Source organism: Sipha flava, unplaced genomic scaffold, assembly GCF_003268045.1.
Source record: "Sipha flava isolate LNK unplaced genomic scaffold, YSA_version1 179_pilon_pilon, whole genome shotgun sequence".
Taxonomy (NCBI): Eukaryota; Metazoa; Arthropoda; class Insecta; order Hemiptera; family Aphididae; genus Sipha; species Sipha flava.
The window spans coordinates 1,025,943-1,087,420 of record NW_020272149.1 but is presented as its reverse complement, the minus strand read 5'-3'; the positions used below and the strand labels follow the sequence as shown (position 1 = coordinate 1,087,420).

The 61,478-nt window shown below is 25.9% G+C and overlaps 2 protein-coding genes and 1 long non-coding RNA gene across 4 annotated transcripts; 1 reads left to right on the top strand and 2 right to left on the bottom strand.

The window, feature by feature from the left end:
• Positions 1-11,227: 11,227 nt before the first annotated feature.
• LOC112680730 (UDP-glucuronosyltransferase 2B1-like) lies at positions 11,228-19,436 on the bottom strand. The gene is made up of 7 exons (XM_025550916.1): positions 19,083-19,436; positions 14,423-14,573; positions 13,994-14,293; positions 12,780-13,378; positions 12,426-12,648; positions 12,108-12,327; positions 11,228-11,517 (listed from the first exon to the last, which is right to left on the bottom strand). The coding sequence occupies exons 3-7, from the start codon at positions 14,238-14,240 to the stop codon at positions 11,241-11,243; spliced, it is 1,566 nt and encodes a 521-aa protein (XP_025406701.1). The 5' UTR covers positions 14,241-14,293; positions 14,423-14,573; positions 19,083-19,436; the 3' UTR covers positions 11,228-11,240.
• A 7,723-nt stretch (positions 19,437-27,159) lies between these two features.
• Positions 27,160-33,000, bottom strand: LOC112680729 (UDP-glucuronosyltransferase 1-1-like). Its single transcript, XM_025550915.1, has 6 exons — positions 32,478-33,000; positions 30,980-31,257; positions 29,789-30,387; positions 29,457-29,679; positions 29,153-29,372; positions 27,160-28,006 (listed from the first exon to the last, which is right to left on the bottom strand). The coding sequence occupies exons 2-6, from the start codon at positions 31,218-31,220 to the stop codon at positions 27,724-27,726; spliced, it is 1,566 nt and encodes a 521-aa protein (XP_025406700.1). The 5' UTR covers positions 31,221-31,257; positions 32,478-33,000; the 3' UTR covers positions 27,160-27,723.
• Positions 33,001-53,605: 20,605 nt separating this feature from the next.
• Positions 53,606-57,857, top strand: LOC112680708. 2 transcript variants are annotated; one of them, XR_003148336.1, is made up of 5 exons: positions 53,606-53,795; positions 54,028-54,225; positions 54,341-54,496; positions 54,792-54,916; positions 57,717-57,857. It is a non-coding gene; the product is annotated as an uncharacterized LOC112680708 (long non-coding RNA). The 2 variants fall into 2 exon arrangements; XR_003148337.1 differs by lacking the exon at positions 53,606-53,795 and adding an exon at positions 53,833-53,871.
• Positions 57,858-61,478: the final 3,621 nt, after the last annotated feature.

Genomic DNA, 61,478 nt, shown 5'->3' with positions numbered 1-61,478 from the left:
GGACAATATCGCCAGTATCAACTGAAATTAATGTCATGACTACTGTCACCTGCCGCTGTAAGAAAAATATTGTCACATAGTACAATTATCTCTTACTTGTCAAACTGTTTGGGACAGACATTTTTAGTTTTCCTTAAGTTTTCGAAGTCTCTATATTTTGAAATCATATTTCTCATCAATTATATATAATTTTATTAAATTATTATATTATTAATTATGCTGCAACGTATTTGTTTATAGTACAAGTATAACTGTATTTTTAGTTTTATCGATTCCAATTTTTATTGTATCGATTTTAAGACGAAAGCTTTTCGAATCAACATTCCAATGTTGAAGTGTGTTCGCGATTGTATAGAACAGTGATCTTGACTAGCGACCCACTTTTCTTACCATACATTTTTTGCGATCCAGTTATATCCAGATTTCCTCCGTCGCATCTATACCCGTTGCGTTCAAATGCACAACACGGAATTTTTGTTTTCGTAAATTACTACAAATATTTTTTTTTTTTTTAGCAAGGTTAGGTTAAGTTAGGTAAACCGTCATTTCGCCGTTTTATTCTCATTACCAACTTGTAAGTTATACGTGAAAATATTTCAAATCCAGTAACTTTTCCGGCCATCCGGTTTATATTTTCTACATATTTTATAATATTTTACATAATAAGGACTATTTTTTTAATAAATAAAAATTTATATCTTACGTTATAGATAATTAAGTATTTAAAATCGAGTATTACGCTGTTATCAAATATACAAGAAATTGTATATTCGAAATTGTCAAAAACCGTTATTTATTAGAAAATTCCACAAAACAAGGGTGAAAAAGTATTAAAATAAGTATTTATGTTATGATTACATATATTTATTTGATTAAAATATTGTATAAATAGTTTTAAATGTCATTTGAATCTTATGTATCCTATAAGATACATTGCCACAACCCCTATAAGTTTATAGATGTATCTCAGAAGATACATTGCCACAACGCCTATAAGTTAATACATGTATTTTAAAAGAGACATTCCTGGTATTTTTGTATTATTAATAGTCGATTTTCGGAATAAAGGAAGATAACCAATTCATTAAATTATTATATATTATTAAAATATTATTATAAATTAATCGAAATGGGATCCACGTGGAGCCTTACTGATTACTTTCATCACATTGGCCAATAATTATTGTTAAATGGTTGGACAATAAAATTGTTAGTTTGGCAAGTTCTTATGCAGGGGAAGAACCCGTCCAAACAATTCAAAGATATTCAAAAACCGAAAAAAAAAAGTGCCTGTCCCTTATCCTAAAATAGTACAGGAATATAACACCCATATGGGTGGCGTGGATTTAGCAGATATGTTTATAGCGCTTTACCGAACTAACATGAAGACACACAAATGGTATATGGCATTATTTTCACAGATGATAGATATATCTGTAAATAATGCCTGGTTATTATATAGAAGAGATAGCAAAAGTGAAAAAAACACGATGAGATTAAAAGAATTTAGAAAAGATATTGCTATTGCGTTGGCTTGTAAAAATAAGCCAAGAATTGGTCGTCCTTTTTCTTCGATAGCAAAACAAAAAATGGTAAAAAAAATTCAAACACCGGTTACACAAAGGCCTCCACAAGAAGTGATACAAGATAAAATACGAGTAGACCATTGTCCAGCATTTACCACAAAAGGCAGATGTAGGTATTGCAAATCAGGCCAAACTTCTGTCATATGCCTTAAATGTAAAAACCGTCTTTGTTTTGTGGAAGGGAGAAATTGTTTCCAAAACTTTCATTACACAAAGTAATTGTATTTATTTTTATCTTGTTTTGTTTCAATTGAAAATTATAAAGTATTAAACTAAACTATGTCTTTATTAAATTAAATAATAACATTAAAGGAAGTTCCTATACATTTATTTGTTATTAAAAAATTGTTTATTTATATTTTAAATGTGTTAAAGTTTTGGTTTTATTTAATACATTAAATATACTATTATGAATTCATTTTTTTTTGTATTTCCTGATCACTGCCAACGACTTTAATTATATATATGTTCTTGGTAATGTATCTCCCTAGAAACAACTCTTATAATACAAGCTTATGGCAATGTATCTCATAAGATACATAGTACATATCATGAGAATATGGCAATGTATCTCACCAGATACATAGTACATATTATGAAGTTATGGCAATGTATCTCATAGGATACATCTTACAACTTAAAAAGCTTAAGTCCTAAAATTTTAATTTTTAATTTTTTGAGTTCAGAGGCCTCGAAATATAAAGAAAAACCAAACTTCATAATTTTCACACCAATAATGAAGACTTGCCAAATTAAGGGTTAACGGAAAAGATATGTTAAAATTTACGCGGGAAATGAAAATATGATAGTAATCAAACAGTGTAGCACTATTAACAACGTTAAAATGTATATAAAAAAATTAGTATTTAAATTATTTAAAAATGATAAAAGTGAATGTATCTCCTAGGATACATTACCAAGTTAAGGGTTAAAGGGCCAGCTAACTTTTCTTATAACTTTATTAGTTTATAATATAAGTTTATAACCTTTTATTATTTAATAGTATTTACTTTATTAGATTACTACACTCTTCGAACACTAAAATAAACTTAATGCTATATCAATATAATCACTATTGTAAATATAAAGTGAAAACAAAAAAATTAAATAATTATACTTTTTTGAGATTAAAATCACATTCTGTTATAAAATGTTATCGTATTAGAGTAAAGACGAAAGTCCGCTTCGTGTACCTACTCATAATTTAATAATGGTATTTGTTGTAATATTAATTTATTTCATAAGAGCATAATCTAATTATTTGATTAATTCGTTTCATTAACACATCTATTAGTCGTTCCGTTGTGATACGCTTAATTATAACATAACAAATACAAATTAAGAACAATGTACAACGACTAAAAAATCCAATAACCGTATGGGGGACGTCTTAATCATGGTTTTTATACTGATTTCGATACAATATAATTTAGAATCACAAAATTTGGTTCCAGTTATTTACCATGATTTGATAATACTTGTACGCCACAACCTAAGAACTGACATTGGCCGATCGCAAAACACAACACATTATTTTATATATACTAATTATAAGTAAAACTAAAATAATTTTAAGTAAATATATCTTAAAGATTAATGTGTATACTCCAAACGCTAAGAAAACAATAATATAACGTTGTACTGAATTCATATATCTACTTAAATTATAAATATTCTGAAATAAATCAATATTAAATTTTATATTCTAAGAAGTAAAGGATTTTTCAGAATTATTAAAATTATCTTGAGAATTTTAAATGCAGAATAATCTGCTATATTTCAGAATTTCCAACTATGGAAGTGAAAAGTCTAAGTAAAAATTATTTGATAATTATTTTGTTTCATTGTTGATTTATTTAAATACAGCCTATTTTAATCGGCCTACAACATTTAACAAAGACTCTGAGAATGTAATTGTATCTGAGAATCGTAAGTCGGTCACGTACCGTCTCCATATTTTCAAAATTGAGGTATACAAATCCCGAGTCAGCTCTGTCAACAATCTTATTGTTTCTGCAAAACTAAACATACATATGTTTTGTGTTTGCTTGCCCGTATTGAATTAGTACAATTTTGTCAAAACAAACATTTAACCAAATCATACTTTATAATATTAAACATTCCGATTCAGCCTATTATCATCAATATTAGCATAAATACTAACTAATCCCAAATTTTGAGTATTAATACATTTTATATTCAGACATGACTATACTGACAATAGGAGACTTATTTACCATACTTATACTTCATTAAGAATCCGTGTCAATCTTTTTTCGTATACCCGTTAAGTATTGAATGAGTTATGAATTTTAAAAATGTCATCAAGTTCACTCAGAATACATTGAACTGGCTTTATTATCAATAAGAATCTTAAAAATCTATTTCAAATTTACATTACCCTAACGTTGAATAAAAATCATCAATTTAATAGAAATAAAAATAATTAGCAACTCGACGTGATTACGAAATCATAAAAAAAAAAACATAATAATTGATAACATATGATATACCAATTTTTAGTGATGTTTTTGTAAACAAATATTTTCACAATAGCTAAATTAAACGTCGATTGATGAAGAACAACGAAAAATTATTGCTTTTGTTCATCTGAAAAAAATTAAAATTTATTTTTCATATAGTAATAAACATATTAAATATATACAATTCATATATAAAAACAATGTCCAGGGTTGATATATTTTGAACATTTTGTAAGACTATAAATATTAAACAAAAATAAGTCAAATTTATTCGTGTTTGCGTAGTATAAAAATTAATTCCTTATCTCTATTAATATCCTAAGTGTAATATTCAAGATGAAAGAAACAAAAACTGAAAACATTTTATGTAAACGTGAAGTGTGATTTTATACAGTGTCATTCGGTTATGTTGTACTGTAATATAACTAGTTTATAACCGTTTTTAACAATTTAACCTTGTTACCACTATGCCTTCCATTGCATAATATTACTTAATTAACATACGTTCAAAATCAGTCGAAGAAATATATAAAAAAAATATTCAAGCTTTTCCAATAGATCTTATAACATGTTTTAGAATACTTAAATATTAACTGCAATATTTTCTTATAAACTATCGCCTTGTATAAATACAAAATTAATAATTTAACTTTTAACATTTAACATTAAGTAGATTTTTAAGTATTATTCTCAGTACTAATCTTCCTGTAGTTCTTTAACCGTCTATATTTTTGAAAATGATGTTTATAGACAATAAGCTAAATAAAATGTATCAATAATATTTAATATTCTATATATTTTCCCCATAATCGACTAATTCTAATACAATAACTTAATTCCATATCAACATATTGTATTTATGATACATAAGAACTATCAGCTATTTATTTAATTATATTGGATCTTATTTTTAATCAAGAATAAACATTTAAAATGTATAATAAAAAATATTTGGTTATTTTACAGTAAAACCCCTCTAATCCGTCACCTTAAGAACTGGGAGTATGGTCGGAATGCGAAAAAGATCGGATTATCAGAATATAAAGAAAAATTTGAAGACAAAATGTTACCAAATTTATTTATTAAATTATTTTAAATATTATTTTTAATTACATATATATATTAAATTAAATAATAAAATAAATAAAAAATGGATAAATAGTAAACGGGCAATTAATTTTATAAATATATCAAGCCATATTATAAATTGGAAAATCCATATTCATATCGATAATACTATAGTCGGATCAAACGGAGTGGCGGACTAGCCGAGAGCGAACGGTAGGAGTTCTACTGTAATTGTATTATGTTTAGTTAAAATATTAAATGTGTTACAATCGATTTGTTATATATTATAAAAAAAACTAGATAGTTTAATGAGCAAACTAAACAGTGATTCAACTTAAAAATATAAATTTATATTAAATTATTTTGTATACAATTTCCAATAAAGCTGAAACATTAAAAATGCAAATACCGTACAATTATAATAAAATTAGAATATAGTGTCGGTTTAATATTTACTGTAATATGTCATGATAAAAAAAAAAAGTATACAGCGATTGGTTTTCATAGATAGTTGATTACATTAAAAAAATAATTTCAGTGTAAAACTATAATTCACATATATTTACACTATTCTATAATACGAGTTATGTACTACTGATATTTATTTTGTTTTTTCATTCAACTCCAAAGTGTAACAATGCATACTCTATGTATATATATATAGAATAAACATATGCTCTAACAATTGGAAATATTTTTTTATTGATTCTATACCATAATTTATGAACAACATTATAATCGGAATGAAAATTATAATTGTATAAACATGAAATTATATAAATTAAAAGTTACCGTTAGTCAGTTGGATAAAATATGTTAATGGTTTATGGCTTAAAACTTTATATAGTTTTTTCATCATATCCATAGATAGATCACAGACCCTGAGCTTTACAATCAAAATAATAAGACTAAGAAATAGTAAACATTTTAAAATTAAAAATTGGTTTTTAAATGTTTATACCATTTTATTCAACATATTTTCATCAATATATTTTAATATTTTCACATTCACTATTGTTTTTGTTTCAAAATAATCGGAAAATTCTTCACTAAACATTGCAGATTTGAAAATCAGAACAAATCAATACAATCAAATTATGAAAAATTATTCTAGAAATATATTTTTAAATTTGCAACAGATTATATACAGTTTTTTTAATACAAATATTGCAGTTCGTTCATTTTTTAAATCATCTTCATTTATGTCGATTTCCAAATCATGCGAGTAATAATTGTATAAATGGTATTGACAAGAATTTGAATTTCTAACAACAATTGTACTTGGATATGTGCAACCAATAATAAAACAATAAGAATACTAATCAAAAGTGATGACATAATCATACAAAACAATATTAAACTCTAAATACATTTCATAGGTACTAATAAAAAATATCCAACCATCATTAAGAGGATATCAGCTCGCATTTAGTCGTCTGGGCCTTTCTGACGTACAAGCCAATACATGTGACATAAATTGTGGCGTTTATATTTGTTTTAAAGCTTGAGTTCATCGAAAAAAAAAAAATAAAGTAGAACTAATGACGTTTTTACACTCAACACATGACTAGTAAACATTTTTAATATAATACTCCAATTTCATAAAATATATGAATCGTGACGTTTTTTACAATCTTCAATTTGTCTACAATTATTTAAAATTTTAAAATTAAAAATAATTAAGCATTTCAATAATAATATAATAGATATGTTTCCAATTTTCATAGTACGTTTTTGGTCAGTGATATATTTTTAATCTATTTAAACTTTTTAGTCGTCTTATTTAAGTAATTTTCTATCGATTAATTGACAATATATGGTACTATAAATATACTATTATTTATTAAAATGTAATTAATAATGACTACATCTTAATACAATCACATGATAGTTATGCAAGAAAGTACATAGTTCACTATTTATATTTCAAAACTATAGAATGAAAATGGAATAATTTGTCGTAAGCCGGTTTTTGAACTGTAATCAATAAAAAAAAATTTAACTTAAGGTTTTTAAACTGTAACTGGTTAATATTATATTATCAATAATACTGAAAAAAATCGCTAACTGATCGTCGAAATATTTATGATATAGATAACCTACAAAGAATATATAATTATTGAATAAAATACTAGAAATTTTACAATTTTAAATTTTCATTTATTTTTTAATACTCGTTATCAAATGTTAATATATTCTTATTGCAAGTTTCAGATTTAACATGAAAAATCAAATACATATTCGATGTTGAACAAAATTTTAATTTTAAATATTTAAATTTCAATCATATAATAAATATTGTTTCAATTGTTATGATTGACAAATGCTGTGTGGGTTTCCGCACTATCATAATGCAACTTTACACACCTGACACCAAAAAGTTTGTGTGTAGTGATCTCTCACTATAGCCACTTTTAAATTTCTTCATCAACGTTATACTCTCAAGTTACTTTCAATCATAAGGTAAAAATAAATAAGCTTATACCCAACTTTGGATTAATAAAATATAATGGATTTATTATTAAAACTTATAAAGTATTTTGTAAATTATGTGAAGAGTGTGTTGAAACACTCTCCCAGAGATATTCTTATACTTTCTAACGGTAATTATAGAGATTTAACCAATATGGCAACGTTTCTGCGAGGGACAACTACTTAGATAAATCGACTTTAAGGAAGCAACTAGTGATGGATCGAAATGTTCGAATCTCAAACCGAACCGAACCAAACCCTGATGTTTGGTTCGGTTCGAAATTCAAACTCGGCATGAAATAAAATCGAACCGAACTATCAAGCATCTTATACTGTTCGGAAATCGAACTTGAAAATATTTGTCAACCCAGTCTTACTGGCCAGGATAGTTCAAAAACCAAATATTTGTAAAATTCTTCAAAAGTTATTTTTGAAAAATAAAAATTGATAATGATGCTTTAGAAATTATTAGACTATTGGCGATAAACAGTGATAATCTGTAAAGGGCACGTTATGTATTATTTATAATAATAATGTTATTTTTCCAGTCGCATGTTACACATCCACCCTCTGCCGACCAAAACATTAATAAGTTGTTTATCGCCAATAGAGGCAGTGTATCTACATTCATAAATTAACTATTTTTGTTTTTATCATATTTGTTGTAGTGGTTAAAATCTATTTTGTGTAAATCCATGGTAATATTCCGATACCGGGACTGTGCTATAAATAAAAAACATGTTTACAATTTACGTCTTACATTATAAATTCTACTATTCTATATTTGTGAATTATAGTTATTATTACTATTTTTTTTATATATTATTAAAATGTACTGATTGTATTGTCATATTACACTCAATACTCAATACTCAATGAATATTTTATAAGCTACAAGACAACACGAGAGAGAACAATACTGATTTTGAAAAATAATAATAATAAGAAGAAATCATCTAAAATTTAAATGTATTGTAAATAATACATTTACTTAGAATTAAAAGTTAAAATGTTGAATAGGTAATACGAAAACGTAATATACAATAGTAATTAATAATTAAGGTTGATTTAATTTGTAAGTAGATACAATGTACATGATAAAAAGTATTGAGTTCGAGTTCGAGTTTGACTTAAAATCAGAATACGTTCGGTTCGGTTCGGTTCGAGTTCGAAATAATAATTTTAAGTTCGGTTCAAGTTCGGTTCGATTTTAAAATCAGAATTCGACCCATCACTAGTAGCAACTCATTTTAAATCTCAGTATATTCAGTACTATTATATATAAATACTAGGTCGGAGTTATGATTTGAGGAAGTAATTATAAGATGTCCCTTTACTTGCGTTGTTACGTAACCGTTAAGAAAAGTTATGTTTCCTAAGGTAGGTTATCCTTTGGTTTCTTAGAATAGTTAGAAACTTGACAACTTATAATCACATGGTAACAATGCAATAAGTCAACGAAATATAATATTCATCAAGTGTAATAATCAAATGTCGAATATTATTGGTGTCAAATTTAATGTATTTTTAGGTTAGATGCCGTATATTGAAAATGGGGAAACATTGACTACTCTAGTGGTTACTGTTGTTAAAAAATGTTCGGTTCTTCATATTTCGGAATTGGTTTAAGGTCCTGCCCAAAAACAATGTGATTTTATTCACCGATCAAAACCATCAACATCGCATGATTTCTCATCTTTCAGCATTAGTTTTTAATTGTTTTTAAATATTAAAATATATTTTCATTACATTCTTGTTGATAAAATAATACATACAAAATATTATTTCAATACATTTTTAAGATCACTATTGCGATAAAAATGAATTTGTCAACAATTGTTCAGAAATGTATATTATAAAAGTTATAAAAGTTATTATAAAAGTTGATTATGATTATTTTGACAACTGTATAAAAGTTTAATTTTAACTAAATGTATAAGGATATAATATAATACCTATTATATTATACTTGATGGACAAAGTATTAACAACGAACATCTTTTATTAAATTAATTTCTGTAAATAAAAACTAAACACATCACGGACAAGGCCTATACAATTTTAACTGAGTTAAACATTGTTAATCTTTGATAAGCTCTTATTCTCAAATTTTCTTATTAAAAGAGTTTTTCTAAAAATAAAATTTATTGATCAAATAGTAAAATTGCTCGGTAAAATCAATATACGGGTATATTTATTTTATATATTTCAATTTGGAAGAATATTAGTTTGATTGGAAACAACATTTTTGGCAATTAGATTTTTATTCAGAACAATAATACTCGAAAAATTACTATGGAAATTAAAAACAGTTTGTTTAAAGTAGTTTTATTATTAAATTATTGATATTATGTGATACGTTATGAAACCTTTAAAACGAGTTTATAGCTCAAATATTTTATCACAAGTCAAAACGGCATTATAAACGCAATACATTTCTCACTTTAATAAGAATCTAAAATATATTAAGGGAATTGGAAGCGGTAATTTTCTGCTCATGTCCATCTAACGTGCAACAAAGGAATTTAGATGTTTTATATTCCCAACCTACTAAGATCGAGCTATTTTTGTGATAACAATTTAATATGATTTGAATTTATACTAAATATTCTACTTTAAAGGAAAATTCTCAAATTATTTAATTTTAACCCTAGAGAATATCGAAATTACGACTTCTTATCTTCTTTTAGGACTTAAAAAAATTATGAATATTTCGTTTTTTTAACTAAAAATACCTATAATCTAATCATTATTTTAAAATAAAAACAACTAAAAATGATAAAAATATTTAGTCTGATAAAAATAGTAACCAAAAAACAATTATCGATAGCTTAATTTATATTTTTTAATTTAAGCGAAATATAATAATAACAAAACCATAAACAATATATTTACTTTAAAATTTTAAAACGATATGAAGACAAATTATAATTTGTACCTATATCATCAAGCACAAATACTTCACCGATATTAAATAATTTAAAATAGTCTTAAACTACATCGACATTTTTTAAATTATAATAATATGAAAAAAAAACATACACTTTAAAATATGGCCGATAAATTGGAATAATGTTCCACCTTTAAATAAATTAAGGAGCATTAATCCTCCGTCTAAAAATTGACTTTCCCTCTAAACCTTAAAAGAAGAGGTCATTTTAACTCGGGTCAGAATAGGGCAAATTCATTTAGCACACTCCTTCCTCATCATCAACAAACCAGCCCCGACTTCTAAGGACACCCTCTCAATCGATTACATTCTTATTAAATGCCCATAATACGTCACGAAGCATGAAGAATCTTCACTAACCTAACCTTTTACTCGAGCATTCACTTAACAAAGAAATTACAGAAACAATATATCAATGTTTTAATAATATAAGTTTAAGTAAAAAATGTAAATAATTGTAATTAGTGTATCTCATAATTCCTTATTTTGTATTATATGCAGGCTAAAAAAAATCTTTCTTAAACCTTAACTTAAAATGAAAAAATAAATAAATAATATAGAAGAAAATATTTTCTAAACCTTATAATAAATGTATTGAATGAAAATATATTTTAAATAAAGTTATTTGGTATATATATATATATATATCATAGGACATAAAATATATATGATGCAACAATGTTATGAACGTTTAATCTTTTTCGGTTTAACTATCAAAGAATATATGAATATTGTGATGCGTTTTACAATAAAAAAAACAATAAATATGATGAGTATAACAAATGCAGCAATGTCTAATAAATAATATTGATACCACTTTAGTTCCACTGCTGGAGAACGTAAATGATTCGCTCCTTTATGTCGAATAACGTATTCCACCCAATAAACAGCTTTATCTATCGTTGACATGGGTCGGTCATGAAATATAAATGACATTTTTTTAGCATTCTCTGTAAATCTAAAATAGTATAGAAATAATATTAATCTATAATGTATAAAATTATTAAATCAAATGGTCCATAAAACTCAAAAACATAATACAGTCTGAATATTTATCATATATTATCTCGGATTTATAATGTGAATATATTATTAAAAAAATATGGTATATTGGTAACTAGTTTTTTTTCGGTGAATAATAAACAATTAAATAAAGGATTTTTTTATATTTCACAAAGTTTGGGTTGAAAAAATTTGAAAAATATAATATATGACCGTTAAATCAAAAACATATGAGGTTATGTAAGAAAACTGTCGTTTAATACTGTGTATATTATAATATTGTTATACTGTGTTGAATACTATACATCCTAGTATAATAATTAAATTTATTATTAAATAGAAAAATTAACTTTTTTATCCAATAAAAATACAATGCAATATATATATATATATCAAATCTAAATTATGTCCTGCTAAAAATCAATAAATACATGTGTAATCTATAAGCATTAATGAAGAGTTGATGAAATTAATGAGTGTCAATAATAAGCGAGAATATAATTACAGCTCTATAAGTCATTTTTTATTTACAATTAATTTCCTTACTTCTGATCGGTCAATAAAAGCTTTATTTCTCTTTCAAATGTTTCTTCAGTCATTTTAAAAATGTTACTCCTTATACCAAACCCATTATCTTGACTAATCATTAAATTTTGGAATTGATCACCAAAAAACGGAAACCCAAGAATTGGGATTCCGGCATCTATTGTTTCCATTAAACCATGGATTCCTCCATGAGTAATGAAAGCCTTACAATTTTTATGCTCTGAAATACATTTTTTTATTTTTAATAATTATAAATTATATTTTAATTATAATTTTAAAAATTATTTTAAATTTAATCCAATAATGTGCGGTCATTACTCAAAATGTTCAATTGTGGCAACCAAGAATCAACGTAAAAGTTATCTGGAAATCCTTCAGTATTATTATTCGACCACTTAAATATTACTTTCTGTTCTAATTGGCCTAATACATTTTTAAAAATGTCCAGATAACGTTTCGGGAAAACAGACACATCCAACAAACTTCCGAAACTAAAGTAAATAACGCCCATTTCAGCTCTATCCATGAAATCTAGTAGTTTCTGAATCATAAAATAAAATGATTAAAAAATTATTATTCATTCAATTGTGTTCAATAGCTGATAGGTACTAGAAGACATCCCTTCTCATAATATTTGAATATGAACGTTCGAATTTAAATACACGTTTTTACCTCATTCATGTCATTGATCGGTAACAGGTGAATCCCAGGAACTTCGATAAAATTCGGAACATAAGGTCGTGGGGTGAGAATCATCATGTCAGAATCTATTAAGCTAAGTGATATGTTTTTGAGCATCTCCGTTAGCGGTGGTCTGTTTTCATGTCCGGGGTATTGAAAATAGTCATTCATCATGTTTTCCATTTTCCGAAGGTACACGTTCGGTTCAACCAATAAGCCGTACAAACCAACAATAGTGTTGGCCAACCGGCTAAAGAAATCAAGTGATTTACCAGCATCCAGGACGAAATCTTTAATGTAAGAAAACTCTAAAGGATTTGCAGCTGGCATCGATGGGGAAACCCAAGGAGCCACCGGAATGATATTTATTACTGGAGCACCATATTTGTGACCCATCGCAACAGTGCATTCTTGAAAAAACGATTCCACGATAACCAAATCGAACGATGATTGATCTTCCTTGATGAACTTTTGTACCATCGAATTTGATATGTATGCTTTCGTTAAGTCAGGTCCAATTGTACTTCGAATGTATATTTCCTTGAATAGACGCACAAACTTATTAGATTCTTGTAGTATAATCTCTATAACTGAAATAAAACAAACACTATTACCATCAAAATGTAAACATTTAACTACAGGGAGAACGTAAACAAAATAAGCATACAGTCATCGATGATAAGGTAATATGTTATTAATAACAAAATATACATTTTCGTAACATATACATTTCTCAGGATCCTCACAGAACTCAATTTAACATATTATTATTGAGTTCAATCAACATTTAAATAATACAATCGATATCTATATTCTTTTACAAATTCTTAAATAAATATGAAGACCAGTTTTAAGAGGTAATCTCCAGTTTATAAAAACATATTTGAAAATATTTTAGAACATATCAATTATGGAGGTCACCATATTTAAAAAGGCCTACAAACATATTTTGAAATTTTTTTAAATATATATTTTATATTATATATCATACAATTAGAAAATACATATAACAAGTTTTAATTATGTAAACAAAATCAAAATTTCGTAGAACCCAACCTAAATATAAATTTAAGATGATTTAATGCAAATTACAAATACAGTATATTTATACTAGTTATTATAATATTATTATAATATTTATAAACTGTTGAGTTTATACCTGATAAAATACCAATGGAGTTATTAATAATACTACAGGTACTTACAATTATTTGATGCGAATGTGAAATCACTTTTCAAAAGCACTTGTGTGTAATTAGACGGTGGTTTTTTAACAGCAAATTGTGTTACTACCGTGACATTATGACCACGGTGTGCTAATTCCACAAACAATGGTTGAAATGATGCGATATGACTCTTCCACGGTGATGGTACGAAAACCAATATATTAGACGATTTTATTGCAGATGTGCATAGCAGTCCAATGAATATTGACACCGGAGTGTACTTCATTTTCAATTTCCAAATTTTTATTGTTAATAATTTGACAAAAAAATGTATTTTACCTAAATAAATCAATAATTGTTAATAACATTTAAGTAAAAATTATTTACATAAATTACAACATTAATATATTTTGTTTATTATATTTGAAACGAAATATATTTAATACCAAAGATGGACAAGTTAATTACCTTTTTTAACTCAGTTAAGTTAAAAGTTAATACAGATTTTTAAAAAATGTTTATAACTTATTATAACTATATATTTCATTTATAGGACTGGCACTATTATACTTCATACAGTATATCCATTTAGTATGTATTTCATTGAAGTTTTTCGTTTCTAAAAAAAAAAAAAAAAAAACGTAACAAAATATTTTAATGCTAAAAGACATTAAAGAATAAGATACAATTGAAACAAAATCTCCTTCATATTCAATATTAGTTGGTACTTACCCTCATCGATAAAAATTGTTGAATTAAGTATGTGATAAGTAGATATTTTTAATTTTAATATTTTAATTATTAATGGACATACCGCAAAACGATCCGAATAATAATAAATATTTCTTGTTTTTACTGTACAGGTGTATAACCAAAAATTCATAACTGAAATTGAATACCGATAAAATTACAGTCCCATATCACCTCGGAAAATCGTTAAATCAATAATTTTGTTTATTTTAGATTTTAATGTTGGTATATATTTTTTTCCGAAATATCGACATCGTGCGACATTAATCGTCGATAACAATAATATACAATATATATATATATATATATATATGTTAAAGGCAAAGTATACAATTTGGGCATTTTATACATTATCCGGACAGTATATAAAATGCCCTTCGTATATTGGGCAATATAGATAACGGATGATATGATTTAATGAAATATGATAAATTGTAAAACATAGTTAAAATAAAGTCATATTATTATCTGTAACTAGTTTGTTTGTTCTTATCGTATTTTACAATGGGGATGTCTGCTTATCCACATATACGTGTGAACGTGACAATATATTATTATTATATTTACTGATTTATAAGTTATATTATAAGTAGTTGTAGTGATTATCGTGCAGTCGGCCATTTATTCTCAAAAATGAACTATTTAGTATCCGTGAATCATTTGTGTAGTGCAGGTTAATTCATTCAGTGCGTACCTAACTACTTATTCGAATATGAAAAAGTTTAATGAAGATATAAACAATTTTTTTTTTAAAAAAAGGTTCAAATACTTCATTTTTTACCAAGTCAAAATTTGATCATTTAATTTTACATAAAAATCAATTAAAAAACAATTCAAAGAAAAAAGAACCGAATCATTACAAACTTTTAAAAAAAATAAAACGTGTTAAAAGTTTCTGATATTAACAAGTTAATTGTATCAGTATCTGAAAACAACGAAATTAAATATTATGTACATAATGAAGAGTTATTTGATGTTATACATAATGTTCATTTATCGATTGAACATGGTGGACGAAACAGGATGGAACCCGATGTAAATACAAAATATAAAAATATCACCAGAGATATGATTATGCTATATTTAAATAGTTGTGAATCGTTTAAAAAAAAAAAAAAAGGAAGCATAGTCAAAAAAGGATTGGTGGTGCAATTAATTATATTTACTGAGATGAATTAATTAATAATATAAATACATGTCATTATTCATTAATTTATTATATTGCATTAAATCATATTATCTGTTATCTATATTGCCCTGCATACGAAGAGCATTTTATATATTGTCCGGACAATGTATAAAATGCCCAAATTGTATGCTTTGCCCATAAGATACATACATACATAGGTACTATTATAATATACTAGTATCTAGATATAATGTCTTTATAATTATTGTTACTCGATATTTGTAGTAGTTAAATTAATAACATTAACAACATAAAACATATTTATCATAAAATATTTTCTGATATATACAGTATTCCTTTAGGTAACTGGAAAATTAGAAAATTTTAACATTTTTAACTTTAATCAGTTCACGATAAATACTTTTTGAAAAATATTTTGTAAACGAAGTAGATCAAAATAGTGAAATTGAAGAAAAATGAATAGCTAAATAAATCAATATAACTTATTTCTTAAAATTGTAATTAATTCGGTAATTAAAAAATACATTTAGTTAGTTAATAGTTAATTTAATGAAAATCCAAAAGTAAATAATTAAGTTAAAAAGTTAGTATAAAATTAACTTCTTAACGTAAATTAAATTTTTTAACTCATTAACGGCTAGCCTTATTTAATATATAAACAAATTAATGTATTATTATAATGTACTCGTATATAACTATGGAAATATTTTATTTAAATTCAAGTATATTTTACATATTTTCAAAAAAGAGTCTTGTATTAAATATTATTTGAAACTTGAAACCTGTGACTTCATAGACTTCATATATATAGTTTTATTCCAAAAGCCATTTTACTTATACGAAAAATAAACTGTTATTAATACTAAGTCATAACTCTGTAATTATAAAACATCTCGAGTGGAAATTATAAGGCTAAATATAAAATTTATAATAATTATATATAATTTAATTTATAATTTAACTTTATTTAACCCAATGTTTGTGGAATAATAAAAATAAATTAGGTTGCTTACATTATGTACACTTTTCTATTTTATTACAATGATAAAATAAATGTTATAATCTAGGTTCACATGTACACGCGCGTCCATGTGAATCTAACCTAAACCTTATATAATTTATAATAGGTAATTAAAAGAATAATTATTTACAATTTTTTAATAAATTCAAAATTTTAAGTTCTTAGATCTAATAGAAATATGAACTTTAAATTGTATTTAACTTTGAAGTGACAGTAAGGATTATTATTAAACTTTCAAGTGTTAACACACAAAACTAGAATTATGTTTAATATTAAATAAGACAAAAAAAAATTTACTACCAAAGTAAAATTATTCTAGTTATTTATAGTATAAACAATTTTACATACTTTATCGAGTTGCAAAACAAAAAATTATTTACTTTATTAAAAATAAAAAATAAAATAAAACATAAATAAAATATTTAAACTCAAAGTGTTCTACAGTTATTTCTTCAAAACGAAAAAAGTATTAAAAAGGTGAAAAATAACCACTTTTCAATTACCATTTTTATTAAATTCTTGATGTAAAATGTTACCATACAAAATATTTGGTAAATATTTAAAATTTGAAAATTTAATTGTGATTAAAAATTGTAAGAAGATAAAAAATATAATTTTAAAACAAGTGTTTTCCCCGATTCGATGGAAATTGAAAATACAAATTGAGAACACTGAATAATTATGGATTTACTTTTTTGTAAACTTGCTTTTAGAGAATGAAATAGTTTAGTCAAAAAATTTAGATTTATACACAAAAAAAAATATACGTTATTTTGATACATTGTTTTCCATAGTGAAAACCGAAAAATAATTTAATTAAATAGATATCAACGTACAAAAATATTTACTAGTACAACGCAAACTTTTATACGATTGTAACCTTGAACAGCATTTACACACTAGCATTATTTAATTCATGATATAATTATAACACATTTTTTATAAACATCATATGGTAGTTTTATTGATTGTACATTGGAAATTCAAATTGGACTTTAATAACCATAAACATAGTTCAATCACAAAATTAATTGTATTTTTATGAAACGAGTTTTATCCTACCAAAATTAATGATAAGCTGCTAGACGAATAAAAAAAATCCATAAAAAAACTATGTAAACTTTAAATAAGATATATTTTACATTAGATATAACGAGTGTGAAATAGTATATTACATAAATTAAAGTGGTATAACAAAAAATAACGTATCATTTTGTCTCCAAAAACCAAAACGGCAGATTTTGAACAAAAATTAAACTTTCCAACTATATTACTTCGTAATTACTTTAAAGTAAACTTTCAGTACTACAATAATAACAGTATGAGTATTTTCATGATTTTCGTTCAACTGAATATTTTTCTTAAAGTTATACCAATGAATGGGTGAATTTAATTGAATTCCTTAACTACCTATATGTATTTTATTATATTATTATTTATATAACTCATGATTAAAGAATTGTTTACTCATTATGATTTTTATTTTAAACAATTGTTATGATTGTAGAACAATAATATTTTTCATAAAATATGCTAAATCACACCAATCAAATATCAATAAATTAATAAAACCTATCAATAATTTTGAAATCATCTTTAATCTATAAAAATATTTTACTCCTGAGGGGAATTTTATATTATCCACAAAACATTTCTGATATTCTTTCTCCTTTACTTCTACTTCCACTTTATCTTCTCTTCCTTTCGGATTTTTTCAATCCATCATTATCTTCATTATAAACGAAACTATTTTAATAGGTATTCGCAGTTTAATTATTTTAATCGCCTATAAATGAGAAGAGTTGAAAAGCGAAAATCGTGGAAAATTTAAAACAGCATACAAAGCTTAACCATTATTTTTTATTTTCTTAGCTTTGGTTAGTTATGTTTATATTAATAATAACCCGTACAATATAACACAATGACCATACAATTAAAAGACTTTTTTGTAATTGTTATTTGGTAACTAATCATTATCTTTTGAAGTCAATATATAATACATTAAAAATCTATCAATTTTGAAAATCTTATTCAATCAAGGTTTAAAACGTCTTTAAAGTAAAAACGATTAAATAATTTACATATTAAAATAAAAATAAAAATCCAACAAATAATTTCACATCAAATTTTTAATTAATTAATTTTTAACATTTGGTAAACCATTTTAATAAAACAAACAGCAGTATAATAACAATACAAGTACATACCTATTATATGTAAGAATAATGCATCAACAAACAATAATTATAAACAAATTTATATAATGTAATAGAATAACGTATTGATTTAATGTTGGACATTTATCTCAGAAAACTAATTACATTTAAAATATTCCGATAAAATAAGTAATGGATTCTCACATACGACAGTTATAATAAACGGCAACGTTGTTGCAGGATAGCTTGTAATAAAAAAAACTACGACAAACTATATAAAAAAAAAAAATTAAAACCACGTGAAACACTTCTCACTTTAAATCAAGTACCTATATATTTATTACTATCAAATAGTTGTTGAGAGGGGCTACTAGATAATGTACTGAGAAAAGATGGTATGCCTACAAATGATCATGTGCATTCTAAATTTATATTTCTTACTTGAAGTGGGAACGCAGTGGTTTGTGAGGCGTGGCCTAGTAAACGGTGGGGCAAATAAATATGTAATTATTTTTGCCTTGTACACCCGTGTCCTTCAGTCATTACCTATAAGAATAATTTTGTTAAGTTTTTACCAGTGTAAAAAATACAACAAAGCATGCCTGTAAAAGGTGATGAATACCAAAATTACTTCGCTGGAAGCTCTCTATGCAATCATAGTTAATGTATAATTATAGAATCAATGTTCCAAAGCCTTACACAACATTAAAAAATAAATGCTATGACGATCTACAGAAAGGAGTGGCTTATAACGATACTAATAAATCGTTCTTATACCTTTGGTTTCGAAAAACTATTTTAAGCGAAGCAATGAAAATTGATCATGTAAACTATTGATATCTTATCATTTCATAACCACATTGGTTAAAAAATTTTACATACAACTATAATTTGTTGGTATTAGTTTAGTTTATTTAATATTAACAGTTTAAAAAATTATTTATTAATGATATTTTGTAACATGAGCAATCATAAATACTGTGATAATACACATTTATCAACACGTTGATAATATTTGTTTATATTTAAAACCGAAATTATTGGTCGCGTACTACGTATCCGATGTAATCATATCGTGATATTTATATAATATATTTTACATAAATTATTATATCTCATCTGGAGTTACATCCAAACCACTAATTGTATAATATATGAGTATATAACCTAATAGTGACGCATGTATAGAAAATGAGATATTTTATTCATACCTAATTTTTAATTGGTCATTGCGGTGGCCATTTGTTTGACATTTTTTTTAAATTTGTTTGTAATAATATATTTTTAAGTTATTTTAGTATAAGTATTATTCACGAGCTCTATGTTTGTCCTTCATTGTTGCGGTTCTCTGATTAAAATTACGAGTGGCTAACAGATATGAGTAGGCAAAAATGTTTGTACTTTTTCTCAATAGACAATAGACAATGTTTATTGGACATACAGGTATTACATATACATTTGACACTGACGATGAATCGGTATGTTTGAAAATACTTCTGATAGGTGAGAGTAGTATTACACAACAGATACTGTGTATTTGTTAGAAAACAAAAAACAATTGATGTTACTCTAATGTTTCACATCTAGATAAAAACATTATACAGTTTTTTCGTATCAAAAATATAATATAAACAAATATACATTATGTAATTGAAAAACGTATTAATTTAATGTTGAAAATTAATCTTAGAAGACTCATTACACTTAAAATATACCGATAAAATAAATAATGGATATAAGCTATGCTGTATATGTTCAATAACATCAAAATAATTGTTAAGAGGGGTTACTAGATAATAAACTGAAAAAAAGATGGAATACATACACAAGAATAAGTGCAGTTTTGAGTAAATTATATAAGCAAATAAGTTAATATTTTTTCCGTTACAGTTCACTAGACAAGAAGTTTTCTAAAATGTTTAAATAGTCGACAATTTAGTAACTGGACATTTCGCGAAATAACCCATTCGCGACATCACAGATTTGTAATATTGAAATAATTCAGATTAATGTTTGACGTGACACAGATTCCGAGCGATGGTCTATTATTTTGTACTTTTTCATTTTTTACTTTCATCAATGTACGGCGCAGCGTATATTTGCAGCACAATGTAATTTTCTACTCGACTTTTAAATAGGTATTTCCTTGGCGGATTTCGCTTTAGAGCGAACGCGAGCACACCACGTCACAAATACATTAAGAAGTACCCGTGGAATGATAATAATATGCAGTGGCATAGCGAACTCAAATATTTTCAGAGGAAAGCATTTCTTTCCTAATAAACACCAAATTATTTATGTATCCACGAGTCACGCACGCTATCCCACGTTGGCTTTATTACATACGAACATTGAACACTTGATTTTTTTAATTTTCTTAGAAATTGTCGTATAATCAGGCATGTATAACTAAACACTAAATCATTACCCTATAAATTAAAGTCGACCACCTTTCAATAAACCCTTTTCATCACGCCACTAATGATAACCGATGGGGTATGACTGCTGGTTATAATAATCGTTTACATTTTTAAGACGACGTGTCCGAGTTCCGACAACAACCATACCGTTTGCCTCCCCTAACCTGTCACTATTTAACTCGTATATTCGTCTATACGAATACGCGTGACCGGTCACATCCGCAGAGATGAATGCAAACTGCAGGAAGAGGTCAACGACACAGGAATTTACATGCAAGCCGTGTTAACCGACGACTGTTTGCTCGTTCCGTTCGACTTTACGATCCATTTCTGCAGGTATTGGAATGTGGTGTTAATGAAGAGATCAGCTTCACCATTGCTCGTAGCCAACGTTTCAATGCGTACAGTAAGTACGTTGATCAGTCCATCGGTTTCGTCAAAATATTTGTAGATGCAGGAGTGGAATTATGGGAAGAAGACGGGAATTCATCCCCAAACATAAAGTTTGAAACTGTGTAATTTTTGTAGTACATTATCTATGATTGACTACTATTTTGATATTTTTAATATGTTTGATAATATGTTTAAAACTCAATAAGCATGATTGTATGCTAATTGTTAGAAAACAATTTTAGAGATTGGTATTTGATTCTTGGTCAATAGTAGATCGTGAATTTAATATTTTTTCCCGAGCACAAAAATTCCTATTTTGGCCTTTCTACAAGTTAGATAGATACATTACCGTACGCTATCGGTTGGAGTTCTAAAAAGAGTAAAATACACATACGTACAATCATTATTATGGATATAATTATTACACGTATCGATCAGACGATTGAGTCCTGGGCAAACAGATAACAATCAAAATAATGCGTGTGTAAGAACCTTCGAAATCAAAATATTATATGATTTTCAATTTACTTGACACAAACACTAAAATTACTTTTCTTTTTCAATTTGTTCGCAGGCTTTTAAAATTTACATGAAATCATTACAAATATATTCATTTTTTCTAGGTCATCTTCTAGCTTACTACTTCCTCGTTTTCAGTTTCAAGATCCAGCTCCTTTAGTAATAATATACTAAAGATATGTTTATGAGTTAATTAATAACTTTTTCAGTTATATATACAAGTGTGGATCTTAAAGGTTCAAACTCGTCTGGATAACAAATATTTATATTTTTATTCACGTACATAAAAATCGATCGTTTTGGTCCATGCAATTGATATTAGATTGGTAAAAGTAACTAAATCGAATGTTCTGTTGAATTGGTTAATTGTTAATAGTTATTGTAATCGTAGCCCTTGAAAACATTAAAGCTTCCACAAAATATTTTTTGCAACGCACCTTAGCTCACAGGACTAATTTATTTTACTTTACATCTCACTACGATCGGTATAACTGTAATATATTGATCCGTCGCACTACGTACACTTATACATATAATATCTATACAATAGATTTTGTGTTAAAATTGCGTAAACGTCAACGATATTATTATTATCGTATTCAAATTATTAACACCTGAAGTCTTTCATATCGCGGTAGTGTTGTGATTGATTAGTTTTCTATTTTTAATGACTGTGTTGGGGAAAAATTGTGAAAACTATTTCACCGATATACGTTAATAAATCCATCAGCAAATTTATTTAGCATTAACTTCATAAAAGTCTCAACTGTTAAACTGTTATTTACGTAATATTTTATCTGAAAGTATAAATCAATGTAGATAATACATTTGAACACATGATTATAATATAGCACTTACAACTTGACTGAATTAAATTAAGTTAAGTAACTCTCTCATAGCGAAAAGTTCACGTTATCAAAAAAGTACAGTGCTATTGTGAAAACTTTCCATTTTTTTTTGTTTTACGAATATAATGAGTGTTCTATCCATATGCCGTTGTATGAACAGTTTCTTAAAATATCATACATTTAATAAAAAACAACATAAACTAATTAAATTTCCAGTATATTAAAATAAAATTGTTTGATAACAACTAATCCTGCTAACAGAGATAAGCTAGTACAGAATGCATTAAACATACAGTGGTGTGACGAACTCAAATATTTTCAGAGGCAAATATATTTTTCGATACCTACTCATCCATCCCCCTACTACCTACAGGAAATCCTACTGAATGATTATTGAAAAAATAAAATCAAAATAATGTACATAAATTTAATACCTAATAACTAAAAACTAGTGATGGAAAAAATCTGGAAAATTTAATAATTTTATTTAATCTTTGAAAATTCAAAATTCAAATTTTATTGTAAATTCGGATTCCAGATTCTAAAATTCAAAAATTTGGATTCGAAAGTTTAAAATCCAAAAACCAAAAATCCTTAACTAACCAAAAATTGACAATTAATAAACTAACAATAACTAACAATAAATATTTTAATTACATAATATATAATATATTTTATTATCATTATATAATTATTATTATTATTATATAATTAGGATGGTTTTGTATATATTGGTTATAACTATAATAAGTGAATTAGGTATTTAATAGATTAGTTAGTGTATACAGAAATAATTTAGGTTTTATACAAGTATTTTATTCTTTGTTTAGAAATTTATAACCCAATATTTCAATTCTAAGGTCCAACAATTTAAAATTAGGATTTCAAAATCCAAAAATCAAAAAAAAAAACCGAAATACAAAATACAGATTTTTCAGATTTTCGGATAATCTGGATTTATTTCACATAATTAATGACAAAATATAAGGCTATAATGATAAACACTATATTAAATATATTTCTCTTTTGTAACACGTATGTTTTGACTTGATATTATCAGCTAATGGCTACTGGACATTATTTTCCACTTGTACTAATATTAAAATATGTTTTAATATGTTTTTGCGTGTTATTATTCTACATTCATAATAATTAACTTAAATTATTACTAGGGAACGAATATTTATGCTCCAAAAAATTTAAAAATATGCATGCAATTATGCTCTAAAAAGTATAAAAATATGCTTAGAATTTATTAAAAATATACATCAAAAATTTTTTTTATTTCAACTTATTTTTTTATTAAAAATTTAAAATATATAGGTATAAAATAACTTTAAGAATAACTGTTGGTACGTAAATACGTTAATAGGTATATAATTTTATACAATATAGAAACACTTTGGACAAAAACGAAACTAGAACACAACTGAAACGCAACATGAGTACACAACACAACGAAAGGTAGAACACAACTTCAATGAACGAAATTGTTCAATATCGACTCCGGCGATAACGGTGTTTTATATTTATTTTTGTCGCGGGATAATATGGATAAGGCGATAAGGCTCAGAAATCGAAATAATCGAAATTCCCGCCGCCGTCGGGACATTTTGAACTATAAATTACGCGTGTCGAGTCCGTTAATATATTACTATATTAGTATACCACAAAAAACCTCAAATATGCACTAAAAACATGATGAATTTAAAAATATGATCAATCAAATAAAAATCGAACAAATATGGAAAAATATGCAAAATCAAATTGGTAAATTTGAATTCTTAAGGTGATGAAGCAAATTTATATCTTACTCCGCATTGATTTAAATGTTATTAAAAAATATGATAAATGCATAAACATCCACTCCCTGATTATTAGCCATTTACTCTCCACTCCTTCAATAAACTGAGAGATGGCTACACCTTTTGATTATCCCCTATTCTACGCCACTGTACACATATATAATTGAAATATAATACATATATAATAATCAGGTAATTAGTATAAGTTTCAATTTTTAATGAACCTGTTACTTATAGTCAATCGATATACTTTTCCAAAAAATTTAAATTAACTGATATATAATTGAAAGTATTTATTGAACTGACAAGTAATATTTATTTCCATAAGAAACTAACAAATATAAGATGCTGTGAGGTATTTTGAGTTTCTTTTCTTACAATCTCAGGCCCTAATGAAATGGGAACTGAAATGGGAGCAGAGTATTTTAAAGTGAAATGAATTACCGTGATCAGACGGTAAATATTCTGAATGCGCATCGTTATAAAATGCGTTCTTCAACTAGATTAATTACTCCTATCTGTAATGTCTTCTATTTGCATACTTAATTTCACAACTGATGATTAACTAACCTTGCTACTTTTAAGTATATTTACTATACAATTTTAGAAAATTTTCGCTAAAATTGTCGAATTCTGCACAAAGTATGTATGTATGATAATAAATATCTTAAACATATCCAATTAAGACAATACCAATATATTGGCTATATAAATATATTGACTATATACTGCTCGCTGACATATTTATCTTCAACAGTTGAAGCGCTTGAACCGTATTTCATAAAATAAACTTACTTTGATCGAATAAAATTTCAAGGTCCACTATATATATATATTGATTTATTATAAATCAATATGATATCATACTTATAAATGTAATTCAATCGCAAACATATGAACCTAAATTGGGAGTGAAAACATTTTGAAATATCAAAATTAATTGATGTTAAAAAAAATGTAATATTGCACAAAATGTTTTTATGGGTATTATGATATTAATAAAAATAATAAAATAATAATTATTTATTTATTCATAGTGGTATACATTCCGTTATCTGTTATACATATTGTGTGTGTTTTTCAAATTGAAAATAACTTGATAACAATAATAATAAAGAAGAACATCGTTAAAATCCATAAAAATAAAGAAATAAGTTAACAAATATATTCAAATTTTTGACCCACATTTTTAATATTTAAATAGCACTAATTTATCACGGTACTACTCGCGAAATAACAAGTAAAATGTCTTACTTTGTACCACGGTATCATACACTATAAACTATAAATAAATATTAATTATTACAAATAAAGTATAAGAGGAGGAAATACCGAGGTCGGATGAAATACATCAATCAGTAATTGATAAATCCATATAGGTAAGTGAATCGATCTTATATATATATTTAATCAATGTACCACTGATTTCGGAAAAAAAGATTCAAAGAATAAATGGATCAATCTATATGTCTAAAGATAGTTAAAACAACTTTAATAGCATAAATATCTAAGAAAGTCGAAATCAAAGTAGCTAAGGAGACTATACTAATAATTCATAATATTTATAATATAATTATACAGTTTATATATAAAATCTGGATAACAATGCTATACAAGACATCATTTAATCTAAATTTGTTAGAATAGTTGATTATTCCACACAGTAAAAAGAAAATAGAGCTTTATAAAAAAAGATTTAACTGATGCAATTGAGGTACATTAAATTTCATCTTTATAGTCAGAATTAAATTCAGCTAAAATAAGATTTAATAAGGTCATATAGTTATCAGGAAAGAAAATAATATATAAAACCTCAAAAAAAAAAAGTTTAAAAAAAATTTCTGTCTTGAAGACCAAAACTTTATTTTTAGTGGGGAGGTCTTATGGGCCACTACACATTAATATAAAACGTGTGTGATTTGATAACATATTTTGTACAAATACCATGATCATCATTATATTTAAAACAAGTCATACTCCAGGTAATATTATAATCAGAGAGAACAGCAGTCATACACCTATTCCTGGAAATAATCCAACCTAATAACGAGATCAACGGAACGAAGAATAACCTATTCTTAAAAATCAGCGGATACAGCAAAAATAGTCTTCTATGACGCCATTCGAACCATATAAAAAAAGGATGGAAATGACCACAATTCAGATGAATTTTGGTCGCGGAACTGCAAGCAACTTTACGTCACTTATTATCAGAATTTTTTTAATACTTTGAATTGTAAAATAAACGTATTCTAAAAGTTAAAGTCTCTTATTTAATTATAAATCATACATTATCGACTGCTCAAGTTAAAATCGAATCGGTGGCACGTAACAATTAGTAGTATATAACAATTTTAAAAATATAATAATAATAATTTATCGGTATTTGACTGCAGATTTGAAGAAAAAAAAATTGTTCTTGTAGTTATTCAAATGTCGATAGCTTAATGGATTGTGAAATATTTGAAAATATGTAATGATTATATCAATGGTTAATAATATTAGATACACCAGATTAAACGATAATTAAATCTTTTTGACGCATAAACATACCTTACGCCTTAAAGTACGACAACAGAATTATAAAAAAGATTTACAATAAATGTATCACACTAGAAACTTATCACGACTCAACGTTGCATTTTACAACCAGTGTAATACACAACGGAAATACTTCATATGATATTTTACGATTTCCAACAATATTCTAATCGTTTTTTTGCTCGTAGGTTAACAAATTAAATATGAATCGCTTCATCCATTTGATAATAAAATAGCACGTACAAATAAATAACGACAAAATAAAAAAAACAAACACAATAATATCCAACAAATAGTATTGGGACCATGTTAGATCAACTGCTGCTATACGTAAGTGATGAGCTCCTCCATGTCTGATTACGTATTCCACCCAAAATACCGCAGTATCCAAAGATGGCATTGGTCGATCACGACGTATAGCGGATAACTTTTTAATATTTTCAGAAAACCTAAAAAAATTAAGAAAAAAAAAATCTTTACATGTGATAGGTAATTTATTACCAACAGCTACTGCAGGGGTCCCTATCTGTTGGTAGCAAACTATCACATCCGGTCAGGATGTAAAAATTATACACGACTTTTTGTTGCTTAATATTCTGAGCTATATATTATTATAGTTAAGAACAACTATTGATTCAATCCAGATGGTTTGAATTATTTTTTCTTCTATAAAAACGATCATAAGTATTTTTATTATTTAATATATAAAATGAGAAGAAGAAAACTATGTACTTTTCAATTATGTAAATTTTAATTTCGTTTTGGCATACGATAAAAATATTCAAACATAATTTATTTTTAAAGAGTATATTTATTTAAAAAAAAAAATCAAATTATTTACACTTGTTTTATAAATTAGTGAAATACAAACACCCCATACATTTTAAACGTATGGTATTACAATTCTAATTATTACTACTATTACCATTTTTTTCTGAATACGGCACCAAAAATATTAAATATTTAAGTAGGTAAAATACATTTCTAAAATCGTAATTTTGACGTTATCTCGATCAAGGATTTTCTTGAACAATTATTACATTTTCAGAAATTATTAAATAATTAAAACAGAATAAAATATCAAGAACTCTATTCCTTTCAAAATATTTTACTCAAAATTTAGTAATAAATGTGTACATTTAAAGTTAAATTAAAATATAAATCGTTATTAATCGCTACGATATACCATAGTTTTTAGTCTTACTTGATTTATTTAAAAAGGTTGATTTATTAGTGTCATAGTGGCATAAACAAAAATATCATTCATTAAAATAAATTAATTTAATGTAATTGTATTATATATAATAGTTTAATTATTTTATAATCTAACTAAAAGTTCATAATTATTATCATATACAAATAATATGATGTATGTTTTTTGGTGATATTATAAATGATTTTGTGCATTTTTATTTTTATTTTACAAATAAAAAAAAATGAGAAATGAAAAACAAAAAAAAATAAAACATTTTATTATTGTAAATTTAAACAATACTTTGTTAAAACTGGCAGTTTTAATTCCAAAACAATAGTCTTAATTTATTGAATTTACTAATATTAAAAATGTAATTATATAAAAATGTCATAATACTCACTTCTGATCAGTCAAAACACTCTTTAAATCTCTTTCAAACAGTTCTTCGGTCAATGTAAAAATATTGCTCTTGATTGCAATTCCGTAATCCTGACTAGTTTTCAGATTTTGATACTGATCGCCGAAAACGGGAAATCCAATAATAGGAACCTCAGCGTCAATTGTTTCAATTAAACTATGAAATCCTCCGTGAGTGATAAAAACCTTACAGTGTGGATGTTCTGTAATGTGAATAATAAGATGAATTAAAATAATAAATTTACCATAAACTTTTAATAACCGACGTATATATTTGCTATTATTACTCAAAATTTCTCTCTGTGGGAGCCACTTATCAACGTAAAAGTTAACCGGAAACCCTTCAGTATTATTATTGATCCATTTGAATATAACCTTGTGTTTCGATCGGCTTAACACGTTGATCAACACGCGCATAGACGATTTGGGTATACTCGTGACGTTCAATACAGTGCCAAAATTAAAATAGATAAAACCCGTGGTGGCTCCATCAAGAAATTCTTGAAGTCTCTGAATGTCAATACAGCGTTTAAAAAAAATTGGTAATTTCTAATTCATGCAATAAGCATAAACGTAGGTCGAATAATCATAAAACGGATATTTAAATCCAAACTTATACCTGGTTAATTTTTCCATCTTGTTGTATATTAAATCCAGGCACTTCAATGAAATTCGGCATATAAGGCCGCGGACTGAGTATCATTAAATCGGAATCGATCAAGTTTAATGATATATTTTGAAGCATTTCCGCCATCGTGGGTCTCGTCTCGTGCCCTGGGTATCGCATGTATGTATTCATGATATCTTCTAATTTCGGCAAATACGTTATGGGCTCAACAAACAGACCGTAGAGTCCGATATAAGTATTGAAAAACCTTTCCCAGAAATTCAGTAACTTTCCGCCGTCCAGCATGAAGTCTTTAATGTAAGAAAAGTCCGATGGATTTGCACTCCAGCGAGATACGCTCACCCACGGAGCCACAGGAACGATTGAGATTAATGGTGCACCGTATTTATGTCCTAATGCAACGGTGCATTCTTGAAAAAATGACTCAACAATGACTAAATCAAACGAGGATCGATCCTCATTGATAAATTTCTGTACCACTGAATCTGACATAAACAAATTTGCTGTGTCGACCAGGATCGTACTACGCAACACTGGATCTGCGACGAACAAGTAATACAAATCCCGATCTTGCATAAGTAAATCTGATCCTAAAAAAACCGATTGTTTATGACTCAAATATAAAATAAAATTTATAAAAAAAAAATAAAATAAAATAATTCCATGTTGAAGCATGTGATTATTTTTGTAAATATCTGTAGATAATATTATCACAGATTATTTTTCATATGAGGTGTGATAAAATGATCAAAACTATAAATCTATTTTTGGAAAAGTAAAAAGGAAAAATATAAATTTTTATATAGTATTGTATGTTAATAAATAATTATTATAATTTATTATATATTTTTAGGTTTATTAAATTTTGCACAATATAAGTAAAATGTTCATAATTTCAATATATTTACTAAAGAAAAAAAAAAAAATGATAAGTTCGAAGTTTAGTTCGATAAAAAATGTTAATAGTTCCGTTCAGTTAAGGTTCGTAATACTTTGACAATGTTCGGTTCGACACTGGAAAAAATCAGGTTCGACCCATCACTAATATATATATATGTATGTGTGTGTGTGTGTGTGTGTGTGTGTGTGTGTAGATACGAGTTTTAATACATAGGTACATAGTATATTAAATTATTTAAGATATAAACTATAAAGTTTTGAAAAAAAAAAAATGTAACTTACTTCTGTTAGAATCGAAATGGTACGATGGAATCACCTGTGTATAATTTTGTGGTGGATTTTTAACCGGGAATTTGGATACTATGGTTATATTGTGACCACGATTTGCTAGTTCCAAAAATAATGGCTGAAAATAAACGATATGACTTCTCCAAGGAGATGGAGTAAAAATAAGGATGTTCGAACTTCTTATTACACGAACATACAAGTTCAGTATGAAAATCAATATAAAATTAATTTTCATAATTATATTTTCAATTTTCTTTGTTCACATAAATAATCTAAAATAATAAAATCAAAACAGAAAATATAAAATAAAATTCGATAAAATAATAATAAATACATTTTTCAATAGCACCAATGATCAAGTAAATAACCTGGAATACTATTAGTTTTTATTGTAATATCTTTTATGATAAAAGCAAAACAAAATATCATATTGATTTGAATATGAGGAACTATTACCTAAAGTAGGTATTTATAAATAAATTTCATTTTGTATAATAATATATAATTAATTTGATGACGTACTGAGACAAAGAGTTTTTCTTTCTTAATAATTATGTATCTAATTCAAATTCAAGACTAATATTTGATAGGGGGGGGGGGGGGGGTTATGCACATGTACAGGAGTGTTACATATATTTATTATATAATAAAAATATATGGAAATACAAAATATAAAATTACGATAACAATAATGTAAAGCCGGAATATATAAGAGAAAAAATGTCCATTTGAAATTTTAATAAAATATTTCAACACTTTCTTATACACTAATATATTACAAATTAATAGATATGCATGTATAAAATACATGTTTGTATGCTTGTACAATAAAGTATACGCAAAGTTATTTTGTTGTACATCATTTTGTTGATTAATTTTGAATAATATCCACTTTTAAAATACCTAGCTACGTGCCTGTAGGGAGGGGGGTACTAAAAAAAGATACTTAAAACATATGAAGGTCACAATAGTGGATGTACTATGTCTGTATCTATATCTATATTATCTCTATAAAATGCTCATTGTTAATATTTATAGAAAATGTTTTCCAAAATCGATGTGCATATTAATAGTTTTTTTTTTTAATATTTAAATAAATAACTATAACGAATGAATATAAAGTTCAATTTTTACTCTTAAAAGTAACTACATGAAACTTGTGGAAATACGAAATTAAAAAAAATCATCTTTTAATAACAATTATTCTGAGATTTAGTTTTTGGAGTAATATAATAAATATACAAGCATAACTAGAAGTAAAAATTAAAAACAATTTAATTCAAAAAAAAATTAAACGAAATTCTTCAGCTGCATTGCGTTTAAAAAAATAAATACTGAAAGTAACTAACTATTATCATTTTTTAAACAAAAAATAAAATCGCAACGGATTGCAGATTCTTCAATAGTATCAAATGTTTGAAACGTAAACATAAATAAATGTGTTTTCTGCACGTGTACGCGTAAATAATAATTATATTAATATAAAACTTACCAACAGTTGAAATTATCCAACGTGCGCAACGGATGTGTACTCGTACAGATAGAAACAAGTCGAAATTATACAATGATATTAAATTTAATCGGTATCGGCAGTCTTTAAATATATTTCAGTATCACATTTTTAAGTAGGAAAAAAAAATCATGATTATTTAATAACATCGATACCTGGTTTTAGCACTTTTAAGTTATTCAGTTTGGTAACGATAACATATTAGTGGATGGCAAAAACGCTGTGCTGTGTTCGATGCGATATATCGGACTGATAGTTCCAACCTAACCGTTAAAGCACATCTGCATCACGAGTAGGCGTAACCGAACAGAAGTAAATAAGCTGTAACGATTCAGCTATGCTGTTCGTTTTTTTTTCCAATATAATCCTATCGCAAATATTTTTTTTTTTTGTAAAGTACAGTACACTTATTTTCTTATCGTGAGTCCAACAAAGATTATAACTAATAATAACACGTGTACGTGCAGTGTATTTTTAACATGGCACATTACTCGTGTGGGAACGTTTGTAGACACAACCAGTAGTAGTACAACGAAGGCCGGTTAATTTAACGTTGGAGGTCGACATAATTATAATAGTACTTACGTGCAATATATAATGATAATAATAACAATTGTAATATTAGTAATAATAATGTTATCGACAAATATGCACTGATAATAACAGTTGATAACTCGAACCGATTCCCAGTCACAGATAAATATACCGCTTATACCACGGTATGTATATTCGTGTTTTACAATAACCACTAGCGGCGACGAAATGCTGCCGATCGCGACCGGCGGACCGGTTAACCTCGGAGGGCCCAACATGGGCTGTGCGGTGAGCTTGGCGGACCGCCGAACGCGTGTACGACCGGTACGACGGTGATGCGCGCGCGTCCACAGACCGGTAAACGACCACCAGGGGCGTACCCAAGCATTTTTTATGAGGGGGTCCAACATTTTTATTTTAACTGTTCTCTAATTATAATTAAAGTTCAATTCAATACCAAAAAATTACTATTAATAACTGTAGTTATATTCACAGAAGTTATACACACATCACACATATTATGCACAAAGGTTTACTGCAATAGGTATGTACTATAATTTGAAATCAATTTTTATTTAGTAGTAAAATGTTCTAAAAAAAAGTACATTATTTGATCAAAAATAATAAATAATATTAAAAAAAGAGGATATCAAAATTTTAATATAATTATTTTAAATTATATAATCTATAAACTTTGTATATTGAAGATAATGGGAAATTAAAATACGCTATATACTATTATTATACTATTTACTATTAAACAATTGAATATGTAGACATTTCAATGTGGGGGTACCCCCACTTGGGTACGCTCCTGGCGGCCACGGTGAACGTGATCGAGTGTGGCAAGATGATTTGTACATCCAGTGTAGTGATGGGCAAATACTCAGTAAATATAATTTCAAGTAAATACCGGATATTTACTCGGTATTTAACCGATAAATTGGATAAATTTATTTGTAACGCTAAAACCAATACATAGGTATCACAATATTTTTTTATGATTGTTTCCTGACTTTTTCATGTTTTTCCAAGACTGATGATTAGAGTACATAAATTATATTTATGAAGTTTTTATTAATTTTATTCACTTTAAAACCAATAACACTTTTAATGAGGAAACAAATAAATCTAAGAATTTAAAAACTAACTAAAACGCTTCAAATTTTAAAATGAAATTTATTTAATAAGAATAATTATGTTTGACAATAAAAAAAAAATATTTACCCAAATTTTTGGTCGGTAAATATTATAGTGGGTAAATACCTGGTAAATACCCAAAATATTTACCTACCCGTATGGTATTTACCCATCACATCAGTAAGCCAGTGTGAATATGAATTTATAGTTCCGTAAAATCAATATTCACAAACACCGAATTCGCCCAACACCCTGTGAATATCGGGTGTTTACCGATAATTTTAATCACAGGGATCGATCTATCCGTCATTACTTAACGCTCAACGATGACGTGCGCATAACGAAACGGAAAGACCGAGGACAAGTGACGGGACGAACGGGTTGACAAATTAAACTAAGCATATAATATTATTATTACCATCTATATTGATTTCATTAATGTTTTTGTAGAAAATGGTTAAAATAAGGGTAGGTACTTGATATTCGGAATCGCTGTAATTTAATAATAACCTAACTAAAATTGATATAACCACAAAGTAATTACAACTATTTACCCGAGACATATACTAAATGAAATAGCGTAAAAAAAAACAAAAAGATAAAAGTACGGGAATACCATGCTGCCACCTGTTTAATATTTAAACATTTTTTCATTTAATTTTATATTTTATTACTAGCATAATGATTAATATTATATTATAATAATGTGTAGTATATTATTTGAGGACACATCTGAATTATTTTTTCACGCTGCGCCGTGGAATAAAAAAACAATTATAAATAAATAATTACTCAATTAACCGAGTTTTAATCAAGCCTTACACCTGCTTCGCGATGTACTGTTTAATTTAAAAAAAAAAAAATAATAAGTTTGTTGGATGAGTAGTTTCAGAAAACAAAGAGACAAATATTTCATATTTATTTATATAGATTTTGATTTATTTTTTTATAATTATATTACGTGCACGAGGACATTATGATATATTTCAGGGGTAAAACACGATTGTGTACGTTCGTTATCGGTAATACCTATTTAAGCTACACGATTCCATACGATTTTACCTGATTTTTAACTACATAATTGCGTACGAAGTTATAACCGTTGATACCAATTTTCATACCGATATTGGTGGTGTATATCACATGCCTATACAAGAGAACTTAAGAAAGTTAACAAATACTTTGTGTTTTATTGCTTTTATTACCAATGTTTATTGTTAATAACATCAAATATATCAGATATAATGAAATATCGTTATTTCAGTTATAGTAGTAGGTTATAGATGTCAAGCAATCTAAATTTAAGTATTTTCATATAATTTATGAATAATAATTACATTCAAATAAAAACAGTTGATTTTCTTTATTTATTAATTACTTTTCTTTTATTTAGTTATCCTCATTTTATATTTATTATTTTATGATTAATTTGTTTATGAACTATTATAGAACTGTTATGTATATGTATGTGTATTATATATTATTATTATTATCATTATTATATTATTAGATATAATACGGTGAAATTAGTAAATTTGACAACGTTGCATATAATTTCATATGCAATTGTGTTTATTTATTTTTCTTATCTACCTTTTTGTTACCCACCTACAAACGTAAGTAATCGTTTTCTACCCATATTTCAGTGCATTTTCAGTATAGCCATTATTAAATAACCATAATTCATCATATTTATAATATTTTGTTAAGTATTTACGCTATCATCGGTACCCATACACTACGACCATTCGTGAGAACGTAAAACGCGCTCCCGCATGGAATATTCGTCGGACTGGTTGTGACGATCGTGCGGTAATGCGCCGCGTGAAAACACCTATCAACGCATTCTATCGGCCGTTGTATACGTTTCACTTTTGGTATGGCATCCTCTTAATACCGTATACGAATGTTTATTATTTCCCACTCAAGGTTACACTATTCAACTATTACATGTACTATTCATAATCTTATTAGAAGACGTAGTAAAAAATTATGTGAAAGCATTAGGAGGATGGATATACTGGTGGATACAGTCAACAGATAGAGAAAATTGGAGGCAAGGATGTATGTCGGATCGGGATGGTCCTAGTGACCGAGTTTACCGAAGAAGAAGAAGTTTCATAATCTTAAATATTTATCACTTCGCTACAACGAAAAATTATTTAAAACACATGATGTTAAATGAGAAATTCATAGTAAATATAAAATTGTGGGACAACAAATTTTTTCATGCATTGTATAATTCATTAAAAACAGTCTTAACCAGTATTTTTTTTCCTGTTAGGGGATATTGTTAACTCCCATTCCATACTATTGACTGTGACAAAAATGTTCGTTTTTAATTCATTTAATTTGTATAATTTACTTTACGTTATCCTAAGACATAATTATTCAAACAACAAATAATATAAATACAATACCTAATACGTATATAAATAATAATTATCTATAAATTAAGTATTAATCCATTAAATGATGATAATCTTGAGAAAATTATCGTAGTGCTATTGTTATTATGAAACCATTGATACTAGAGGAATCGATTGAAAACGTTAATTAATACGTACGTGAAGACGAAGTCCTTGAAATATGAATAGTAAATTTGTATTCACTTACATTTAATATTCATAAATTTAATATACGTGTTTATGTACTTTAGTATATTCACGTATTTACGAATATTTGTTCAAGTGTTATGAAGTTTAAATATGTTAACTTCAAAAAGAACATTGTAGTAAAGAAAAAATTTAAACTTGTTGGTTTGACAATATTGTGAATTTTAATAAAATATTAAGACTAAAATTTGTGAATATGTGTATACGTGAATAAAAACATATGCACATGGAATTTTCAAGTACACTTTTTAATATTTTCGAATGTTAATTTCACGAAATACGTGAAATATGAAGTTCTAATTAATATCAATCAACTATCAAAATACCATCTATTATTAATGGTATCTGAGCTCATGTTATGATATAAGATTAAAATATAAGAACTTAAACAATTGGATGAAAATAATAATAAAAGATAACCTCCTTAGCAAACAATAATAAAGTTTATAAGACATATAATTTTAAGAATTTAAACAAAAACATAAGTTATTAGGTCTAGAAATTATAAAATCTTTCATTTCAAATCAACAATTATATTCATACATTATTTTCAAAATTGTAATGATTAGAAATAACAAATAGCGTGATCGGTATGAATATAAATAAAGTATCCACATGTTTGTTTAACTATATTTTAATTAGGTTTCAATCAAGAATAACTATTTATTTTAACAGTAATAAAAAAAATCAACCAAATCTCGTTTACGGTAAGTTTATTGCAACGGTGTGCTGATAACTATAAACAGAACTTCAACCATTTTCTTTCTTTTATTTTTAATCTTTTCAAACTTTTTTCCACGTAAGTTTATGATGTTTAAGGTTTTCGATTTCGAAGAAATTACTATTATTTCGATTGCCTAAAATTATTTTTTATCAATATCGTATCGATACTAGTCTGCTTAGTCACTGATAAATGTAATAGCCAGAATACCATATAACGATCATTAGGGCAGAGGACTTTAAGCATTTGTATATTTGTTTTGCACATTCACAAAAATAGCCGAATACAAAAGAAATATGTTTCATACTTTCACAAAGCTAGTCTTATTAAGTTTTATTTTGCATATAAACGCATATTTTGAGTTTTTTTGTTATAAGGACACATTTTTTTCATTTTATACTTTCAGATGTATATTTCAAATAAATTATAATTTCATCTATACTTTTCTGCCGACGTTCTTATTTCATCTAATATAAAACCAAAATATTTTCGAATTAAAAACAATTTTAAATTTTGATCATATAACATGGTTATTGATTGTTCACAGACGAACGGTTTTCCTAGTTATACGTCTCTAAAATCGGTTATTAGATTATTTTATTTATAAATTAAAATATTAATATATATAGCTTACATAATACATTTTCCGATGGGACGTTAACTTATTTTTAGTACATATTATAGGGTTTTTAAGTGCATAAGTGCTTGAACATTTTGTGTGTTTTTACAGTTATAAGTCCTCTTTCTTAATGATTACTAAAACAAATATCAAGATTGACAATAATTATTAATAAATAGTAATTATTACAACCCTGTTCTTTTCCAATTTAATTTTATACATTTTTTTCAGTAAACATCAGAAAAATATAAAATTAAGACATAAAATTTGATCGTATTAATACTAGCTATACAATAATTGTACAATAATTATTAAATATTATAATACATGAAGTTAATACATTCCATATACGTTAGTAATTTAACTAACTGTTTAGGTTATTAAGCATTTATTATATTATGCATTCAAAAAATATTATGTTGTTCATCCCTATATTTAATAATGTAAAATTGAACTGCATATGAGAAATTAGGAAACTCTAAGATATGAATTCAATTTTTTTCTTCTGCCAGGACATAAATTGACTCAGACAAGTGAGGGTTCACCTATTCTAAACGGGAATTAAATCGGGTAAATATCAATAACTGTGGCGCATGGGCAACAACAGAGAAGAATAAAAATAAGCTAGTTTTGAATAAAAGATCCTTAGAAGAATATTTGGGCCAAAACGAAATGCTTTAGGGGAATTTGAAATAAAAACAAACCAAGAAGTAAAAGAACTATAAGGCGAAGCAAATATAATTGGAGTCCTAAAGAGCAGTAGACTGGGATGGGCTAGACATATATGGAGGTTCGAAAGCCCTATAGGATCGGCCAAAAGTTGGAAACCGGATTTAAGAAGGCCGAGAAGACAACCCAGCAGCGGTGGAAAGACAGGATTACAAAAGATGCATTGAGTTCGGGAGTAAAAAACAAAGAAGGACTAGCTCAAGATAAAGATAGATAGAGATAAGCGGTCATTGCGGCAATGGATCTAAATGGCCATAAAGCCAATGGAAAAGAAGAAGAAATAGCAATTAAGAATTTGAAATTAGATACAATTAATATATAATGTCACTATTAATTTAATAATTATAATAATATAATATTATTTAAACAATAAATAAATAACAGAAAATAAATAGGTTTTTTAACTATCAATGAATATGTTAGAAAATTTGATAATAATAACAATAAAGATAATATTATGAGTATGCAGTAACTGTGGATAAATTAATTTGATAAATAAGAAAATGGTAACTTATAAATTATGATTGTACTAAAGATCTAAGTCTGTTAACCACAAGTTGAAAAAATTGTCACAAATTCACAAATGGAATATTGTTACCGACCAACCCAGGGGCTGTAAATAACAACAATTAATAACATAGTGTGTAATATTTGTATATATACATGTGTGTGTGTGTGTGTGTGTAACTGAGGATATAAAACTACATAAAACTTTAGGAATAAAAATCTAGATAAAAGTTATTCTAAATCGCAAATTAAGATCTCGGTCAGATGAAAAAGTCCCTCGAGTACGTGAAAATAAAAGTTCATTCTGTTTATGAGTCCCGTTCACCTTAACGAAAAAGTTTACCGGACCAATAGACCAACATTTTTCCACAAAATAGTGTATAGTTCAATAGGGCTTAAAAAAAAAAATAATAATAACCCCCCAATGGTTTCTGATCAAAAGTTTTCTGAGAACTTTAAACCTATTTTCGATTCTCTGATGAAAAAGTAAATTTCGAATGTACGAAATTACACAATAAACAATATTATAATGTATTAATGATTATGGGTATATTTTATACGATTAATAATACATTTAAAGTTTCACAATTTACATATGCATCTAATGGGTATCAAAATCATCATATTAAAAAGTTGCCCAGAAAAAAAATAATGACTATAACTATGATGTAAAATATTACAACTTTGAGGTTGTATATTTCGATTTGAACTCGAAATATAATGTATCTCATAACGATAATATTAAAATAAAGAACTTCACAAAATAGTAAATATTTGATTATAAATAGTTCCCAAATTTACTAATTTCAATTATTAATTAGTTTTTTAGTGAATTAATCGTATACCAGCACTAGTTTATTGATTTTAAACTTAAAAACCAAAAGTTTATTTTAATAACATATTATACATGTATGTAATAAATTTGAATGTACTATATTATTTTAATGTTAAAACCATGTAATGGTAGTTTCACTGAATATTTTCCTTGACAAGCTTTGGCGAAATCCTACATTTTACGTGAATTTATATCATTGTGCAAATTAATATATTGTAAACTTCCTTATTAAATGTATTTAAAATCGGCGAAAAAAAGTAAGATCAAATACCTAAACAGGGTTAATTGGTCCATTAACGCAAAAAATTATGTTATTAAAAATTTATATTTTAATTTATTGCTTAATTTTTTAATAATCAATGATTTCAAAAAATAATCATCTGTTATCTGCTTTTAATCTGTAGATACTTAAATCAATTCTTCGCTTTTTTGAACTAAGATATTGAGACTATATTTCATAATATTTATTTTTTAGCCATAATCATAATATAAATTTATTAAAATTTAACCTCATGGCATTTAATTAATGATAAACTCGTCAATCTTCTTGTGACCATTAATATTCTTTTTTTTTTTGTCAAATTTTAAAATTAATTGTATCTAGTGAAATTATTGAAAATAATTAATTAAAAAAATTTAGTTCAAAATATTAAAGAATTACAATATATCTTTAACAGAATATGATGTAACCTATATTATTATTATTATAGAGAAAAATAATAAACTATAAATCTATCAAATACAATAACATAAAATAAGTTTTTTTTTCCCCCGAAGTAATGCTTACAAAGGAATTAAATACATACGAGGTATGCCTATTCCAAACATGTGCTGCTACTGACACGTAGTTGTGTATTTTATGTCTTGTGCAGTACTGAATCATATTATACCTTAATCATTAAGGATTATTTTTCATATACCAAGTATTATTATCAAATGAATAATCGATAGAATTAATTAATGATAAATATATAAAAATTCTAAAAGGAATAAAAAATTATTAATTTATAAAGTACTGATAATATTGAAAATTCATTTTTAAAAAATATACATCAAATTTTCGTACATAGATTTATGTACAACTCGAAATCAGTTAACACGTGTTCGTGTTCAATAGCTTGTTGAAAAATGTCTCTAAACGTACATAAATAACTGATTATAATCGTTACGATGTCAAATATTAGTTCTTTAGTTTTATCAAAACGTTATGTGTTACCATTTATACAAAACATGAAAGTTGCAAAGAGAAAAAAAAGTGTTCGTAGAATTCATTATTTATCAGATTTTATAATTCGCATTGCGTGCCAAAAATAAAAAAATTAGAATATTTATTAGGGTAATATGTTTTACCAAATGCTAATAATACTTCGACGATAATTACTGACGTGGTAAATTTACGTCGGTATTAATTGTTAATTATAATGCAATAAAAATAAAAGTTGTCATCGTTTTGTAATCTATTTTTGATGTGGAATGAAAAGCACTAAACCACACCAAATTCAACCAAATATATATGGTATTTAAATTGATTTACCTTCCACCTTATTTATTACAGAAAATCAAAAATTGTGTACACATTATTGGAATCATTAAAAACATACATTTTTAACTCAGTCATCGGGCAACTGATAAAATAAATCAGTTAATATTAAATAATAGAAATATCAAAGAACAATGATACTTAAAGCAGACCAATAAGTAATGAATCAAATTTCAAATGAGTGGACTGCAGATATTAATAATAAAATTATAATTAAAATACACATGCAGTTTTGTAGGAAGTTTCGATAAAACATTGAAAAATCTCACCCTTTTACTATAAAGATTGAATATTATTTAAATTAATCCGTTTGATGTACATCTTTACGCCTCTGGTATAAATATGGTTTGTTATACTCTTGTTACGTCACTGTATATAGTGGTGGCACGATGCGGGTTTTATTGAAGCAGCTACTTCATGACTAATATGACGTGGGTAGGTAAATAATATAAAGTGACATAAAAATTTAATATATAATTTGCACATTTGACATAAGATAGTATTATATATATATATATATTTTTTTTTTTTTGACCTCTTAATTTTAATATTTAGGGATTAAAAACTTTGGGTGGGTACTCAATACATGTAACTACTTCAATGGAAAATAAACTTTGCATGATCACTGATTGTACATATATCATAGCTATACAGGTAATCCCACTAAAATATGAACATTTTTAAGTTTTTGACAAGTTTTTTAAATATTTTACATACGTGAAATATGTGATTTGGTGTATATTTTGACTAAACATTCCATCAGTTTATACGATCAATCTATATCATTATTTTAGCACTTTTGGTTTTAAGAAGTCAAGTAACAACATTCAACAAATTGTCAACTTATTTTAGTGTTCCGTCATATTTGTTTGGAATCATTTCAAATGGTTGGATCAGCAAAAAAATAACTTTTGACAATACAAATGCATTTACTTTGTTTTTTTTAATTTACCATTGTAACACGGAAAAAATATTGATTAAATATTGTTAACAATTTCAATGTATCGATAAATATTCTAATCATTTTGAAGTATTTCAATTCAATAATCCAATTTAAGTCACATAAATGAAAAAAAAAATTCTTTATTGGTTCACGAGACTTTAAAAAATACCCGGTATTTACAGCTTTTTTTTACCATAGAGATACCTCTGTATTATTAATTTCAAATAGTTTTACAAATTTCAATACTAATTTCTACAAGTATTTAATACTTAGAATTATGATCTATTTAATGGAATAAAATAAATAAATCCACATTATAATGACTTTGGTTAAAATATTAAGTTATTTAAATATTTTGGTATATAATTTTTATAACCTATTTATTTTTAACAAATTCTACATAATTAATACTTCATAAATTATTTAGTCACAAAATGTAATTAAAATGATAATTTAAAAAAAAAATTATAACATTAAATATTTTATTATATATTTCGCATAGAAATGACTATTTAACATATTTAAACAATTTTCTCTTTCCTTAAACATTAATTAAATAAACAATTTCAATATAGATTTATGTAAATTATTAATTTTATACATTTAAAAATCGGATTGTTCATTGGTTTGACCATATCTCGTATATTATGACATTTAAAGTCCATGGAAACTATATAAGGCCTATTTTAAATGTCAGTTAACAAAATAAAGACAAACGTTAATGATGAATAATAAATAGTTCGAAAAAAAGAAAAAGTAAACATTTAGACTCGACGGAATGTTATTACCACGCTATGCGGTTTAGTGGTTAGGCAACGTGAAGACATTTTTAGGGTTGATATATAGTGATAATCGGAAATGTTTTTTAACGTGTCCAACGACTACTTCATCTAGTTATACTTTATATATACAATTTTGACGATGAGTCATCTATACTCAAATAATAATGCCGAATCCAAAAGTTCTTCACGAAGGCATTTGTCTCGTAATCCGTAATAGGCAAAGAGGACATATAATGACATGTACACATACACCAACGTAGTGGTAACAGTAAAAGTACGAATATTAGTAAAACCTCGGTTTAATGGGTAAACCGTAGGGATTACCTAAAGCATAATCCGAATTTTGATCTTTTATCGCGTAATTTTGGTAAATCCTAGAAGTTGTGAAGAACAAAAAAATCGAAACTTGTAAACTCCCATTGTAAAACATGGTTCAAAGTTTTCACTCGAATGTTGTTTATTCTTAAAATACACAAAATATTACGAAAAAAGTCCAAATACTATACAATTTTCACGGTATTATAATTTTAAAAATTAAATAAAAAACTTCGATTTTATGTGTTTAAATTATTAAGTATGACTTCAAAGAGTTTGACTCAGTAAGGTATATCATATAATACATTGGTAAATGTTGAAAAAAAGATACGGTATGATTACACGCATTTCGAAAAAGTGTTGATAATCAACTAACTTCTTCGAAGTACGATATTTAATAGCCTAACAGTTTGGCCGTGTAATTTTTTGATCTTCGTATTCATTGATACTGAATAGAAATTAATTTGAAACTATTGAACATTTAACTTACAGAAAAAAATCGTTGAATACAACACAACCAACGTTCTTGGCAAGAAATAAACAGTCCCGTATTGAACTATCATGAATGGAATACAAAAACCTTAGGTCAACCCAAATACGCACCGTGTTCCCCACACAAGGTGTGGAAATGTTAACCATGTCATAAATGTGTAATAGATTTTGATACTATACACTATACAAAATTATAGAAAACCTCCAATTCAACTTTTAATGCATTTATATTATAAATATAGAATATATTTATATCGAATTATTAAAAGTATTTTCAAGAAATGTATAAGAATATTCTTTAAATTTAGTTACATCAGCTAACTGTAAAAAAAGTAATTTATTTGTATCTTGAAATCTGATATTTAATTACATTAGAATATTATCAATTATTCATAGAATAATATTTTAAAATTTGATTATTGTTCATTTCTTGTAGCTTTTGGGAGTATTGTAAGAGTAACCGCTTGATTAAATAATAATTTTAAAAATACAGGTTTTTTTATTTTTTTTATTTATAAGATCATATGGTATATTTATTTTTCTCGATTGATGCATTTCAAGAACTCTGCAAGTAGTTAACAAAACTTGATAGGACATCCCTAAAAAGTGAATATATAAATGTTATTTAACAAGTCAATGCCTGAGCTTATTGATGAAATGTCTCCAAATACATTAAAAAAAAATTAAATTGCATCAATAGGTGATATTAATCCAAATAGTGATTTTAGTGAGTATTTAAGTGATACTGGTGAAGAAAACAATGGTCCTAATATTATTTCAGAACAATTGCTTCAAGTCTTATCAAATTATAAAATTCTTCAAAGTTTTACAAATCTACAGTGTGTGTATAAAACTTTATTGATAAATCCAGCTTCATCTGCCAGTGCAGAAAGAGTATTCTCCAAAGTAAATAGTTTGTAATTCATATTATGACTAGAAAATTAACAACCATTTTCCTAGTAGAAAGTTAACACTTATTTTCCTAGTCAAAATTATAAAGCAATGTTATAAATTTAAAGCAACCATTTTTAAAAATTTTAGTATTTTAATTTTAATTGTTGCTTACTATTTTTTTTCTCTTATACTTATTATTCACTTATTTGATAATTATCCAAATTATTTGTACAAATTTATCTTAAATATTTAGGTACTTAAATAAAGATAACAATTAATTTTAAACTTTTACTTTTAGGTAAAACTAATTAAGACTAAGTTAATATCTACGACAAGAGAAGATAGATTAAAAAGCTTAATACTTCTTTACTGTGAAAAAGATATTGATATTGTCTACAAGACTGCAATACTTTTGCTGTTTGCTGCTTTTTTCGATTTATTAAAGGATAGCCCAATTTTAAAATAATATTAAAATAATGTATTAATAATATTTATATTTATAGTAATAGCATTGATGATAATATTAATTTATGTTACATGTATATTTTGTCTAATTTTGAATTGCTTACTCAATATCTTGATTTTATTGACACCTTAGTAAGATGTCGAACACTATTATATACATTTTATTGAATGGTATATTTTATGTAAAAATAATACAATGAATAACATAAAGTTTTCAAAAGTATTGATAAGGCATGTGTGGACAGAGCCTCCACGGGGTGGATTGATATAATTTAAGTAGTAGTGGTTGTAGTAAAATATTAATAGCTGCCTCATAAATGAAAATTGTTCGCGCTACCACTGCACACTATTACCTATGCACATTACCTTTCAATAAATACTTTAAATCATAAGAATTTATTATGGTATTTAAATATACCAAAAAAATTATTGTTCTTTGACAAAATAATCAACCTGCTGCATTTTACGATAATAATGCAAATAATACAATCAGAATCGACGTAATAAATAATAATTTCCGTAAGAGTTGCAGCTTATTAGTGTGAAATGCCTTGGAGCGAAAACGCCATGTTTGTACCAAACGGTTCATACCAACAACAGGTATTACATTATGCACTTCCTTCCTTGATCAGTCCCTCGAACGATTGTGACACGATACCCACCGACATTGCATACCTTTGCATCGTACATTTTACACTGGTCCACCTCACCCGTAGTTCGAACATGGTATAACAATCATAACCACTATATTTATAAGTGCCTGAAGGATCTCACCAAATTATTCCAAACAATCCCTGTTAATTGTTTTATGATGTTAGAACAGGAGGACTCGTTACTACGAAGTGCATCTACGGTAACGGGTCGAGTACACAACCGATGACCTAGTTAGGGATGACGATTTCTCTGACGTGCCAATCAGCACTCGACAAATTTCTTCTTGCTCCTCATCCCCTGTGAACGCTTAAGTGAATAAACTCGACGGCAGATTATGCAGGGTAATTTTCAATAAGTATTTTCACTACTTTCACATGCTTAAATTATGCATTTATTCAAATTCTGATTTTCGCAACATTTATATGTAATATAAGACAATAATATTTCCCAATACATATACATTTTTTGTATCTTTTAAGAAGTATCTTGTAGTAATACAGAAATCCCGAGCATAATTAAATATATATTTATATTTAATGTATAAAATATAAATAATTCATGTATAATGTTCCATGAATCTTGGGAAGCCGTTTAAATTCCGAACGTTATTGTGAAACGAGGTCCTGCTAATAAATATGTTCCACTTACGGATGGACGGCTTATTCGACGCGTGAATTGGAAATAAATTACTTAACACCCACGTGAACAATATAATATGCTTAAATTGAATAATCGTATTTGCTTTCTACCACAACTATGCCGGTTGACCCGTCCTATGAATCATCAGCCGGTGTTTCATTTTAAGTGCTCATTTCGGTACTGAGTTCAAGCAGAGACGATGATATTCATGTGTCACCGTGCAGAGTTATCTGGAAATAGAAATTTATATAATTTTTGCTCGGTCGGATCATGTCTATACTAAGATGGTTGATACGGGGTATGGTAGAAATACAATTATTATCACATTTAATAAAAGGGTTAATATTATTGTAATGTTCGCAATGCGTTGATATCGATAACGATTTCTTCTAGTCAAACATTAAATACATATTTATAATAATAACGATTAATAAAGTTATTCAACGGTAATCATTTGGAAACTATGTTTTATAATATTTTTGAATAATACGTTCAGTTTTCAGAAATTCAAAATAAAAATATCAAATATTTTCAAATAAAAGCAGGAAGGAATTGGAAATTTACAAAGTGTTATACTTAGATCAAAAATATTTCAAACAAGTTTGAATTCATGCTTTAATTAGACATATAAAAAAATGCCAAGCTACACAATTACTTAAAATTTTTTCAAATTTGTTTTTAAAAAGTTTTCACGGCTGTTGCAGAGATTTTTAAGCTTTTAAGAGATAACTTTACATTAGTGATTAGATTTCTACTGAATTTCAATTTTAATATAAAGTAGTTGTAGCTGTTAAAATTAGTTGAATATTTGAGAAAAATAGAAGTTATTAACTTTGTTCAAAAACTAAGGCCAAAGACACAGACAAGATTTGCTTCAGAAATATCAATAGTTATACTAAACATACATATTTATAATAAAAAAGAAAAATATATAGAATTACATAACATTATTACATTTTGTGGGACAATAGCCTGGAGAGATACTTTTTTAGAGGCAAGGAAAATAAACATAATAAACATAAAGTACCCTAATAAATACTTTTTATCATTTTTTGTCTTCGTATTTTGTTGTTTTCATCATGTGTAAAGAAAGATGGAAATTGTTATGGTTACTTTGCCATTTAGAAGTTTCTTAAATACGGTTATGTAACAATAGATAAATATTCAATAACAACAAATTTAAACTGAGTTTTAATGTAATAGTTTTTACAAATAAACTAAAAGGATTGTGTTTGAAATATGTTTTTAAAAAAAAAAAAAGTTGTTTCTTTCACCATTTAATATTTTTGAAATAAATAATATACATAAACTTTGCCTTGAGTGGGTGGTCCGTAAATAATCAATGAAACACAAAATGCCAAGTGAAATATACAAATTTAAACAATATAACAATGCATATTTATTTTTTTAAATATTATAACTAATTTCATTTTGTCACAGTAAAAATGAACTTGCAAAATAAAATTATTTTAACTTTTTACAGAATATTCGAAAAACCGTAGATATTTTTTTGAATCACTTATCATTAGAAATTCAATTATAGTATTTGAAAGACCAAAGAACTTAAGAAACGACGTACAAGTCTAACAAACAGGAATAATTTAACTAAAAATTGAAGGTTAATAAAATTTATATATTTATAAAAATTATACAGGATACATATTTGCCGTAAATATAATATTAATTATTTATCTGATATTTTTGTTTTAGTATACATTCATAGTAAAATATATTACAGAAACGTAATATTAAATTTGTATTTTCATCCTTTAACCGGCTATGAAAATAATTTTTTAAATTTTTCATTTCTAAAAAAAAATATGTTAAATTGGAATTTTATAAAACAAATTTTAGAATTATGTAACTAACAAATTAATTAAAGACTGATTTTTTTCTAATCTCATCAAACTTTTACTTATTCAAAACTGTTTTTAGTTTCGTTTTTAATAATATTTCATAAATATATTACTGTGTTATTTTTCTTAATTTATATTTATCATTTAAATATTGAACAATTGTTTTTGTCATATGATACTACTTATATAATTGGGCCGGGCCCGTTTAAAACTATACAAATAAAAATATTATATGTAACCCTATGTAAAGTCTAACCATTCTTTTCAAATCATACATTAGAAAAAACAATGAAAAAAATTATTGGATTTTCGATTTCAATACTTTATACTAATACTAATGCTCGTTATATATCTTATGAAATTACTGTTTTGAGATGTAATAGAAATGTAAAATTCAAAAGTTATTTTTCAATGCCAGCTAAAGGATGAAAATACGAATTTGATATTATACGTTTTTCATATTCCCCTCCTTTTCATAATATAAAATTGACAAAAGTGTAGACAAAATAATAATACTTACGAAGGTATTTCCACGGAGAAAACGTAACCAGGCCATCCTGCACATATTATATATAGGCAACTATACCTACATAGCACGTGCGTTAGAGTTCGATGGTATCATTATGAATTACCTTATCACTGCATCACTTTTTCTGGGCGTTAGCTGAAAGTTTGTCGCTTAATCGTTTCAAAAACTCTTTGAGGCGTTGTTGATTAATAGTAAGATTTTTCCTCTCCGATCGCGTTCTTTACAATTTATGAACAATACGCTGAACGTAAAAAATGCATTTAACATGTTTTTTACGTTCGACTGAATCTTTTGATTTGACTCATTCATTTTGTATCAAATCTTTACAGAGTTTTTTTTTCTATTATGACAAATGCTTCACGCGATACATGTTATTATACGTACATGATGCATAACTCGAGTCTATAGTGTTATAATTTATAGAAGTTCGGCCGGAAGTAATATATTATCACTATAAAATATATTTACGGAGTACCTACCTACAACATTGTGAATCGCGGAATCAGGATATTTTGTAGTCCAGCACGAAAGAGAAAACTGATGACCTAGTTCAAGATATTTACCATACTTCTTCGTACTTCGCCGTATTGAGCTTTGACCGAGGTTCTTCGAAAAACAATGCATAATAACTGCATTACAATATAATATTACGATGTGGATCCCAGATTTCAAAATAAAAAATATGGTTATAACACATAATTATAACCATAAATTAAGGGAGGGGGCGGTTCAAACATTAAACGTAACGTTCAACGTAGATTTGGGAATTTAAAAAGGTAAAGTAGTCAAAACATAAACTAAAAGTACATACATGTCACATTCTACTCTTATACTATAAATAGTTGGTGAAGAACACAAACACAATATTAATTTTTTGAAATAAATGTTTAATGTCTATCAATATCAAATGACGAATATTAATGTCTGGTAACTGATGAGAAACGAGTATTATACAATATTAAACAGTGTGAATCTCAGATATTGATATTAGATTATATATTTCATTATGTATTATTATTATATTTCCAAATCGATTATCGTATGGAAAACGAGGAGTGGTAGGAATGTATAGGCAGGACGTAGCATTTACGTTATCAGTAAATCAGTGGTTAAAAAATGTTTTAATCTTGAAATTTTGATTATTGTATAGAAATAAGTAAAAAAACAATTATGTATTATACTTTTACGGAATATAGGGGACAATAATTTCATAATACTGGACATTTTTACGATATTTCATCCTATTCGGGAACACCGGAACACTGTCAATGTGAAACGGAACGTGACGTTCCGTATAATACGACAAATATGGAATCCTTATATTACGATAATGTTGTTGTATCACAGTGTGTTTGGTTTATTTTCAAACAGTGCAAAATCATTTTTTCAACGCAAAGAAAATGTCCCAAATCAGTAACACAAATAACTACCTATATTGCAATTTATTTTATGGGCTTAGTGTTTTCGTACATATTTAAGAAAAATATTTTCAACCGCTGATTTGGTTATACCATATGATGTTCACAATAATTTAACTAAAAATTACAGAACCGTAAAAGTAAAATATAATAACTCAAATCATCGATGATTTTAAATTGTAATTAAACATGAAAATTTCGATAACGTAAAAAAAGACATTGTTTACAAATATTATAGAATGCAATCACTATATAATTATATATAGTTATTATATAGTTTTAGATATAATTTACCAATTATTTTGGTGTTAAAAATTAAATATAAATTCATAAAAATAATAATTACGAAACAAAAATATGTGTACAAAACAGTTAATCACTTACTCACATACTAAAAACATGAAAGTTATTCGTTTAAATGTACTCACCAATAATACTCAACCGATAATATAACTCAGACTAACGAGTCTACATGAATATTTATAGCAATTTGAATATCTGAATGAAAATTTCTTATCACTATTTAAGTCAAACATATCGTTCGCCATTTATTGTACAAAATACTTTTACACCTATTATTGAACCATAATAACTAGGGCCCGGATTTTTATGCAAAAATTATTTTTAAATATGCACATATTTATGCACACAAGAATTCAAAAATATGCAAAATATATGCAAAAAAAATGTATTGTGTATTAAAAAACCAAATATTTAAAAAAAATTAAAAATATTGTATTAAGCGAGAAAAAAATACAATTTAATTATAAGTATTTAAAATGTGTTTAGGTTTAGCATAAAAATGTATATTAATAATCGAATGAGTATCAACATGATGTAACAAAATGTGCTTTTAAATTATCAAATAGAAAACTTCTATGATTTTCACGTAACATCGCCTTATATTTCGAAAAACTTCTTTCCACGTCTGCTGACACAATGGGTGCGTATTTGAAACAAAAATTATCTTCTGGTGACAACTCTGCAAGATCTTCATCATCGTTTCTTATTTCCCCGCTTATAATTCCAGATTTTTTTTTTATTTGTGATAATCTGGAATTTTTTGATAATACTTTGGATAGTTTCACTTTAGCAAATTCAATACCACGTCCTCCTTAACTCAATTTATTTTCAACATTTTGAACCAATTTTAGACTTTTTCCAAAATTAACACCCGATTTTTCTAGACACACGCACACGATAGTATCTGTTATACATTGGAAATTTGATAAAATTACCGAAAGTTCGTTTTTGATTGAGTTATCATTAAATAATTGTTGTGCATTTTGAATAGACTTAGCATCATTTGGGTTAAATGTGTCGACCACTTCTTTGACTTTGTCGAAATTCTTACCATAATAAAAGGCGGCATCTAGCCACGTTCCCCATCGGGTAAAATAGGTTGTGGTGGTAAACTTAAGTTTGGACATTTTTCTTTAAAAGTACCTACCCGAGTATACTCACCTATCACCTATAGGTGCTTTCAAAAAAACTTTTTTTGTATTAGATATCAACAAATCAACATTTGAAAATTTATCCCTAATAGTTTCTGATAATCTATGAAGCCCATGGGCCATACAAGTAATATGAATAATTTTAGGATAAAATACCTTAAGCGCATGTCCAGATTTTACCATATAAGGAGCGGCGTCTGTGACATACAATAACACTTTGTCATGCAATACTTTTTCAGGCCATAATATGGTCATTGAATTATTGAATAATTTCGAAATTGTTTGAAAATTTGTCTTTTCTAAATTTTCAACAGTTAAAACTATCGGTTTTGATGAATTTTCGGAAGATAGAGAACCAATTAATACACTTGCGACATAACGTCCTGGAACATCAATAGTTTCGTCTATTGATACCCAAATAGAACTATTCCCTATTTCCTTTCTGATCTTACTGAAAACATCTTCGTAACATAATGGAATAAAGTTTTTCGGTACAGATATTATTAAAAGAAAATCGTGGATACACTACACCGACGAATAACAGCTAGTAACTAATATAAAAATGATTGCTATAATATTATATTGGCTTAATCTCATATTCCAGTATTCAGATTATATATTTATTTATTTATCTATAAGATAACGTTTATACATCTATACGTCTGTCACGGAATTTCCTGTTGTAAAATATTTTGTTTTATTAGGTCGAATTATATTTATCAAGAATGTCGGCAATCGGAATGTATAACAAACTTTCGAGTAAAATTTAAAATATTTTATTAATTATTTATAAAATATGCACATTTTATGTAATTATCCAGAAATATGCAACTTTTATGCATTTTGATGCAAATATGCAAAAATATGCAATAAAAGAAATTAATAGCCGAATCCAAGTATTACGAAACGTCAAGATATTTAATCAGAATTGTTATAAGTCAAATGTAGAAGAATATGCATTTGCATAAAAATCCGGGCCCTAATAATAACTACAGATTCTAAAATATAGTATTAATCATCATTATTGCCCATCGGACGCCTTTGTCCATGGCTACTATAGAACATTTTTTAACGATAAAAATAATCAATGCGATATTTATTAAAACTTTTATAATGCCCAAGGTGTGTTGAAACACTTTGTAGTTTAAATAAATAATAATATTTAATTTATCCAAATGCTTATATTTTATTCTGAAATATTTAAAAACTATCTTTTACGTAATTATAAATAAGTACATATAATTTTTTTTAAGTTCAGCATTCTTCAATTTTATCAATTTGATTTCTATATAATATGCTTAATAAGTACCATAATGATAAACTCACTCATAAATTACAATAATAGTAATATTACTATTAAAGCACTTATCATCATTAAAATAAATCAATTCTACATATATTGGTTTTGTATAAAAAAGAGTATCTTAATATTTCAAATCGGTAGTACAGACATTGAACCTAAGATTCAATATCATAATACAACAAATAATCAATAATTCTTAGAATAGTTTTGTCTATGTTCGGCCAGAAGTAATACAAACAAATTTTAGTCAAGGGCCATAATTATCTTTTTCTAAAATAAAAATAAAACAATCAAACAACAAATTATATTTTCATAAGTAAGTGTCGTTATTTATTGATATTTTTTCTCTAAATATTAGCTTTAAAATTTAATTCAGCCATATAATTATAAACGTAAGTACACAAACTCCTATTAATTATTTTATCCCGGATTTAAAAGTTCAAACAAACAATAGATTAAAAATATTCAATTGAATTAACAATTTATTATTTATTTTTATACTGTACATACTATCTAGTCGTAAATGTCACATTTATTTATATTTTTAGAAACGTATTGTTGACTGAGCATTTAAGTAGTTATTATCCAGCTTATAAATTGCAAGAGTTGGGTACTCTAAGTTAATACTATAATATTATACCGTACTTGACCAATCATCACTAACAGCATCAATGACTGTGAAAAATGCTGTGCCTTTTATTATTAATCGAAAGAAATCCAATAGCGCAAATACTTTTTGCTTTGAAGTAATGATTATTGTTCTATATACTATATTATTATAGTATAAACCAAATCGTTATAATTACAATATGAAATAATTAAATACTAACCGTTTCTTTTTCTTTTTACTAATCATTTCAGACAATAGAAGCAAAGCAATTAAATTTTCATGTTTTACCAACAATGTTATTTAGTGGACAGTCAATAGTTCGATTTTATTTTAAAATATTACATTTAAAAGAACTGTGTCCAAAATTGATAAAATACAATATGTTTTTTGTTTTAATGATTTTAAAGGTAATTATATTAATTATAATATTATCATTTATAAATATGACAAGTAGAAATAATTATGAACGTATATAACGCCAAAATTTGTATATGCGTCCACAAAGGTTAATTAGCACATTGGAAAACATACCTATAGGTATAGTATTTTTATCAAAATATCTTTTGTATGTGGATTAATTATTAATCGTAAACTGGAATTACTTAAATTATTTTACTATTTACAAATCATTTGATCTTTTTACCAAATTAGCATATATTTCAAACGGAGGTTTTTAAATAAAATGTACGTTAAATATTACAGAGTGTAAAAAACATGGGTCAAATATTGAAGAAAACTACAAATACATAAAAATAATGCATTATAGTTAAACCAACAAGATTAAATATTTTCAACAAGACAGCAGCTATTCAACTGGAAATAAATGCGTTAGTATATATGTATATATAAATAAATAATACATAATATAATACTATGTATACAAATACCATATACAAATAAATATCTAAGTATTCATAAATTGTATTATCGTACTAAAATATAATCTTTATTTGCAATGCTTACGTGGAAAATAATTTTAGTTAAAAATATTCCAAAAATCTATATAATTTTTGAGTCATTACTAGACTAACCAATCAACTTTTTTATCGGCAATTTTATGTCATTCTATTCTTATCAAAAAAATTATTTGCTTTTATCACAACATGTTGAAACGACAGTTACTTTTGAATCCGTAATTTGTAAATATCGATAAATAAAAACAGCCGATTATCTATCTAGAAATTAATTGTAGTAAATATTTGAAAATCGAACGACAAAATGTAAATAAATTGCCATATTATATAATCAAAATTTAAAATAACTATAAATAATTTACTTTTTGTTTGATTCAACATAATATAACGTTTTCTACTTGAAAATGTTTAAATTAAAAATGTAAATAACAACAACAACACATCATTTAATCGAAATAAAGAGGGTTCGTTTTTTTAAAAATTAAACCATATTATAATTTGCTCATAATCATTTTTTTTTTTTAAATGAATAACAATTGGGACCAGTATTATACCGACATTATCAACAATACGGTTTTTACCAATGTGGTTGGCTTTTAAATTGCAAATCTCAGATACTACCCATAAAGAAAAACATAACTGAAACATTTATTAGTAAGAGTAATGAAAGGATCACTAATATTATCAATGCACATGTTGTATAAATGCTACTTGAATTAAATCATACATGCATTTATATTTGATTTATTCCTGAAAACAATAAACAATTAATTTTAAAACGTAAAAAGCTCAAATTTAAATCAACATTTTTCAAGTTATTCACAAAACAAAAATAATAATTATTTTTAAACAAAAACGTACATAACAAAATTGATATAAACAATTCTTTTTTTTCACAATATTGACTCATAAATATATATAATATTTTTATACCAATTAATAATGTCTTTTCAAAATATTGTAAAATTAAAAAGTTATAGTATGCACTATAATTATTAAAATAAAACAGTATACAATTTTTTTTTGGTCCTGATTATTTTAACTCAGTTATAAAATGTCGAGTAAAATAATTGTTCAAAAATTGAATGTTTATGAATCAAAGGTCTAAAAATGTATTTTCTAATTTTAAATTAAAAATGGCAAAACGCAATTAAGTTATATTAAAAAATGTATAACACTTAACACATCATTAAGAAAAAAAAGAACATTTTAAAGATACACTATTTCTAAATTGCAAAATCTTATGATAAAAAAGATGCTATAGAATTCTTTATTCTCTTGAGAACTTTTAAAAATTGTGGAGTAATCGTTTTTACATTAATACATTATTCTTACCACTTCAAAACAGTAAATATTTGTAAGTACTCTTATATATCTTATATATCTACTCTTATAGCCTATATTTGTATTAAAAATGTATTTAATGTATAACAATTTTTGAACTTGAAGTTAAAAACAAAAAATAATAATATTTACAAAATTTGTATACTTATACTTGATACAAAAAAATTAAGTTCTTAACAAAGACAGAAGAATTTCAAGCAAACAATAAAATAACGTATGATATAAATTCCTCTTACTCGAAAAAGAAATAGTAGCTTATACAATTTTAATGAAGGTTGTTTAAACATTTACAAATAATATTAAGCATTACTTACCGTAATTTAACTTCACAAAAAAATCAGCTTTCATACTAACCCCTCATAAGTCACTTATTTTCTCACCAGATCCCTAATAACCCCACATGAAGACTCCAATGAAAGTCATGTTAGCCTAACCTAACCTAACCTTCTCTACTAAAATTATTCCTTTCTAATATCCAAAGTTGTTAGCTTCATTGGGATGCATTCTATATCGTATAATCTCATGTTATGAATAAATAACCTTATCATTAATACTTGTTGAGTTTAATTATACAGTTGTATACTTCTTTAATAAAATTAATTCTTTAAAATGTAAATATATATATATATATATTAAACATTTTATGTTGAAAATAATTCATAAGTACATAGATTTCAATTTTTATGTTAACTCAGTAATATTTCAGAATAACCCTACAATTTTAATATAGATAACTTTCACACGATCATCAATTTTATTTTTGTACAATAATTATTTTAGTCGGGTCGAAAATAAATAAAATTATTTTCTTTTTCTATCTTTAAAAAAATAAAGCTAGGATCCAATAAATTAAATTATAATTGGTGATGAAATTAGATTTTAGCTTCATTTATTTTCAACTAAAATAATTAATGTGTACCGTAGCCTAAAAAAACGAGATTGGTTAGGCATTTGAATCTTAAACCGTAGCGTCAAGGTTTACACCAAATCACATAATATTATTTAATAATTATTTTTATCATTTACCATAAATAATAAGCACTTGATAATTATTGTTATGATTTATACGTTTTAAATTAGATCAAAATTTTGTACATTAATAAATAAATAATAAATGTAAGAAAAATCTTTTAAAAAAACTGAAAATCTGATTTTTTCTAGGCTTTCTCATCTAATACTTGGCCTGTAATAATCACCTAAATATTATCGTTATATATAACAATACTATATGTATATACTTCAAAAATGGAAAATAACTAATTATAACACCAAAAATATTTAACATTATATTACAAGAAAATTATATTTTTATAATTAATATTTCACTGTGTTACTCGACTAATTGTTTTATGTATCATATTTATTTCAGAGATCGATTGAAGGATATAACATATAATTTTGTATGTAATATATCCGAAGAATGCAACCAATACTTCAATTTCCAAAACCTATTCATCAAATAACTTCAACACTAAAAAATTGATAACAATAAATTAATTTAACTTTCTAATATCTTTGAAGACTTAATTTTGTTTATAAATACCTGATATATTATTTACTATTTTCATTATATAGTTACACTAAAATAATATCAAACTTGTAACAAAATTTCAAATTTTATAATACTTTTAATAGGTATAATAGAAATATCAAAAATTAATATTATTACACAATAGTTGACTTAGTATTAATAATTTAAAAAACCTATAAATTTAATAATGTTTGATGAGTTGATTGATTTAAAACGTTACTTTTGATTATATTAAACATTAGAATAATTATTATCATTATTTTTAATAGAACGCGTTCAATACGAGTATTTATAAAATAAAGTAGGTAGTATTGAAGTACAGCACATGTATATTAATTAATATTAATATACATGTATCATATTGTGCGCCAAATAGTTTTATTTTTACTATTATGCAAATATTTATGTCAATTATAAAAATATTATGAAATATATTATGGAATATTAAATATTCCAAAACCCATTAGCTGTTCAATGTATATACGAGTACTTGTATAACCGTTGTTATGATTAGCAATCATTAGTTTTACATAAATTATACTTATAACAAAATAAAAGTACTAGAAAAATCTAAAACATTCATACAACTATTTTAATCATAATATTTCTAAGATATGATTTTCTACAGTAACTTATCCAGAAATAGTTTTAATGGTCAACCTTAATTCTGAAATCTGTAGTAAATAAACTAGATAAACTATACCAGACATTTATATCCAGTGATTTCCTTAAATCTATACTAGTTATAAAAACCCACGGTTCAACAAATCAAATCATAAAAAACATCCAAGAAAAAACTTCCTCCACTCCTTCGATAATTTTTTTTTTTTTTTTTTTTGTATACCCACACACAAAAACATACCTGGAAACAAAAAAGCTAACGAAGGCAGTTTAGAAGCTTTTATCAATAATAAATAGAAATAGAACTATCCCGAAATAGAACTATCATCTCTAAAGATCACTATAAAATGTGTCGTGGAAAGAAGCAATGAAGAACACCAACTTCTATGGGACCAAAAATCTAACAAAAAACTCCACCAAATCAAGATTATTTTAGCTCAAAATATGTATCCCCAGTCTTTTATAAGACGAGAATAAACAATAAGGACTTAAAATTGGTATAAAAATTGGTCATACAAACATCATCTACATACACTGAAAAAGAACCAATACCCATGTGCGAATTCTGTAACTTAATATCTATAAAATACCTCCTCTTGTAATGTTCATACTTATCAAAGATAGAAAATTCTTCCTTTGGCCAATAGTTCTAGAACATATCATTAAAAAACTTTAATTTATTAATGTATTTTCACAAAAAAAACTTATATATACTGAATTTAAATATTCATTGATATAATATAATTTTTATTATTTTTGTTACCAAATTACCTTTGAAATGTATGATAATTATGTATTGCTAAATATACTCATTATATATTTTTTATGTACTTACTTGTTATAAAATAAAGAATAAATTTTTAAATTTTTTTTCCTGACTAATAACTTTACTTTTGAAGTATCAATAAATACTTATATATAAAAAATAAAATGTATGATATACTCCTAGTTATACAAATATTGATACGAAACTTAAATTATATTGTTAAGATTTAAATAACATACAAATAAACACATATAAACTGTTAAATAAATATTGTATTAAGTGTTAATCATTTTCAAAATGTGTAAAAATATAAGCATGAATATTAAATTAAATATTTTTTTTAATTTTTTTTATAATTAGTTTAGAATTTCTTATTTTTATAAATTTTATCAGTATTCGCCATCAATCTACTTTTTTCATTGAAAAGCGATCATATTTTTTTATTTATTTTTAAATATGACAATTTAGTATAGCAATAGTTGTCAAAAAATATTCCCATAACTTTATACTTTACCTAAAAGAGGTGATGATTTAATTAAAAACTACCTCGATACAGTTTCTAACAATTTCATTGACTTTATTTGAAATTATGTACTACAGATACGTTCGACTGAATTCTGAATACTACACAAACAATACAAATAAAATTTGTGTGAAAAAAACTGTGTCCTACTCTAAATCTGTTCAACTTTCAAGTGTTACCTTGGTTTATATGATTAAGTTTCAATGGGATTTTTAAATTGCTCTCAAAAAGTTTAATTTTTAATAACTCCATACAATTTTTATTAGAACTTCTTTTTTTAAAGTATATGATAATACTTAATGGATAAATACTAATATCATGATCAAGGCTATTAATCACTTAATCTATGATATCTATGATTCAATTTTCATTCATTCTTGAATTAATTTTATATTTCATGAACGATAAAATCGAATTGTTTATTAAATTTACTTATTTTTATTTCCAATTCCCATCATAGTATAGCAGAATTAGTACATTTTTATTTAAACCACCAATTATTACTTATATTTTTAACTATACGAGTATGTATTATCAATATCAAAAATACAGTCTAATGTGATGATATTATTTGCGCATCAAATCAATTTGTAAACAATAAAACCCGTTAAAAAAAAAACTATAAGTGATATGAAATATATTAACTAATGGTATTTGTAATTCATAAAATGGTATAAGATTAGAGTTATATCTTCTAAACCTAAGAATCCGGCTAATTAAATGTATTAGTGTTCGTTTCAGAAAACTGGAAATATGAAACTTAAATTATGCCATAGTTGTTACGAAAAATAATACATTATAATTCATTATAAACAAACAGGTCGTTATACTCAAAATTATATTATGATAATGATCACTATCGGAACTATTATTTTTAATCTACTATTTCACGCTTCAATACTTAACAAATACCTAGTTTGCAATTATAAATGAAATTCTCCAACATTTGCTTATCATATGAATTTATAATACTGTTACGCCAATATAGCCTATATGTGTGTGCGTGTGTGTGAATGAGTATATTTATGTGGTATGATAATAAATTCATTTAAGAAAAACATCTTAGGAAACTTGATTATATCTTATGACAAAGGAATAACTAACGAGCTTAATATTATCAAAGTTAATCCACCGACGACCAACAAAGGAACGTAATGTTCAAAATACATTTATTATACATGAATGTACCTTATTCAGATTTAATATTGTTCTTCCTCGATATTTTAATAATCATACAAAAGTCTCTCGGAAATATACTTCGTGCACGCTATGTTATTTTATCACGCATTAAAAAAGAAGTTAGGTAAAAACTGTTTATTACTTTTTAAACTTATTTTTTCGACACCAAACGAAGCATTAATTGAAGCAATAATTGTAATAATTGCAATAAAAAAACTATTATTAACATTTATTGTTGCTAATATTTTTAGTAAGTTGAGTTCAATGTTTAGTTCATAGATTTATTACTTGCGTCGTTATAAATGCAGTTTATGAACCTATGAAGTTTGGTCGAGTCCCATATCTATAAATTTATTAGGATCAATCCTACGCGCGCTTTAATGACGATTTACTTTTTTTATTAAATCTGTACTGAAATAAAGTACATTATTTCAAAATAAATTACATCATTCACAATTCATTATTCCTGAACCCACCGTAATAGGTGCTCGAATTTTATCATACGACTCAA

What these genes read in the sequence shown, in the direction of transcription:
- LOC112680730 (XM_025550916.1), bottom strand. Translation starts at nt 14,240, where the DNA reads ATGAAGTACACTCCGGTGTCAATATTCATTGGACTGCTATGCACATCT. An exon ending in CGATCAATGACATGAATGAG is followed by an intron (nt 12,649 to 12,779) that starts GTAAAAACGTGT and finishes TTTATGATTCAG; the next exon opens with AAACTACTAGATTTCATGGA. An exon ending in CTTTTATTGACCGATCAGAA is followed by an intron (nt 11,518 to 12,107) that starts GTAAGGAAATTA and finishes ATACTATTTTAG; the next exon opens with ATTTACAGAGAATGCTAAAA.
- LOC112680729 (XM_025550915.1), bottom strand. Translation starts at nt 31,220, where the DNA reads ATGAAAATTAATTTTATATTGATTTTCATACTGAACTTGTATGTTCGT. An exon ending in CCATTTCGATTCTAACAGAA is followed by an intron (nt 30,388 to 30,979) that starts GTAAGTTACATT and finishes CGGTTTTTTTAG; the next exon opens with GATCAGATTTACTTATGCAA. An exon ending in CCCACAGAGAGAAATTTTGA is followed by an intron (nt 29,373 to 29,456) that starts GTAATAATAGCA and finishes TTCACATTACAG; the next exon opens with AACATCCACACTGTAAGGTT.